A 72,089-nucleotide genomic window follows, 5' to 3' on the forward strand; every position below is an offset into this window, starting at 1 on the left:
GAACACAAATAAATCTTATAATATTATAAAATCCCAGAGCATAGATAAAGACTATTTTAGAATACACTTTTTTTTTTTTGGTCCAGCATAACACTAATGCCAAAATTTGACAGAGCATTAGAGAAAAACTACAGATAAAATTCCTTTAAAATGATCAAACTGAGTTAAGAGCTATATTAAAAGCTTTAATATTTATATAATGTTTATTTTAAGAATTTATAGATAAGCTCATGTTGAGATATCTATTAGATAATTTATCATATCAAAGTTTCAAAGGAGAAAAAATATCACATTTATTTGCTGAAAATCTGTGTAACTAGGTCTGTGATCTACTCCTCATATAAGGAAAAACTTCTTAGTAAATTAGGAATATATGATTATATTTCATTGATCTGATAAATAATATTTGTTTCAAACCTGCAATCAATGCATAGTTAACTATAAGACACAGAAAGTATGTTGATAAAAGTCAGGAATAAACTAATAGACTTTCTTTAGTATTATATATCATTGTTTCTGGAAATTTCAGCCAGTGCAACAAGGCAAGAAAAAGAACAAGGAGTTTAGATATTAGTAACAAGGAGATAGAATTATTATTTGCAAAGTCTGTGAATCTCTCTGTAGAAAAACTTAAAAAATCAACTGAAATAGTATAACAGATAGTAAAGCTTTATTGTGTTTGATTAATCAGAAAACAACCAGGCCAAAAATCGTATCTTTCCTACTTAACAGTAATTACCAATTAGAATGTATGAATTATAAGATACTTTCACTAACAAAAACCAAAAACTTTAAAAACATGAAAAATAAACTTTAAATATAAAATAAATAAGTAATGATGCACCAAGGAATGATTTTTTGTTATTCTGATATAATGCCCTACCAGAGAGGTCCATGTGTGTTTTACCCCTTTCTTCATCTTTAAGACAGTAAAGATAACATGTCTTTGAAGGAAGCGGGTATGTATTTAGGGTTGTCACCCCTAGAAAGGAGTGAGATGCATGGATTTATACTAGATGTCCTTAGACTGTTGGAACTAACTCCATTACAGGAAGAAAGGGTTTTATCAGCTTTATATTTCTATAGGGCTCAAGAAATCATGGAATCCTGGGGAATTATTGGCATAGGCAAAAGGGCAGGGGTTACAGACTTCCCTATTGGAATGTATCTGATTCCTTTCAGACATAGCATCTCCAAAGAACACCTCAGGAGGTGGCTGCGAGTGAGCCCATGAGGCCTGGGTGTGCCTTAGTGAGGAATATCACTGACTTCAACATTAGGAAACAGGATATAGATTCAATCTCAGCCTACATTCCTTTGTAGGACCAGTTGATTTGAACCGTGGCTGAGAACAACCACCACATTACAGCATAGAGAAGCCAGGTAGAGTTGCAGATGATTGCTGATAGTGCATCTATACTATAAAAGGATAAGTAGAGGCCATAGACAGGGCAAGGCTTCTCCCTGACTATTAAATTGAATGTCAGAGCTCCCATTTGCAACTGAAGAAGGCTTCCAGCTCCCAGTAATTTTAAACTACCCAAGTGAAGCAAGAGAATTCTCACAGATTTGTACTGGACCATCTGTCTTAATAATAGGATCTGGAAAAAATCATATGATTTTATAAAATAAAGGAGATAGAAATATGACCCTAACTGCACGGTTTGTGTTATTGACAAATTTCGTATATTACAAATGACAAGTCTATTGCAAATGAAAGTATAGATATAATGCAAACCCAATGGCATGGGGTTATCTTTTTTAGCTTGAAAAACAGATTCGGAAATTAACCTGGAAAATAAATGTATCCAAATAGTGAAGAAATTACTTTTAAAGAAGAATAAAACACTGTGATATTATTGTAAAAATTAATATATATCTTTAGAAAAGAAAGTCGGGAAATAGCCATTTGTCTGTTTTCTAAGAAGGGCAGATACTGATCTTTAGTAGTTAAACGTTTGAACTAATGACAATAATTTAGAAATATCCTCATTTTAAAGATACTTGTCATGAAGCATAACTTGTAATCTTGAGATAAGGCTAGACTTGATTATTAGCTACAAGAAATGACATTTGCCTACAAAAGTTTGATGTATAAAATAACATTTTATTATAGACAGCAATATTTGTTAAAAAAGTTGTAAATAGCTTTGGTTATTCACTTAAAATTGTAGACTACAATTTGAAACAAAAGTTTGGTTTAGCAGGTAATAATTAAACTGATGGTATACTATCATTCATCTCACTCCAATAAACTCAAGAAACAAAAGTGACTGAGAATACATTCTTTAAAATTATAGCTGAACAACTTCTCTAGTAAAAAAAAATGTATTTTACAAGTAAAAGTTATCTGAAAAGATAAAAACACAATGCAGAATATCAATTTGTCATGAGAATTATAGTGCTGTGATTCAGATGAAAAATTTCTAGGAGAGGATGGCTAAGACAGACCTCTTCAGTATCAAATACCAAAAGATCTATTTAAACAAAATATAAAATTAATATAAGATTAACCTCCATTTTAGTTTCAGATGGGAATAGCTGGCCCCTACTGCAAAATTCTAATCTAGGACCCTATCAATTTGTATCTTTGCTGAAGAATCTATTAGCTTCAAATACTAGGTAAGATAAAGTTATAAATGTATTCATGGGGTTAAGAGGCTTAGGCTCTGAAGGTAGTGTCAGTATATAAAATTGACCCTTGAACACCTCAAAAGTTAGGAGCACCCACGCCTGTGCAGACAAAAATCTGTGTACTGCTATCTCTGCTTCAAAAACAAAGGAATTAATAAGTGACTCACTCAAGAGCAAGAAGCAGAAACAGTTTAGATAGAATCAGAACTCAAACACCAGTTCTTTTGATTCCACATAATATGATCTCTAATCAAATGAACTTTTCCCCATACTTAGTTAATTCAAAGATCTGTGAAATTAAAATATAGGTAGTATATTTATTGAAAAATCTGCATATAAACAGACCTTTGCATTTCAAACCAGTGTTGTTCAAGCGTCAACTGTAATTTATATTCTGTACACATTAAAAGTTATTAATGTAAAAATCAGAGTAAGTTTAAAAAAGAGAAAAGGAAAATCGATCTGTGGTTCTTAAAACTTTAAATATTATTTTGATTTTAAAAGTATTTGTCAGATTGCCCTAGGATAATGGTAGATACTTAATAATTTCTCCACACACCCTCCAAAGACTATATAGATCCATCAGGAGATACAATAAAACCACCCATAACTTACATCTAGGGCAAAGCTAGGAGAAAGGGAACACACGAACTTCAATTTACTTGTAATTGAATAAACAATGTGAAGAGTATGCCCCCCAAAAAGAGGAGTGTAGTGGGGTCCTGCAATTGGTGAAATACAGATAATATCAACCCAAGAAAAAGAGGGTTTTACCCAAACTGTAGTCTGAGACCTGGTGGATCAAAGCCACAGCTGTTGGGGAATTGGGAAGGAGAAAAGATATGGAAGTTGCAGAACCAAAGGTGGCAGCCTTGGGAAGGCATTGCTTAGGGTGGCAGTGAGACAACCTAAAAGAAGTAAATATCCCTTGGAGGCTTGATAGTGAATGGAAAGAAGGAAGAAAATGATGGAAAGCAAGAATCTCTTGGAAAGTACAAGAATCACAGCAGTGGAAGACACACCAACATGTAAAGTCTTCATAATTCTGTGCACCAACAGAAAAGAGTATTCCTAAACTAAGAACCGTAGTAAGCCACCCAAACCCCTCATAGTGCTACATAAGGATGCTGGTTGTTGTTGACTTAAGAATATCCAAGACATAAGCTATTCAAAAGGAAAATACTAGATATAGAAAATAAGCAAAGCAAATCATGTGTATGCATAAATAATGTAAGTGGCAAGAAGAAAAACGACTATAAAATATTTAAATTTTGGTCTATTTTGATATATTACTCGGTAAATTATTAGACTCTAAAATTAAAGAACAATCCACTGGGGCTTCAGGCAAAAAGACTAAGTCACAGAGAAAATATCAGCATTAAATTTCAACAGCAACATTCTCCAGTCTGTTGATCCTACCACCTTTTCATGCTCTCTCCCCTTGATGCTTTCCTTCCTCTCTTTATGTAGCTTAAGTTTCATAGATTTCAACATTAATTATGATGTTAACTATAAGTCTTTGTGGGCATCCTTTTTCAGATGAAAGAGGATCTCTTCTATTCCTACTTTGTAGAAATTTTTTTTAATCATGAATTGATATTGAATTTTACCAAATGCCTTTTCTGCATCTATTAAGATGATCGTGTGATTTGTCATTTATTTTAATACAATCAATTATAATGATTGATTTTCTCATGTTGAAATTGTCTTACTTTCTAGTAGTTTGTCCAAGTTTTATACATGTATTCACAAGGAACAAATTGGCCTATAATTTTTCTTCCTTGTAATGCCTTTGCCAGTTAGTTTTAGTCTTGAAAAATGGGAAGTATTTCATTTTTATTACCTTCTAGAAGAGATTTTGGAAATTGGGATTATTTCTTCTTAAATGTCTGGAGTAATTTACCAGTGACTCCATCTGGGCCTGATGTTTTCTTTGTGCTGAAGCTGAATCGTGGCTTCAATTTCTTTAACAGATATGGGAATATTCAGAATGTCTTCCTATTTTTATGTTAGTTTTGGAAACAGGACCAGCTTAATGGTCATGCATTATATGTGGTCACATGCATTTACAGGGGCCCTACTCTTGGTTTAATTTTATTGTCACAATCTTTAAATTCCTAATTAATGTTTGAATAAGGAATCTCTCATTCTCACTTTGTACTGGAAACTTCAAATTATATAGCTATTCATGTTTTGTCATTTTTGTTTTCAAAGGAATTTGCTTATTACATCTAAGTTATGAAATGTATTGGTATGAATTTATTAATAATATCCATTAATTCTATTTTCAACAACTTCATGGTTTGTAATATTGGCTGCTTTTCTATTTGTGATATTAATAATTTATGTTCTTTTTCTTTTCTTTAAAATCTTGCTATTGACAAAATACTTGATTAAGCTTTTTTTAAGAACTTTTATTGAGGCATAATTGACATACAATAAACTGCATATATTTAAAGTGTACAATTTGATATTTTTTTCTTCTTAGAAATGTACATATGGCAATCCCAATCTCCCAATTCATCCCACCCCAACCCCTCCTGCTTTCCCCCCTTGGTGTCCATATGTTTGTTCTCTACATCTGTGTCTCTATTTCTGCCTTGCAAACTGGTTGATCTGTACCATTTTTCTAGATTCCGTATATATGCGTTACTACACAATATTTGTTTTCCTCTTTCTTACTTCACTCTGTATGACAGTCTCTAGGTCCATTCATGTCTCTACAAATGTCCCGATTTCGCTCCTTTTTACGGCTGAGTAATATTCCATTGTATATATGTACCACATCTTCTTTATTGATTCATCTGTTGATGGATGTTTATGTTGCTTCCATGACCTGGCTATTGTAAATAGTGCTGCAGTGAACATTGGGGTGCATGTGTCTTTTTGAGTTATGATTTTCTCTGGGTATTTGATTAACCTCATTAAGGAAAAAAGTTGACTTTATTTTCTTGAAATTTATGTCTGTTTTCTAAACATTTTCATTATGGCTCTTGTCTTTATTAACTTCCATTCTTTTACATTTGAGGGGGTGCTTAAATAATGTGTTTAATATGGTTAATTTTCTAGTTTCTTGAGATGGAAGATTGGAACATTGATTTTCAATCTTCTTTCTAATTACTAATTTAGAAGTATAAATTTCCCTTTGATCACTATTTTAACTGCATCTCAGATTTTTGATATGTCAGGTTTTATTTTTATTCAGCTGAAATATATTACATTGTGATTTCTTCTTTGGCACATATGTTATATAATAGTATGTGTTTAATTTCCAAATGCTCAGAGATTTTCCAGCCATCTTGCTGTTAGAAATTTCTAGTTTAATTTTGTAAGCAGGGAATATACTGTATGTGATTTTGATTCTTTGGAATAGATTGAGACTTACCTATGGATCACCAAGTGGTCCATTTGGTAAATATTCCATATGTACTTAAAAACAGTGTTTATTCTGAGTGTGTTGGGTATAGTGTTTTGTTATTTAAATTTCGTATTTCATTAATTTTTCCTACTTTTTCATTTACGAAAAGAACTGTGGTAAAATATCGAATTGTTTAAATTATAACTATAGATACATCTATTTCTCCTTTTAGTTATCTCAGTTTTTCTTCCATGTGTTAAACTTTTTATTAGACATGTAGACATTTATAATTATTACATCCTCCTATTGATTAAATTGAGTCTTTTATCACTGTGAAAGTCCTTCTTTATTTTGGGTATTTTCCTTGTCTCAAAGTCTTATTTGTCTGAGATTAATAAACTACTTTATTTTGGTTAGTAGTGTTTATATGATATACCTTTTCTACTCCTTTTATTTTCAGATATTTTGTATATTTATAACATGTACATAAAGCATTGTACATTGTAAACCTTATTGAGTTGGATCTTGGATTTTTGTTTGTTAATTCAATATGACTATTTCTTCCTTTAATTGGAGTGTTTAGCCAATTTATGTTTAATAATATTACTTAGACAGTTGGGTTTACGTCAGCTATCTTGCCACTGTTTTCTAATTGTCCCATCTTGTTTCTTCATTTCTTTTTTCTTGCTTTCCTTTGGATTAATCGTTATTCCATTTTTCCTATTAGTCCATTCTTTCCTCTATTTACTTTTTAGTTCTGTTATCTCTTTCACTGATTACTCTTATATTACTGTATGTATTCTAGCTAGTAAGTTGTAATACTTCCCAAAGTATACAAGAAGCTGAAAAGAGTTTAATTCCATGAACCAACACTCTTATCTTTGGTGCTATTAATTCCATGTATCTAAAACCTACATGTTTTAAAAGCATAAGATATAACACTCAATACTTTTAAACAGAATATTCATTTATAGTTTTCCACACTTCTTTTAGTGCTCTGATTCCATTTTGCTGTTATGTGCTTCCATCTGGGATCATTTTCCTTCAGAATTTCCCTTACTGTTTTCTATAGTGTAGATCTGCTGCCAACAAATTCTCTTGGCTTTTGTTTATTGTAAACAGCTTCATTTATCCTTCCATTTTGAAGGCTATTTTTGCTGGATATACAATTATTGGTTTGCAGGTTTTGTTTGTTTGTTTAGCACTTTAAAATGTTAATCGGTAATTTTCTGACTTCCATAGTTTCTGTTGAAATATGCCATCAGTCTTTTTGATGCTCATTTGAAGATATTATCTCTGTTTTTTCTAGGTATATGGGGATTTTCAACTGGTTTTTAGTTTTCAGAAGTTTGAGATGTGGCCAGTTGTATTTTTCTTTGTGTTTATTCTGTTTGGAGTATGTAGAGCTTCTTGTATATATAGTCATATGTTTTTAGTTAGGAGAAATTCTTAGCCAGTAATTTTTCCAATATTGCTTCTTTTTATATTCTCTATAATAATTCTTATAGTACATAACACTTTCTTATCACTTTGTTCAAAATGTTACTGTGTTTTATTGAGGAAATATCTCACCATCTATTGGGCTTTGGCACAGATACCATACTTCCTACTTTCTTGTAAAGATGACACGTAATCAGTTTGAGTTGAGAAAATGCTAAATGAACCCTGCTTAATTACATATCATGAAATACTGTGACATCACGATCCAACTTGCAGAAGAAAAACAAAATAACATCACTGTTTCCACAAATTGGAAGATTTCTGTAAATCATGTAACTAATAAAGGATTCTTCCCCAGAATACATAAAAATATACAAATTAATAATACTGAGTCAAAGGGAAAATGAAAGAAATACAAATGGACAATTTATAGAAGAGGAAATGAGAATGGCCAACAACATATAAATGATTTTCAACAACATTACTAGTCAGGAAAATAAAAATTAAACAACGGTGAGGTACAATTTCTCACTTATGAATGGCAACAGTTAAAGACTTTGACAATGCTCAGTGCTGTCAAAGACTTGAAATAGAAATTCATATACATTGCTGCTTAGTGGTACTAATATTTTGGTGAGCCATTTGGAAAAGTACAGTAAATTGAAGATGAACATTTCTTCCAGGTCCATGTATGTGTACAATGAGATATGTATATAAACATTTGTTATTATTTATAAAAGCAAAAATTTGGGAATATCCATCAGTGGCGAAATGGACGAAAATACTGCACTATATTCATGTACTGGAATAACATTGTGTAGTCAAAATAAAAGAAGCAGATTTACAATGAAGCAATGTGGATTTATACACTATACTTAAAACATAATGGTAGCAATACGTGATCACAATGGATACACAGTGTGACACCATGTAAGTAATTTTTTTGGGAGGGGGCAGGGGGGTAGTTGTTTTTTTCTTAATCTCTTTATTGGAATATAATTGCTTTACACTGTTGTGCCAGTTTTTGCTGTACAACAAAGTGAATCAGCTATATTTATACATATATCCCAATATCCCCTCCTTCCCACGACTTCCTCCCAACCTCCCTATCCCAGCCCTCTAAGTCATCACCCATCATCAAGTTGATCTCCCTGTGTTATGCAGCAGCTTCCCACTAGCTAGCTATTTTACATTCGGTAGTATATATACGTCAATGCTACTCTCTCACTTCATTCCAGCTTCCCCTTCGTCCCTCCCCCCCACCACTGTGTCCTCCAGTCCATTCTCTACATCTGCATCTTTATTCTTGCCCTGTCACTGGGTTCATCAGTACCATTTTTTTTTTTTTGGATTCCATATACATGAGTTAGCATACGGTATTTGTTTTTCTCCTTCTGGCTTACTTTGCTCTGTATGACAGACTCTAGGTCCATCCTCCATCCACCTCACTACAAATAACTCAGTTTCATTCCTTTTTATGGCTGAGTCATATTCCATTGTATATATGTGCCACATCTTCTTTATCCATTCATCTGTTGATGGACATTTAGGTTGTTTCCATGTCCTGGCTATTGTAAATAGTGCTTCAGTGAACATTATGGTACATGTTTCTTTTTGGATTATGGTTTTCTCAGGGTATATGCCCCGTAGTGGTATTGCTGGGTCATATGGTAGTTCTATATTTAGTTTTTTAAGGAATCTCCATACTGTTTTCCATAGGGGCTGTACCAATTTACATTCCCACCAATACTGCAAGAGGGTTCCCTTTTCTCAGTACCCTCTCCAGCATTTATTGTTTCTAGATTTTTTGATGATGGCCATTCTGACTGGTGTGAGATGATACCTCATTGTGGCTTTGATTTGCATTTCTCTAATGATTAGTGATGGTGAGCATCTTTTCATGTGTTTGTTAGCCATCTGTCATATAAGTAATTTTAAAACATGTATAACAATACTTCCTATTGCTGTGGGTGAATATATGTATAATACAAGCATTAAAATATGCGCAGAGAGAATATACTCCAACATTAGGAGAGCAGTTACTTCTCAGGAGAGTGAGGGAATGATAGGGTGACAGAGGAACATTTGAGTCTTAAGCTCCATCAGCGTTTCATTTCCTACAATAGAAAAAGCACCTGAAACAAATCTGGCAAATTCCTATCATGTATTTTAAATTGGATCAGTTATAATGTTTTCTGTAACTTTCTATATGTTTGAAACAATTCATGATTTAAAATTAAATTATAAATATTAGCTCTATTTTTAGGTTAACATTGTAAGCTAAGTTTAAAGGGAAATATAACCTTTAATGAGAGAAAATATATAATTTTTAAGTGCAACATTTAGTAATAATCCTGGAAATACAAATTAAAATAATGATTAGATACCATTTAATTATAAAGAAGTGATTTATTTTTCTATTTATTTTAAACCCAATTGTTGGGCATTTGCATACATTCTTAGATTCTTGGGGATAAACTGATTTAACTTTGTAATGCAATTTGTTAGTATATACTGAGAGCATAAAAATGCTCATATCTCTTGATGAAGTTATTTCTACCTCAAGGAGACAAATGTTGTTAATCACTTAGTGGTAAAATACTGGATTGTTTTTATTTTTATCCTTATATTTTTCTTTTATTTTCCATATAGTATACAGTGAGTAAAATAATATATTTTAAAATAAAGAAAATCCTATTTTTCTTGAAAAACCTGAACACTCTAACAATAAAACTCCTAGGAAAGTAATTAAATACTGCATTAGTGCGACTAGGAGTTATATTGGGTATCGCCAAGCCCACAGGACAAATGGCTAAACCTGCTCGAGGAGGGTCAGGGAATGCTGTGCCAACAAGAAGACTCAACTTGCCAAGTAGTTCTTAAGGAGGGTTGGATGCTACTTTCAAAGGAAAATAACACATTCTAAGGCATAAAACAGTGTTCCTCAACGTGTGATACAAGTACACATTCTAATCATTTGGGTTCAGTGTTTTTAATGTACATCTTTGGGTAACAACTCAAACCATTAAAGCAAAACCCCTGGGCATGGGGCTTAGGAGTCTGCATTGTGCCTGGCTGCCCAGATGGTTCTCATGCAGAAAATTTGATGTGTATTATAGGAAAGTGAAGGAGTATGACATGCTTTGGAAATTGAACACAATTTAGTGCAACTGGTTACAGATGATGGTGGAATGGGGGAGATGAATCTGCAGCAGAATGTTATGGTCCACTTGTAGGAAGTCTTAAATGACACGCTAGGGACTTGGACAATAATGTGAAGATTCAATAGGAAACCACTAAAGAGTTTTAAGCAGAAGAGCACCGTGATAATTTTTTTTTTTTTTTAAGAAGGATTACCCTGGCATCAGTGTGGATATGGAGCAGACTCAGGCAGGGAGGAAACTTGGGAGAATGTTTTACTTTTCCTGGAATAAGATAAGGAAGGTTAGAATAATCTTGGATACACTTGGCGACCAATTGAATACGTGGGTGAAGGGAGAAGAAATAATTTTAGATGATTCTGATTCCCACATTTGCTTGCCTCCATTGCCAAATTTATCAGGATATATAGACAATGAATATTTAAAGCTGCAATTCAGCACTTTTCTACTTTTTCTTATTTGTATCGCAAGATGTATTTTTTTTTTTTTTTTTTTAGAAACACGAAGCTTGTAAAGACAAGCTTCTACAACCACTGTTACAATACAGGGAAGGACACGCCAAAGGACAGTCCCTTACTGAATAATATCATTAGCTAAATGTCTACAAGACTGTTGGCAGAGATAACATGAACACTTGGAGGTACTATGATCCAAGCAATCTGCTCCACTGCAGTTTCTGTGGGTGAACGTGTGACAATGTGCGTGCGTAAAGGGTAGTCCAGAGTAATTTTTTTCAATGAGAGGCTGTGATATTGAAACCTAGCCATTCCTCTTTCGTGTCACAGAATGAGACATTCCTTTTAATCAGGCTGTCTGGTGAAACCACAGCCGTGACTTGTCTTCAAGCTGATTGTGGCAAGAAGGAATTCCCCTTCGACTGCAGAATGTCCTACAACAGCTCTATGTATTTCTTCATTAAGTTACGATGGCAGAGGTTTGGGGTATTAGAACAGTTATATCAGCAAGTCTGCCTCCTACCTTGCTGAACAGAAAGCTGTAGCTGTAAGCTAAGTCAGGTCCATAATCCCCGAAGGGCTTTGGTCCCAGGGTAGGTTAAAGGCAACAAATACCAAATCAAGCTTCCCTGTAATGCCTGGAACCCCCAACCACCACCCCCCCCCCCCCGGCCCCCAGAGGCTCTGTATCACACACCGGACCGTCCCAGAGCACACACAAGGTCCTTCTGCTATAGCCATTCTCAGAAACCACCAGAAACAATCATAAATACAGGCCTTATTCAACCAGAGCCTTTAAATGACATGCTTTTTGTTGTTGTTACACTCATGCTCTATAAAAGCACTGCCTCCTCCTCTTTTTCCTCCTTTTAAAAATTTGTTTGGTTTGTTGGAGAAACTAGTATATTTGTCCTGTAGAGTGTCCAGTATGATGTATTTGGCTGATTGACTTTCCCTGGTTTCTTCCAACTTGTTCCTTTACCCCCTAGGATTGCCTTACAGTCTGGCAATATGATAGATAGTAAGATCTAGAGACTGGCCTAACTTCAGGTTTAATTTTTTCTCTCTTTCTTTCTGCAAGATTACTTCATCAGAAGGGGTGTACACTTCTTATTGCATCATATCCAGAAGTGATTAATACCTATTGGCACACTTTTAGTAATGTTAAAATGATCCATGTGTTCAGAGACATTAGTCTAATTTCTCCATGATACCCCCATCAATCTTTCATGCCGTGGCTTCAGCATCCACGGATCATCATTACCTAGATGCATACTTTCATTAGGGGTATCTTCTAACATTTAATTCATGTATCAGGTGGGATTCTTCTATAAGTAACTTTCTCTCATACACTATTTAATTTTTGAGACTAAATAAAAAAGGAAAAGTACTTTATTATTTCTCCGAATTCATCAGTTTTCAAAGTAATAATAGTGCCCTAGCAACCTCCAAGAGTCACCAAGGAGGTGTATGTGTGTGTTATTAATGTGTTATGTTCATATTTATATACTTATATATATATTGTGGTCATTGTTTTGATACTCATATCGCCTCATTTTAGGTCAGTGGAAGTCCCCTCTGTTACTATTCTGTTTTTGTGACTTGATTTATTAGTCGTTGGTAGTTTCCTTGCTTTACAGCATAGGATGGCCCAGGGTCATGTTACACATTTCCTGTCCCAGACCTAGACTCAGCAAGCTCTGATTTCTTTTAGTGACCATAATCTGGATGGTAGGTGTACTTACTGCTACTGGATTGTCATTGCTTCAAAAAGTTTTCAGTGAAAGGGTGGAGAATACATTTTTACAGAATATTTAATATAGTATTCTATATATGATAGGTTCAAAAGAACACTGTGACTAATCAGACTACAAAATGCATGTTTAGATATCTTCAGAATTTATTTGACTCTTAGAGTATATCCTCCAAAAGATACATTGTCAGAATACTAGTTTCGAAAGTCTCTAAAGATAATTATATACCTTTTGTGTAGTTATGTCACTATTTGATATTCATTTAGGTTCGGTTGTTTTGGCTTGTTTCCAATTTTAGAAGGACTGCTTTTTATTCTTTTTGATTTAATTTTGTTTTTTAATTACACAAAATATTTACATGGTCTAAGATCAAAATTATATAGTAAGGTACATCCACATAAATTTCATTTCCATATCTATCCAATCCTTTGTTTCCTACCTCATCGTACAGGTCACCATTTTTAATATCTTTGTATCTTCTGTGATGTGTGTGTATTTACTCATATTGTTCTAGACCCTGGTGTTTTTTTTTAATGTATTCTTTAGATCAGATGATATCCACATATAGATAATTTGCTCATTTTTCATCCATAATTTCTTCAACCAACCCCCTATTGATGAGTATCTGGTTTGTTTCCAGTTTTCAGTTATTCCAAATAATACATCAACTACGGCAAATAGCATTTTGGTGTTTGGTTTTTTGGGGTTTGTTTGTTTGTTTTGTTTGTTTTTTGTCACAGTTCCTTTGGGATAGATTTTTTAAAGAGGGATTGCTCAAGGAAAGGGCGAATGTACTTTTAATTTTGCCAGATCAGGGGCATACTTTTAAACGTTAATCTTGCCAAGAAAATGTAGGAATTTTTAAAAATCTTCCTGTTACAGAGAAAGAAAAAAAAAACTGTTTAAATGGGATGATCATATTTATCAGGAGTATTTTATTAGTGGAATTTAAATTATTAAATTTATGCATTGTCTCTGGTATAATACAAATAAACACCTTGAACAGTATAAAAATTTTAACATCTTACGCTGAGTGGGGATGCATGAATAGAGGAAAAGAGATAGAGAATTCTGCACCCTCCCAACCCGAGGAGAACATTTCTGATTGTAATTACTTTACTGGCTTTTTTTGGCTTTTTTTCAGCCAAAAAAGTTACTTTATTATCTTTTAAATGACACAGTAGAAATAGAAGTAAGTTAGCAGTGTCTACATAATAGCATTTGTAACATTTTTTGAAGTGTTGGTAAATCTGCAAGTTTGTCTCCTTGGGCCCAAAATATAACCTAACTTTTAAATGCAAAATTAAAAATATTTGCTGGTCCTTTTTTTGATCCTATGTGTTAAAGGAATATGATTATATTGTCCTATGATTTTCAGTTACTATCATCTTCTGAAATCAGGGAGAGCAACCCCAAGAACTGGGTGAGTCATATTTGCTTTTATATCTTATGCACAGCAAGAATTTAACCTCATAAAAAAAAGTTGAACAATAAATTTAAAATAATAGATTCACATTTGAATAGCACCTAGTTATGTATAAAAAAATACACAAATTTTAAAACGTAACATATAGGAACTGGTGAATAAGTCACTAATGATTCATTTACATATATTACCATATTATCCTTCAGATATAACCGTAAAGGCATTCTCAAGATGACATACAGGAAAAAGAATAAAAAGGTTAAAATCGCCTCTTCTTTATTTTCAGTCTTCTACTGGCAAAGAGAAGCTTCGGCATCTTCTTGTTCTTTCCCTTCTTCAAGGCTAAGGTCAACAAAATAAAAGTAAACATCGTATGTCCCCAGTCTTTAGGCTCACTATAAATCACCATTTCCGACATGCTTACAAACTCACCTCATTCTTACTTTTAATGATTATAAAGTCAGTTTTACTCACTCTCCACCTAGTAACACTCTACCTTTAAAACACCAATCAGAAAAAAAAAAAAAACACCAATCAGGCCACAGCTACTGTCTACTGTAGCTAGCCAGTATAAGTGTTTTGACAAAACTGATCACTAAAGTGCTATTTATGTAGAAGTAGTCTAGAAATGGCAATATGCTATTAGTAAAATGGATACATAAAAATATAATTTTGCTTATGAATTATTTATAAAGTTAGTTCAAAAAATCAAATAAGAAAAAACCCCACTACCTTTTACACAAATGCGTTTGCAGTCCTTCATGTTAACAAAGTTATTGTCATTCCCTCCACAGCCAGTATAGGTGAAGGCCTCACAGGCTTTGTGTCTTGGATTAAAATAATAGCGAGTCACATTAGCAGAGCAGAGTCCCTCATCTTTTGGACTATAGCAAAACGATGGACCTTAATGAAAAAGAAAATAAAATTAGAAATGCAATAATAACAGAATTAACAAACTGTGCTGATTACTGAAGTAACTGAAAAAAATCTAATCTCTTAGAAGCTTCATTCTGAATCCAAAATATCATACTACGGCATTTAAAAAGTGTGCCTACATTTTTGATTCCTATGCATCTTGGATTATTCCTATGGGCACTTGGATTATTTCTACCCTTTGGCCATTGTGAAGAATGCTGCAACAAACACTGACTTACAAATATCTGTTTGAGTCCCCCTTTTCTGCTATATTGGTATAAAACTGAGTAGAATTGCTAAATCATATGACAAATCTATGTTTAACTTTTTTTGAATAAATTAACAATACATTTACCCAGCAGCAGCCCCATTTTACATTCCTTCCAGCATTTCATGAGAATTCCAATTTACCAACATCCTCACAATTATAAATATGTAACACAGATATAATCATACCTTCAAAGTACATGCAGAAAAAACTGATGTTACTTTGGGTTGCTATAATAACTAACCAAATTTTTTCATTTAATTTATGCTTATTCTATGAAACATTAAATTGGACCTCTACTTTATACCATATACAGTAATTAATTTCAATTAAATTGGAGTAAACATTTTGTTAAAGAAAATCATTTGACCATGTAAACATTGCTTTTCTTTTTTACTCATGAAAAATAAAAGTTTGCTTGGAAATGAAAAAAATAAAAAAATAAAAAAAATAAAAAAATAAAAAGTGTGCCTAAAATTTCAAAACAGCTTACCTGCCATATTTTGTTAATTCTAAATTTGTATAAAGTGGACAGAATTTCAAGCTATATCCTTGTTATCATTTGAATGTGTAAAGACATTAAACCCAAAAACCAGATATGATCAGGTAAAAGTGGGCTACATTTCAAGGGAAAATATGTGACATGCTTTGGTAAACTCTCTTGTGTGGGTAGTTTTATTTTAAATGTTTTTATCAGCTCTCCTTCCATTATTAATTAAGAATACATGTATCTAATTCCCAGGTAGGCAGTGGAACACTTACATTTACATAAACAATTTAAGAGAACGCCAGCAACAACCATCTCCTCATTAATTCAAGATTTTGCATATTCAACACAGTATAGCTACGGAGCTTTATCAAAGCCTCTGCCAAAGCAAGTTTTCCTTGTTTGTTGAACTTATTTATCTATGTGTACATGTCTCTGCTGTGCCTATGGAAAATGCCTATACAAACATTACATGCTACCCAAGTAACCCATGATTTTAGGGATTGCATGGGGCGGGGAGGGGTGTAGGTAAGAAATGGGGAAGAGAGAAAAGAGGCATAGAGATCAATTTGTGCTACAATTTGTAATTGCTAAAGAACACCCAAATCTAACCAAAAACTAGAAATTTTCAGGTTTCACCATCTTAAGTCTCTCTCTCTGTTGCACTGTCTCATATATCCAACTAATTTCATACAAACCTGAGGTCATGTCATTCATTAATGAAGACTGTAATTTTTACATGTAAATTAAATAGATGAGAAATAGTTCTAAAGAAACAATGCAGAAGAGGAAGCAAAATGTGAATCATAGCTTTGTCACTTTCCAGCCCTGGGAACTTGGCAAGTTGTTAACTTCTAGCTCACACTCTATTATGTAAACTGGGGATAATAATACTCCCTCACAGGGCAATAGTGAGAAGATTGGTATCATAGTCTATGTGAAATCACCAGAACGCAAACCGTGTTAATTCCACATCAAATTATTAACTTTTTCACCCTAAAGTCTTAGTAAAGAAATGAAATAGAAACACCATAAAAAGAGTATTTACCTTTCTTTGGCACACAGAAGGCCATACAAGTAGCTTCATCTGGGAACCGGTTTTCACTGCTGTGACACCCGCCAGATGTGAATTTTTCACATGCCATGGAACTTAGATTGAAGAAAAACTCTCCTCTGAACTCCCCACACTGCTTCTTATTGACTTCCAACCGGCAAATTTTGGGAACTTCTAGGAAAAGGAGAGCGGGAAACAATGTTAGTCAAAAATTAGCCTTCTTAGTATTACTTTCAAAACTTTACTGTATTTTCAGAAACAACTGGTGGTGGCCGGGGGCGGAGTGGGGGGAGGCATCATATGTAGTGCTGGGCCAGTAAACCGCGAAAGACTGCCCACTCGTCCAGTTACAGTGAGACCTTGTCTCCCGGGGTCCAAAATCCATAGATTCAACCAACCCCAGACAGAAAATAGTCAGGAAAAAAAAATTCCAGAAAGTTCAAAAAAAAGCAAAACAAATGTATCCTATGGTGGCAGCTATATGCATAGCATTTATGTTGTATTAGGCATTATAAGTAATCTAGAGATGATTTAAAGTGATAAGGGAGGATGTGCATAGGTTATATGCAAATACTGTGGATTTTGGTATAGGGGGTGGAGGGTGGGTCCTGAAACCAGTTCCCACAGACACTGAGAGACAACTGTATTTAGTTTTTTTTTTTTTTAAACAGTCTCCAGACCTGACTCAGCTATGATAAATTTTTCAACGTAACTGGAAAGACTATTCTCTGAGTATTCTGATTGTTTCTGCACAGGGCATTAATCAAACGTATTCACAGGCATACACATCTTTCCCTGGCTCAATTCCTTGGGTGGCAGAGCCCCCCATGTTCTGTTACAGGCCTTAACAGAGATAATAAACATAATTAAAATCAAAAACAGCATTGTGAATCTCAACTCTATCTCTCTACTAACCCAAGACCAGTTTGGGTTTCAGGGGACAAAAGTAAGGTTATAATTAGCTAAATCACACTTTAATAACAAAGCCCACTAAAAGTATTTCGCAGAGATAGAGAATAGACACGAGAAAATGCTATTCTCAAGAAGGCATAAAAACCATAGGTGTAGAACTAATGATAAATACAGACAGGCACTTATGTTGCATCTAATAACATTATACTCTTGTATTGTTATGCCTCACTCCTGAAATCTTTTCCTGAGTCTGCGCACGCATTGAATTATAATAAATGCCAGTTAGGAGAGAGAGGTCTTAGTCGTTGTAAACTTTGTAATCGCTTTTGGTAAGCCGAAAAGCAGTAAGCCTTACTTAATATTTGAGAAAATTCAGGCTAACACTTCCTGTAGAAAATGGGATCTGGAAAATAAGCTACGTTACTACCGGCCCTTCTGTGCAAGCAGCAGCACAGAGCTCCGAGGGTGCGAGGGAGCACTTACTCTCTATTCTCCAGCAAGCGTCATCGCAGGCCTCCCAAGTTTCGAAATTGTTGGCATTTCCCTCGCAGCCCCCATACATGAACTCGCGGCAGCTCTGCGTGTACCTGTCATAGTAGTAACTGGGGATCCGGGCCCTGCAGGGCCCTTCGTCCATGGGCAGGAGGCAGACCTCCGCGTTATTTCCTACAGGAGGAGCAGAAGGAGAGCCAGAGAGTGAGAGGGAGAGCCTTCCCGGGGAGTTCTGTCCCAGCAGCTTCCCAGCACAGCAGGAGGGCCTCTGCAGAGAAAGAAAGTGCAAACTTGGGCGCAAGTGCCCCGTTGCCTGGTGCACGACAGGGATGGGGAAAGCGGGGCACACAGAGCAGATGCAGGGGTCCGTGGAGCCCTCGCGCCTAGCCCAAGCAATAAGGGCGTCCCCTGGGCAGGGAGATACCTGGCGGCGCCTGAGGAGCATCTCCCAGCGCAGTCCCCACCAGGAGCAGCGGCAGAACCACCAGCCAGAGGGGGCGAACGGAGTCCATGGTGTCCGGATCCAAGCTGCCCGCGGCGTTCCCAGATTGTGCCCGCGGGAGGAGGGTGCACAGCGTCCAGCCTCGAGGCAGTCTGAGCTCCAGCGCGGTGGGTGCCGCTGCTTTATGTAGAGGGAGCGTCCTTCTGACCCGGGACAGGGCGGAGCACGCCTTTGCGGAGCCTGGAGGGGAGGCTGATTCATGCCCCTCGAGCTCTGACCCTGCCGCCTCCCGGGGCCGAAAAGTGTGTGGAGAGGATTGGAATTCCCCACCAAGTTGAACCTGCCTCTCAAACTTTCTCCCGTGGCCGGGCGGGAATGACCACATGGGGCATTGTGTCAGATGGGAAGTCCACGAGCTAGAGGGAAATGACCTGGGTGTGATCGCGCAAGGTTCCAACTGCAGCATCACGCTGAAGCTTGAATGCACACTTTGAAAGCACAAAGTCCACGTCTTGGACCGGCAGAAAGTGTGAAATTTATAGGGCCAAGTGATGCTGGGCTCATTGCATTAGACCCTTTAATTAGATTAGAAATTTAAGTAAATGTGTATTTATTTACATTTATACGTAGATATACACACATTTTCATATTTCAATCGAGGTCTAATTTACATTTCATAAAAGGCTCATAATATTATGTAAGTGTACAGTTGGATCACTTTTGACAACTATACACGCTTGTAATCACCACTCCAGTAAAGAATTAAACATTTGCAGCACCCAGAACATTCTCTCATACCCTTTCCCAGTCAATCCTTCCATCCCCAGGCCAGGGGCAACCACTCTTCTAATCACCATAGATTGGTTTTGCCTGTTCTAATAAATCTCATGCAAATGGAATCATAAAATATGTACTGTTTTGTACTTCTTTCACTCCACTGCTGTTTTTAAGACACACACATGCTACTGTAGATTTTGTTCCTTCTAAATGTTGAGTAGTCTTCCAATGTATGAGTATACAACAAATGTGCTATTACTGGACATTTGTGTTATTTCTAATTTAGGGCTACTATGATAAAAAGCTGCTTTGTGTGTGCAAACAACTTTTATTGCTCTTGAGTAAAATATTTTAAAATATTAGAAACTGCCGAACAGTTTTCCAAAATGATTATACCATTTTACACCCCCATCAGCCATGTGTTAGAGTTGTAACAATGTTTTTGGAGCTGGAACATGAAAATCCAAAGAGAGGTGGCCTTGTGTGTGGGGGGGGGAGGGGGAGGGGGCGGGGAGGGGGGAGAGGTCCTGAAGCTTTGGCCAGACCTGCCCCTTCCCCTACATTTCTTAGTGTCAGTGCATGTATTATAGCTCATTGCTCCTTTTACATATTAGCTTGAGCCTAACGTTTTATTTATACAAAACAAATTATCCACACTGGGATTTTACATGAAATATTAAGGATATTTTTGGAGAACATTTTAATGGGTTCTCTTGGTGGGCGTGTCTTCCCTTCCTCCCCCTCTTCCTCTTGCTCTATTTAATATTCTTAAGAAAATAATTATCCTTGGCTTCTCGTAAAGATACCGGAGGGAGTTTACAGGAGTTCTCTTTCAAGTCTCTTAGAATCTCTATGCTCACAGTGAGTTAATAGTCTGGGATATTTTCACACTATAACCCCTTGGGCCAGTTCTTCAGTTACCCTGATGCCATGACAGAGAACCATATACCTAGGAAGACTAGCCTGGTCTGGAAATACTCTGTGTCATTTATGCTGTCAGATTACTAGACATCTGTGATTAAGAATGACAGAGATATAAGAATACATGTTTAACAACCAGCTCACCAGGAGGGAAAAAAAGCGCGGGGAGGGGGGCGGTGCTTGTTTGTATATTTTACTGATTTCCATGGAGTACATGCTCGCACTATGGCTGATTTCAAGCTGCCAGAGCTGGAAATAGATAGATACAGTCAGTTCACCAGAGCCAGTGAGCTGGCTCCAGCACGCCAAACACAGAGGCAGCCAGCTGGTTTTGGAAAGACACACGCATATGAGAATCAGATCAGACCTCCCCAATACCTCCCAAATATTATTAGGGGAGGGAAATTTCACCAGACATTTAGCCAGGATCATGTTTTGAAGAAAAGCTAATGCAACATCAAACTTAACCTATTTCCATTCATTGGAATATGATTAAATATATATCCCAAATGGACTAAAAGAAATTCAAGGACTGAGACTGAGTCAGACTCACCATTCAGCATTAACTATTGTCACTGCTGTTCTTTGTTCTCAGCTGCTGGCACTTTTTGATCATCTTTTGCTTCATATCGAAAGGGAAATCTTTTGAATTAGGGCAGATTATTTAGGGAAATTGCATGGTGCAATGGGAAAGCAGACTTGGGAGTCAGAGGAAACCTGGAATTTATTCCTTGTTCCTTTGGACGAGTTACATAAACTCTTGGAGCCTCAGTTTTCATATCTGTGAAATGGATATAACTGTCCCTTACGAGTGTGCTATAAGGATTAAAGGGAAAACACCCAGGCACTCGAAGAGATGTGCTTCAGCTCCTCACATACAGGCACAGAATCCACCGGAATCATCCCATGTCCTAGTTCCCACTGAAAGCTTGGTACAACATTTTAAGGTGGAGCATTCACCACAATCAAGAAATAAAGTAACATGAACTGCCCTTGCAGGACTACGACCTGTGGCTTTGTTCCCATCAGCTCTCCTCTTTGGCTGAACTCAGAGGTCACCTCTCCACTGAGGAAAGTGTCACACAATCAGATATTGCTTTGTGATGGTCTCTTCTGAGGAAATGAGCTGCAGTCCACTCAGGCCTGCTGTGTTACAAATGGAGGGGGAGGGGTTCAAAAACCAGGCTTTTCACCCCTCTGTGGTGTGGAGTCTATAGACACAGGTTGAAATCTGTATTCAGAGATTCTCTAGAAATGTTAGTTTCCTACCTTGTTCTATGCCAAATAGGGTGTGTCTCTAACACCTCTGTGACCACTGAGCAGGGACAGGGAAGGAGAATTGGAATAAGTGGGGGAGTTAGAAGTTTGAGAGTGTCAAGCCAGGTGATCAGGAAGGAAATTACTCCTAAATTGCAAAAACACTTGAGTGTTTTTATATCTATGAGAAAGATATTTTCCAACATAAGAGCAATCTAAAATTCCTGGGACTACTTTAAATTACTGGATTTATCCTTAGGACCATGTGAAAGGAGCCATGTGACCCCCATAATCAGCCTCCACATAAGGATGTAATAGTACTTCTATTTCTTTAAACCAGTGTCTAGGCCAAAAGATTACCACAGCTGAGGAAAAGAATTCCTTAATCCAAAGTCAACAGGAAGTGCAAGGCTGGAGGGAAGTGGGAAGAACAGTCACCCAGATTATTTGTCATTTGCAGACCAAGTGACAGCTCTAGTGGCTGCAGCTAAAGACAGAAGCTCAAAATAGTTCAGAGATCTGTAAAATAAGGCATGGAGTTCTTATAATTTGAATGCTGAAAAGAACTGTCAATACCATCTGTTCCAGTATTTTTATTTTACATTTTCAAATTGAGACCTAGAAAGATAAAATGACTAGTCATGTTTAATTACCTTAGTTGTTGGCAGAGCTGAGACTAGAACCCACATTCTTGATACTCAGCCCTGTATTCTTTTTGACATACCCAGACCTACGCTCTTTCCACTGTATCAAGACCTTAGAGTAGAACACTAAATTCCAGAATTAAAGCACACAAAGGCTCCAGTGAGTTCTGGAGCAGCTTTGCATGTGTCAGATCCTTACCTCTGTTCTTTTCCACACCCTCCCCCACCTTGGCCCCATGACAAGTAGACGTGAAGTTGATTTGAAACACAGTAGCTCCTAGAATTCCCAAACCTTCAGGGTGCTGTTCTATCCTCTGAGAGCCCCACAGTCTGAAAGGTGACCATGAATTTAAGGAAAGGATTGAGGCAGATGGTCTTCCTCTGTGTCACATACCTTAGGGAGAGGTGGCATGTCTAACTCATGAGTGAACGAAGAGAATTAATTTAGCCCAGTGATTTGGGAATGAATATAACATAACATAGTCACTTAAGGAGTTCCACTGATAACTCCTTAATAAACAAAGTTCCTGCGGCCCGTTAGTTTAGCCCTGTCAAAATAAAATCTGAAATGAGTCCAGCTGGCACTAACAAGGAGTTTGCACATGTGCCAAGAAAGGCAGTTAATCTCTTCTGAGAGATTAGGGGTCACGAGAGTTTTATTAAAGTTTAGACAGCTCCTTCACCAGCTAGATATTTTTCTAGCAGGTTGGCCTTGTAGGAAATGTTCGCTCTAACGCACCCTCTGTCGGACACAGAATGCGTTTGTCGGTGTTATATAATAAGCTGGAGTCACTTAAAAGGGTGAGATATTCCCTGTGCCTAATTTTATTCTCCTTCTCCCTAGGCAGAACAAGATAATGGAATACATAATGTTTCTTACCATGGTCATTCTTTCATTCATCTATTTTAAAAACAAGCAGATTAATACATACATACATACATACATACATACATACATACATAAATAAGCAGATTAAGCATTTAACATGTGCCCAACTGTGTGCCTTTGTGGGCATTTGAGATACAAAGATGAATAAACACGTTAGGGATCTCACGGCAAAATAGGGCAGACAGAGGAACCCTCTGTGACCCAGCTGCAATATAGTGTTCTTAGTACAATGTTCAAAATATGTACCAGGTTCTATGGGACTATGGAGGAGGAAACAAATAAAATTCAAGCAAGAGTTCAATTCGAAATGAAAACCCATGCACGCAAACATATCGCACAGTACACGTCCTGTGCCTGTGGGACACAGACTCCTTTCTTCGTCCGCTGGTTGCTTTGGTTGGTTCTTTTAGGAGCTCTGGTTATGACAAAGCATTGCCTTCCGCAGAAGGGCAGAACCTCAGAAACCCCCTTCCTCTTCTTCCTACATGTATGTTCCCTCAAATGTCGTGCCTACTCAGGATGCACAGCATCTTTCTTCTCACTCAGGTTGCTACACATTTAACTACGTAGGGCACCCAGAAAGTTGGAACAAATTTTGGACTGTTTTATCCAAAACCTTTCTGGCATAGTGCAGCTTCACCACCTACCCAGAATTCTAGCCAGGGGTGACAATCCACTAGAGAGTGGCACACTAAGAATGGGGGAAGGAAGGGAAAATTTCCCCTGACTCCTGTATACCATGTGGGAACCTCACTAGCAATAACTACAATACCAGAAAAAATGTTTATTGAGGGTTTGCATTGTGCCGTGCATTCATTAGCTCATTGAATCCCCCACAATAACCACTTGAGGGAGGTACTTTATTCTCCCCACTCTGCGAATGGGGAAGCTGAGGCTTTAGATAGATACGTGACTTGGTCAAAACTATACAACTAGCAGTCTGTATTCTGGTCCCCTGGTCTCACTGTGCACACATCCTTTTCTTCCACATTAGTGGGGACCCAAGTCAGGCTCATTATATAGAACATGTACTCATGACCCTAGTTCAGTACCTGGACAGCTCTATCTCAGACTTCCTTTTTCTTCAAGCATAAAGTTTATCATTGAGAACTAACGGATAGCTGCCATTTAAATACATTGCTCTAATACTCTAAGAGAAACATCTGCCAAAGTTGGTAATCACATTAGAGGATTGAGTGAGTTAATCACTAAAGACCTTATTTTCAGGGTTATATTTAGCAGTAAGTAATGGATGTTGACCTTTCAAGTGTAAAGATACCCTTTCATGAAAAAGCTTTGTTATTTTATACTCTAACCCAAGGCTCATGTTGGTTGTATATTACTTACTAAAGTGTCATAAGCCCTCCAAATGTTCATTTGTTCTAGCTCTATGTAGAAAAGCTTTGTGTCTTAAGTCACACAGGAGGGACAGCCTGTCATTTAGGGGCAGGAGGAAACATTAGCTACAGTTTGAAAGGGACATACATCTCCTAGCACTGCCACTATTTTTTCCTGTTAGTAACTATTAGCTGAGGGCAAAACTGAGTTGAACTGAAATGTCTGTATTATAAGAGAGGTGAGTACACTAATCTGCACTAGATATACTGAATCAGCCAGAGAAGGCTGAGTTGTTCCTACTGGTCAGCGGAATGTCCTGTATCCTCTGTCTTCCTTTTTCTTGCAATGGAGGGCATGCCCTGGTCCAATGAGAGGCCAACCCCTTGGACACTTCTCTGGGTCGTTTCTTCTTCTCCTTTCTCAAGGACTTCACTCCTTTGCAACATCAGCTCTGCTCCCTTTCTTATCTTTCAGCACATACACGCAGGTTTTAAGTTTCCATTTGGAGTGCTCTATCTCTGATTTTCTTCATCCCAAACTTAAAATTCATATTTGATTCTATGTCCCTTTCCTACTAGGAGCCCACTTCACAATTCCCTTGCCCAGAATAACTTACCAGAAATGTAATTTTCACTATCTGTCTTCACTTCCTCATCTCCCTTTTTTCCCCACATTCCACTCAATAAACTTTCATACGGGAAGAGGAAGAACAGTAAGTGCTCTTGTCAAGAGCAACTCATCATATTGCCACGTCTTACTGAACCTCTCAGTACATATGACAAAGCAGCTGGCCCTAAGGTCACCCAAGACCACATTTTCCCATCCACATTTTGTCTAACCTTTAAGCAGTATTTAACAATTTTAATCCTTCGTCATTCTTAAAATGCCTTTTTTTAGTCTTTACCATGCCACATTCTTTTAGTTTTTCCCTACTTAGCTGACTGCTTTTCAATCAATCTATCCTTCTCCTTTCCTGCCAATTAAAGGTTGAGCTGACTCAAGATTCTAACTGTACTCTCTTCTTATGTGATTTCAAGTACATATACATATAAACCTTACACGTACATACACATGTACATATATTTGTGAATAGTCTTGATCTCAGCACTGGATTCCAAACACTTTTATCTACTTGACATCTCCGCTTGGAGGTCTAATAGGCAACTCAAACACTATATGTCCTAAACTGGAGTCTTGGTGATAACCCCCAATCTTCCTCCTTTCTGTAAATGACACATACTTAGATCTTCAAGCTAAAAGCTTTGGAATCATTCTTAACACCTTCCATCCATTCATTGCCCAATCTATCAATAGTCCTGGCAATTCTACCTCCTAATCACATTTTTAATTTGCCCATATCTCTATATGTCCACAGTCACCAGATTAGTTCAAGTCTGTCTGTTCTTAAGGGACCATTACGTTAGGGTCTTACCTAAACTCCCAGTTTCCACTTTCCTCCACTCAGCCCCACAAAGCAGAGTATTTTTTTTAACACATCAGACTGTGTCACAATACCTCACTCCTTGAAAATAAAAATAAAGCCCTCCATTTAGCTCCTCATTTTATTTCTTACCATGGGAGTCACTCACTCTGAGTAACCATGGGATCTGACCACTGTCTCCCTTACTGACCTCATCCCATCGCTCTCCCTTGATCTTAGTAGACTCAAGTTACACTTTTTCATTCTCCTCAGACAAATTTGTTTCCACCTCGGGTCCTTTGCACGAGCCGTTTCCTTTGCTTAGCCCTTATCCCTGCAGGCAATACTCATCTCCTGGTCTTCACTACACTGACTCCTTCTTGGCATTTGGGTCTTGGTCCCACCAGCACTGTCTCTAATCAGCATATATGATGTTGCTCCATGTCTCAGTCACTGCTGGTGACTTCATGGTATCACAAACTATCCTTACAGCATTTATCATTCAAAATCACATTTATTATTTTAATTTGACTTGTCTGCTCCTCTCACTATTATATAAGCTCTGTGAGAACAGGAAACTTACCTGTCATGCTCACCATTGTATCCCAATGCTAAGAACAACACCTGGAAAGTAGGACCTCATAAATGTCTGTGGCATAAACAAATTGCTTATTATTACCGCTGTCCCACTTCTTTTCAAGTGTCTTGAAAACCCAACTGGCTCAGTGGAAACAGAGAAATAGAATTGCCCTGGGGAAGAAAGTGAGTTGTCATAGAATATATTTGAATGTCTATGAGTCACGTGTGCCTTAAGTATAAGTGACAGGTTGAGAGAGATTGGTATTCATGTAATAAAAATAGCAACAGATACAAAAGCAACTGGCTTTGAAAAACCAAATACGATAAAATGTGTGATCAACTGGATTAGATGGAAGAAAAAACCCCAAATACAAACTACCTTTTATGTGATAGGAAAAAACCCTCAACTGTAAAGAATGATTTATAGAGTGATATAGTATAAGCACAGTAAGAGATAAGAAAGTTGATTTTGTTTGCTGCTTCAACCCCTGGAAATCAAGAGTGCCTGGTCCCTGGTAGTTACAGAATAAATATTTGCTGAATAAATAAACACTTGTTAGCTGCTATCATTTTACTGGTCCTCACACAAAGACAGAAGGAAGAAGAGTAGATGCACAGATATAAAGGGGTTGAGGTATACATATGTATTTTCAGCACAGTGTCTGGCACATAGTAAACGCTCAGAGGTCGTTAACTAATGCTCATCACAACAAACTCACTTCCCTTTATGAATTTTGTCTCATCTCCCTCACTTTAGAGGGTTCAGTGTTTAATCCTTTGTTCTCTTCTCTTTCCTATTTATTCTGGCTGTTCTCATCCATCGTCGTGGCTCTTTCCTAAACTCTGGCCCTTCCCCTAAACTCCAGACTGCCCATTCAAAGGAATGTGTAATAAGCATCTTAAACATGGGATTCCCCTTCTCAAGTCTTCTCCATCTCAGGAAATAGCAAATTCCTCCTTCAACTGTTCAGACCCAAATTATTGAAGTTATCTTGAGTTTTTTCTTTGTTTCCCTCCATCTGCTCTCTCAGCATATCCTATTATCTCTACTTTGAAAATATATTTAGAGTCTCACCACCTGTCCCCACCTCCACTGCTATTACCCTGGTTTTAGCCACCATCAGGTCTCACCTTAATTACAGAAATTGCCTCTCCTCTGCTTCTACCCTTGCCCTCTATGGTCTAGCCTCAGAATAGTTGCCAGAATAATGCTGCTAAAATATGCGACAGATAATATCACTCTATTACTCAGAACCCTCTACAATGGCCTGAAAGACCCACGTGATCACTGATATCGTATACCATTCTTCCCCCATAGTCACTTGACTCCTTATATTCGTACTGGCCCACTGCTTCCCTTGTACTTACTGCTCCCTGGAATAATCCCCTTCAGGTCTTCATTCAGATAGCATTGTCTCAGAGAATCCTGCCCCAGCAACTCTCTCAATAATTGAGATACTTCTCTTGACATTTCCTATTCCTTCCCTGTTTTATTTTTCTCCTTAACACTTATCACACTAAACTGCTACATTTAATTTTTTTAACCTTGTTCATTGTCTGTCTCCCTCACTAGAATGTAAGTTCCCTGTAGACAAAGTTTCCTTTTTTTATAAATTTATTTATTTATTTATTTATTGGCTGTGTTGGGTCTTTGTTGCTGTGCGTGGGCTTGCTCTAGTTGCGGGGAGCGGGAGCTACTCTTCATTGTGGAGCGCGGACTTCTCAGTGCGGTGGCTTCTCTTGTTGCAGAGCACAGGCTCTAGGCTCGCGAGCTTCAGCGGTTGTGGCTCACGGGCTTTAGAGCTCAGGCTCAGTAGTTGTGGCTCATGGGCTTAGTTGCTTCAAGGCATGTGGGATCTTCCTGGCCCAGGGATCGAACCCGTGTCCCCTGCATTGGCAGGTGGATTCTTAATCACTGCGCCACCAGGGAAGCCCTCCTGTAGGCAAAGTTTTCTAATTTTTTTTTCTCTGCTCTACCCTTGAGCATCTAGGATAGTGTCTGGCACATAATAGTACTTGGTAAATATTTGTTGAATGAATGAGTAAAATGTTAGCTGTTATTCTTTAATAGTCCCAATTACAATGTCAGGATGAAAAAGAATAATACAAGACAAAATTTATACCCATATGATTACAAGTATATTGTACATAATAAAGTGGATTTATTTCTAAAAAAAATGTGTCAAACTGCATGTTTATGAATCAACATAAAGTGCTAACAACATTTCTATTTCAAAGAATCCATGACTGATCTTCTGTATGCAACAAAGGACTTTTAAAAATTAATTTTAATAATTTCCCCTAATATAGCCCTTATAAGTTAAATGTTTTATTAGTCAAGTTTTCTTATTTAAAAATATGTTAATCTACAATGTGTAAAAGCAAACAGAAAACAAATAGCCTTTTAACTTTACAGTAGCCCATTTTAGTTCTAAATAAATTATGAATAAACCTATGGAAACTCTGAAAGATATTCATAAGACACTAAGCTACTCTACATAGTTCTATCCTCAACATCCCTCACCCATACCTACAAAACCAGTGAAGACCGTAAACAACCTGACAGTTTCAAAAGGTCCCCTAGGGGGCACTATTGCTCCCACTGAGAATGAATGCACAGCTATGAGATACTTTCTCCCCCTCCTCTTCTATTCATGGCTTTTTTGGACCTTAGCTCCTCTGATAGTAGTGCAGGATGGAGGAAGAAGGAAAAGGTGATTTATCTTCTACCTAATGGGGGTATGCTTCTCCCCTGTAACTGCTACCTTAGCTTGTTGGTCTATGTCTTCAGTCCTCCCCTTATATCCTGGTGACAGTGGGGGTGGGGATACTTGGTAATAGGTCCAGCAATCAGATCTAGCCCCTCTTAGGTCTTCACATGGAGGGTGGCTCAACCTGAAAGTTTAGAATTACAAGTCGCGTAGGTAGTGGAAGAACTAGGGGCTGGGGGTGGTTCGCGCCCTTGGTTGTCCACTCTGTGCTTTCTTTCTCTATATAATTCTGGAGTAATGGAGTATATATTTTTTTAAAAAGCAAATTTACTCCTTTAAACTAGTTTGAAGAGGGTAACTGAGAGAAGTATGCCAGAGTGGAAAACATCCCAGACCAGAAAACAAAGAGTTGTGTTATAACCCCTATTGTCATATAAGCAATATTGTCACCAACTGTGTGATTTTGGGCATTTCAAGTCCCTGGATCGCATTTACCTCATCTGCAAAATGGGATAAAGAGTAATTAAATGATAATATGGCCAAAAGTCACATGAAGAGATGCTCAACAGCACTAATTATTAAGGAAATGCAAATCAAAACTATGAGGTATCACCTCACACTGGTCAGAATGGCCATTATCAAAAAATCTACAAACAGTAAATGCTGGAGAGAGTGTGAAGAAAAGGGAACCCTCCTGCACTGTTGGTGGGAATGTAAATTGGTACAGCCACTATGGAGAACAGTATGGAAGTTCCTTAAAAAACTAAAAATAAAACTACCATATGGCCCAGCAGTCCCACCCCAGGCACATATCTGGAGAAAACCATAATTCAAAAAGATATGTGCCCCCCAATGTTCATTGCAGCACTATTTACAATAGGCAGGACATGGAAACAACCTAAATGTCCACCAACAGAGGAATAGATAAGATGTGGTACGTATGTGCAATGGAATATTACTCAGCCATAAAAAAGAACAAAATAATGCCATTTGTAGCAACATAGATGGACCTAAAGACTGTCATACTGAGTGAAGTAAGTTAGACACAGAAAGACAAATGTCATATGATATTGCTTATTTATGGAGTCTTAAAAAAAAAAGGGTACAAGGGAACTTATTTACAAAACAGAAAAAGAGTCATGGATGTAGAAAACAAACTTATGGTTACCAGGGGATAAGGGGGAGGAGGTATGAGATTGGGATGGACATATACACACTACTATATATAAAATAGATCACTAATAAGAACCTGCTGTATAGCACAGGGAACTCTCCTGAATACTCTGTAATGGCCTATATGGGAAAAGAATCTAAAAAAGAGTGGATGTATGTATATGTATAACTAATTCACTTTGCTGTACACCTGAAACTAACACAGTAGTGTAAATCAACTATACTCCAATAAAATGTTTTTTAAAAGTAATTCAGTGATATTATATCTGAATCCTTTTAAATCCTTGACTTCAGTACAACTCTGAGCATTTGAACTCTCCCTGCAGACAATATGTGCTGTGCTTCTGTGTGAATTTAGGTGTCCTTGAGGGTGGTGAGAGTTTTGATCCTCACTTTTTGAAATTTTTCATACAAGACCCATGGTATCAAATTTGGCAAGCATTCTCAAATCTTCTAAGATTCATCTCCACCAAATGAAGTGTGTTTTACTTAAATCATTATTAAATATGGTGAATCACAGCATTTTAGAGTTAAGAAATCATCTGTTACTAATGTGAAGTTATATACTGGAGGGGAGCAGAATGTGCTACCCCAAAATATTCCTCTCTGGCATAGGAATATTTTGAGTTAATTGTTTGGAAGAAACAGCAGACACAGGAGAAGCCATGAAAACCAAGAAGAAGTTATCCTTTCATAAGAGACATTTACATTTATAAGGGAAATCTCCATTTGTAATTGTGTCTCTCTCTCTGTACCAGAAAGAGAAGAATGAGTCTAAATCTCTAAAAACTCTTATTAACGGAGAAGGTAGCAACTCAAATCTCATAACCCTTGTTGACTGTGCTTTGCCCGATAACCTTGCATAACTGACTCCTCCTCCCCCTCCCCAACATCTTCTTTTGACTTTAGCTGCAAGCAGTATTTAAGGTGGTGGCTTGGACCATTTGTGGGAGTTACTCAGTTTCCCTGGGTCTCTCCCATGTATACAGGAGATACATATGTTACTAAACTTCTGTTTGTTTTTCTTCTATCAATCTTTTATTATAGGGTGGTCTCAGCCAAGAACTTAGAAGGGTAGAGGGAAAATTATTTTTCCTCCCCTACAACATTGTGCACTTTTCTCTATGTCTAGGTGAATATTTCTGATGTAGATTGCAAGTGACTTTATCAACACTCGATGATTCTCTTCTGTGTACCAAACAATGTACAAAACAATACACAGTAATAAGGACATAAGTTATGAAAGATATGGATGCTCTTGTAAAGGTCCTTACAATCCCTTGTGTCTTAGAGTTCTTAGAAGCAGAGCCGCAGAGACACTTGTCCAAGTGATTTATTGAAGGTGAGCTCTCAGGAGAAATCTCTGAAGGAAGGAAGAAAGCAGAATGAAGGAGGAGAAGGTAGGCGAAGATGCGGTTTCAGAAGTCTAGCTTCATCCTGAACCCATGGGGCACTCAGGAAGGTTCTCACTTATACCAAGTGGCAAGTGGTCTGGGCTATTAGAACCCCCCTTCAGCCAGCTATTTGCTATAGGACACCCACGAGGGCCAGCTGTCATAATTTCCCAGACATCACCAGCTGAAGTGGTTTCCATCAGCTAAGGGCAAACATGTGTAAAGGTTTGGTGGTCAACACCCGCAGCTTCTGGAGGGATAAATACCCCACCTTGGAAAGGGAAAGGGGGGTCTGGGAAGGGCACCAACAGCATCTACTACATATGGTATGAAAGGAGCTAAATCACACCCACATGATATCCTTTAAGAGCACTTTTAAAGCCACCTATCACCAAGTGACATGTAAAACAGCACAGTCTGAAAGTCTAGGGGTACAGAGTAAGTGAGTAACGCCAGCTAACATGTACTGAGGGCTTGCTCCATGCTACACAGTGTTATGCAATCTTTATTCTTCTCAAAAAAAACTACAATGTTGGTACTATTATTGCTCCTATTTCCTAGTAACCTGAGGCACAGAGAGGTTACGTAAATTAATCAGAACCACACAGCTAGCAAATACCAGTGAATGGTCATTTCATTGGCAATAGATGGTAAGGCTTTTCTGGAACAGAGAAAATGAAATGCTAACCCCTACCCCAAATCAAAATCTCTTAAGTTGGGCTCCTATTTTAACAAGTTCCTAAATTGATTCTTCAAAGCCATTGCCAAGTGGAAAACATTTTCCAAGATGGATAAAAGTTGAGCAAAGGACAGTGTCAACAGGTAAAAATGATTAGCAGAAACAGATATGCTGTGAATTTTTTCAGATAGTCTGAAGGAAGTGAGAAGGAAGGTAAGAATAAAATTCAGAATGGGCTCTCAAATACCAAACAATAATTACACAGGAAGAAATAACTTTTTTGTTGTCATATTGATTCTTAAAATAAGAACAAAATAAAATAAAAAGTGTAAAATAAAAATTAAAAGTATAGGAAATGTTGGCTTTGGGTTCCCATTGGGTGATCTCTTCTACCCCTGTACTGGGCGATATAGGCATTTATCCCTAAAAATAGGCTAAGCTATCTCTTTTCCAGAGAAGAACAGAATATTATAAAACTAGGAAGGAAAATAATATCTCTTCAAATGTTTTAGAAATAAAAATATATAAATGCAAGGAAATAAGTTAATTGCTGATATGTGATTAGCAGCATATTTTTATGTTGATGTATGATGTTGTTTTCTGAAATAACATGTAACCTGAATATGTCTACTTTCATAAAAATATGTTGTCATAGAAGTTGGACCAGAGAAACAAAAGAGAAGAAAGGACCAAAAGAGGAGAGATTATAAAGCATGATGCCGCTTGGCTACAATGAAATATTTTCCAGGCAATTTCATACAGGAATCGCCAGCTACTGTGCCATCTTTCCCATTGCCCATTGATCTAATTAAGATGAAGAAATTGCTAAAAGGGCAGAAGAGTCTATTCATTTGTGATGCACATCAGGAGATCAGACTCACCACATCCCCTTTAACCTTCTGCGTTTGCTCACCATTGCTATCCAACTCGTTATGACAGTTATATACAAAAAAATTCCAGGCCTTATCTGGAGAAATACTTCTAAGTAATATGCTAGTGTGTTTCTAATTAATGAAGTTATTTGTTTGCTATATTTTCATTCCATTCGTTCATATTTTCAATCCATTTTTTTATGAGAAACTTATAATGACTCTTTTTGTTTGTTTCTCTGTTAATACCAGATTAAATACTCTAGCAATTTAAGGGATTAATGGGCAGTCCTCAGAATGACCTCAAATTAACTAAAATGGCATAAGTCATATGAAGGAGGACTTTTGAGTTGGAGATGAGGGTTGGGACCTCAAGTTTTTCACTGTGTCAAAAAATAGGGAAAAGAAAGAGCGTTGGATATTTAAGGTTATATACTGACTGAACTGACCTCTCCCCACAAACCTACTAGCAGGTGTTTAGAGTCAAATACTTAGTTTAATCATATTAGTGAAGATTATAAAGAAGCTTTAAAATCTCAAGGCTAGTATGCAGTGCTAGAATTGTTTGGAGAACATCCAAGAGAAATAGATTATCATAGGAAGTTAAAATAAAGAGTTCACTTAGTAAGTTAAGAGCTGAAGGATGGGTTGGCTAACATTAACTTGAAGTGAGTCTAGCAATTCAAGTGTATAAACTTTCTACCTTTTCAGCAGGCAAAAGATGCCAGTGATCAACATTGAGGACCTGACAGAAAAGGACAAATTGAAGATGGAAGTTGACCAGCTCAAGAAAGAAGTGACACTGGAAAGAATGCTGGTAAACTGCTGCTCTCTTTTGAATTTTCTTTTTAAACTAGAGATAACGGTGTCACTACCAGGTTAAAAACCATTGAAGGGGAGCAGAATTTGCCACCCCAAAATATGCCTCTGTGGCATAAGTATTATTTTAGGCTGAGTATTTTTTTTAATTAATTAATTAATTCTCTGTGTTGGGTCTCCGTTGCTACATGCGGGCTTTCTCTAATCGTGGAGAGCGGGGGCTACTCTTCATTGTGGTGTGTGGGTCCGCGGGCTTCTCATTGCGGTGGCTTTTCTTTGCAGAGTACGGGCTCTAGGTGCGCAGGCTTCAGTCGTTGTGGCACATGGGCTCAATAGTTGTGGCCCGAGGGCTCTAGAGTGTAGGCTCAGTAGTTGTGGCACATGGGCTTAGTTGCTCCGCAGCATGTGGGATCTTCCCAGACCAGGGCTCGAACCCCTGTCCCCTGCATTGGGTTAACTACTGAGCCACCAGGGAAGCCCTAGGCTGATTATTTTTAAAAAACAGCAGACACACAGGAAGCTCTTGAAAAGCAACTAGAGGTTACTGTTTCCTAAGAGACACTTACATTTATACGGGAAATCTCCATTAGTAAGAGTATCTCCTCCTCTGTATCAGGAGGAGAAGCATGACCTTAAATCTCTCAAAGCTCTTATCATGGAGAATGCAAGGACTTAGATCTGCTTAACAGCCTGACCCTTGTTTACTGTTGTTAAAAAACAAAATTCAACTGAGTAAATTTGAAGATGTAATTGACTTTCTTAAATAGTTCATGAATTGGGCCGCATCCCATCTCACAAGTAGAAAGACTCACCAAGGAGCTGTAGGAAGTGGAAGGTTTTTATAGGCACGGAGGGGTGGGACAAGGAAGTCATAAACAAAAGGAAGAATTACTTCAGGCAGGAGCAACTTTCTTTGGGGGATGAGCAGGGGTCTATGATGCAGATTCCCTCACTAGTGTTCATCAGGAAGTTCCAGACTGATAGGTTTAAATTCCACTCCTGGGAAAAGGCTGAAACTGCAGTTAATTTAGGTATTAAGTTTTGGTTTGTTAATGTGGGGCTTTGTGCATGTGGGGCCTATTGTTTGCTTGTTATTTGTTTATTTATTATTTATTTATTTATTTAAAACTGTGCTTTTCCTTTTCTTCCTTTTTTTTTTTTTTCAAATAAAAAAAGTATATTTGGGGTCTTAAAAATTACAATTCAGGAGACAGATTTGGGTAAAACCGAAAGAGTGTTCCAGGGAAGTGAAAGAGTCAGGGGCTTACAAAGGCAAAGCCTTTGTAACTGACATAGAGAGGAAATATTTGTCCTTAAGAGATAGGCTGTCATAAATTATTTTAGGGTAAGGTTCTGGTAAGCCCATAACTGGCTCCCCACACCTCTGTCATCCACATCAACCATCTTCTTTTGTCTTTCACTGAAATGATATTTAATGAGGTGGCTTGGACTATTTCAGGGAGCTGCTCGGTTTTCCTGAGTCTCTCCCTTGTATTCAGGAGGTATACATGTTATTAAACTTCTGTTTGTTTTAGCTTGTTAATCTGTCTTTCTTATTACAGTTATCTCAGTCAGGAACCTAGAAGTATAGAGGGAAAATTATTTTTTCTCTCTCACATCATTCACTGAAGAAGCTCATTATAGTTGAAAACAAGTTGTTCAGATAAAATTCACCAGAAATTAAGACAATTAATAATTATATTATCTTTTGATTTAGAGATAAAATCAGCAGTCTAGCAAACTATTTTCCATAAGCCAAGTCTAGCCCTTAGCCTGTTTTTGTATGGCCACTAAGCTGAAAATGGTTTTAAATTTTCATAGAGTTGCTTTAAAAAAAAGGGAAAGAAAAGTAAAGTGAAGAATATGAGACATTATATTTTAGCCAAGCAATAAAGTAAAGCAGTGCATATAGACATTTTGTTTTTACTTTTCTAAATTGATAAGCTTCTCTTTATTTGATGTTGTTCAAATACTTCTAGCCAAGACATCCCCTCCAGCACTGCCATGGCCAGTAATGAATTAGTACATTCTATTCCTTCGTTGCAAATAAAAATGAGTTCAGGCACAAGAACTCACTGGTTTCTCCTAAAAACATTTGTCAGATTTTAGAAATGGTTACCAAAAGTCCTCTGCCATTAGAAGGAGCAGAAATGGCAAAGGAATAAAAATTTCCACCAAACAAACAGTGACTGAAGCTTGGAAAATGTAGATATGTATTTTAGATCTCTTTGTTTTCGGAACATCAGTAGAACAAAAACTCCTCCACAAGTGATAAGAGTATATTTCATATTTCTTAAAAAAAAACCAACTCATCAGGCCAAAGTGAAAAAAGGAGTTGTATTACCTTCATACTTTGCTCAAAACTCTTACTCCCAATAAAAACTGGAATTTTGGCTTATTTTATGCTTATAGTTCTCTCATACTTCCCTGTTGCCCTTCCCATACAGGTGAAACATGTTTTGCTGTAAAGATAAAATTAAAGCTATAAACAGCACAAAAGCTTAGAACACACACCAAAAAAATTAAAATCTTTATTTTTCTAATTTGGGGAAAATAAACTTTTGAGGTAAAGGGGAGTTATTTTTTTCTTCTTTACTTAAAACTTCCACAGGCTGTTTTGTTATTTATATACTCAGGATTGTTTTGTAGGCAGTTTGGTTGTCTTCATGTTTACTGTTCACTTGTGGCAAGTTCACCAGGAATTTTTGTTTTGGATAAACATCACATACATCCCCATTTGTCAGGTTTTGGGGTTCCTTTTCCCTATTACTCAGTGTGTCTTTGCTCTTGGAAGTCAGTTGAATCTAATATCAGACTGTCAAAGCTACACACACACACACACACACACACACACACACACACACACACACCCCTTTCCAGGCCTGAACCCAGAGCTCTGACACAGGATGGCTTGGTGTCATATCAGTACTGTTAGGTGGGTGTCCTCTGGGACCATATCCCTGGTTCAGAGTCTGGCTCCACAACTTTCTCCCTATGTAACACTCACTTAAATTAGCTAACTTATGTGTGCCAGCTTCTTCTTCCATAAAATGGGAAGAATAACAATATGTAATTATTATTACATTAAAAATTATTATTGATATCTCTGAATCAGACTGGCTCATAATATACCCCAAACTATTTTGCTGTCAAGGCATTAGGACTGTCAGAGTAAGAGAGCTCTTTGCATCCAGTTTCTAAAGCTGAAAGATCACTGTAAGTGAATATAATAGGCAAAAACTAAAGGCAATCTTTGTAGTAATAGCTACCATTTGATTGACTACCTATGTACGCCAGGCACTTAATGCAACCTGTGTTGCTTCTCCTGTTTCATAGTTGAAGTTGCTGTACCTTAGATAAACTATTTTAACTAAGGACACACAGCTGGTAAGTGGGCGGAGCCAAAATCAAACCTGGGATGGCCTGAATCCAGTGCCCATGCTCTTTCCCCCATGCCATGTAATCCTGTATTAAACCACATATACTTATAATACACCTCCTTGAAATAATTTTGAAGCACATCCGCTCACATAGGATTTTAGGCAATTTATCGTTCCTCAATATCCTCAGATCCTAGCCAGACACTGCCAAAACTAACCTCTCACTGAGTCCTGTTCCTGACATCTGGTTGGGGCCCAAAGAGCTGGTGTTTGGAAGAGGAGGGTAAAAGTGAATCTACGTCTCAGGTTTGAATTTTGAGGAGGAAAAAAAGTGAATCCAAATTCTAGCATATTTCCAATGTGTGCATAAACTCCAAGTATCATCCTGTGAAGGAGCCACCTGACCAGTGCCCTGCCCCCAGTGAAATGATTTGTTCTAAGATGTGGATAATGAGTTTGCAGACTTGTAAGTAATCCTAAGTCTTCTGTCTAATGTTTTTTAGAGCTTTCATGCAAAAATGGCATGAGTATTTTATTAAAATAAAATAATAAATTCCTTAGATAACTTACAGAATGGTCACTTCATGGATGACCGAAATGAAGCAGTTCTGTGTTAATGACATGAATGATATATTAAGTGAAAATGAAACAAGTTGACAGTTAAAAGAAGTGAATAATTTGGTCCCATACGTGTATATGCATGTGCACACACACACACACACACACTTACATTTACACATGTATAGAATTTTGCCTCTCTCTAAGCAGTGTGTTACATGGTACATTAACAGGCTCTAGCTGAGTCTATTAAAATACTAAAGCCCAGTTTTTCACAAAGTCATTACTATAATGGTGCAGATGACTAAGGAGCATGCTCATAAACAAAACAAACGATTTAGTTCAGCCAATATTTATTTACTGAGCACCAACTAAATGCAGGCTCTGTTCTAGATGCCTGAGATACATGTGGACAAATCAGCCAAAGGTCCCTTTGGAGCTCACCTTCAAGTTCACAATCATGATCAATCATGGTAGACAAGCTTAAAATAAAATTACATGTGTATACTTCTGAGAGTCCAGGAGTGGTGACAAGCCTGGAATTTAGCAATTATTCCTTCCCTTCCACCTTCACAGGTCACGATTTTGGAATGAGGAAAAAATTTAATCAGTGCTCACTCTGGTAACATTCTTGTCTTGTGTTGTCAGCTGTGTTCTGATCCCCGGATCCTGTCTCCTCTAAAGAAGCTGGAGGCAGTGTCTGCTGAGAACCCTTAGCTGGAGTATGGCCAGCTGATGAGCCTTTGCCCATAGATACCCACAAGGACAAGGGAGGGAGCAGCTGTTTCTTCTTCTCTCGTAGAAAGTACAAATGCATTGGCAGAAAGCAGAATCACTTTGAAAAGATAGAACACATGCACAAATAATTATTATAAACACATTCTTGGATTCTGCAGAATTCTCTATTAAACCAAATGAGTCATCTCTTTCTTTTTTCCTTTAAGGTATCCAAATGTTGTGAAGAAGTAAGGGATTATGTTGAAGAAAGATCTGGGGAGGATCCATTAGTAAAGGGTATCCCAGAGGACAAAAATCCCTTCAAGGAGCTCAAAGGAGGCTGTGTGATTTCATAAAAAAAAAAAAAAAAAAAATTAATTCCATGGAATATCTTGAGCTTTAATGACATACTATTTGGTCATATGTAATAAAACTATTAAGCATGTACATGAATTTTTAAATTATAAATATAAGCATTTAATAAAATTTGGACTGTGATAATGCTTAAGTCTATGCTTTTCTTAAAGTACTTAGCACAAGGTTTAACACATAATGACAACAAATATTGACTGACCCATTTCTTTAACAATAATTAATATTGTTTTATAAATTGAGTTTTATAAGTGAGTTTTATAAATGTTTTATAAATGAGTCTATATTATTCTGGATGCCAGCATATAATGTTTTATGTTTCTCCATTACCCTTTCAACACTCTTAATATTCCACCTAGAAATTTCACAGTTGGACATATTTTCCTCAATCTTTCTCTTACTTAGAGGATTAGGAAATCTGCTCTTTTGATTCACAGAAGACCTATCTTGGCAGAATCTGTGCTGTGAAGATTTTTGTTGTTGATGTTTTGTTTTTTGTTTCCCTTTCTCAGTCCCCAGTCAGCAGCAGTGGTTTTAACATAACCTCTTTCTACATTCTTACCAGTTCTACTTGTCACCAATGACATGACTTTTTCCCAGAATGCCAGCTGGATTAAGGGTTCAGTCTGTGGTCATGGAGCACAGTGGATTTAAGCAGCACTCAAGTAAAGGTTATGAGAAGCCAGAGACGTCTGGCTCTGGCACTTTACTGCCTACCTGACTTTGAATAAATTACTTAATCTTTCTAAATTTCAGTTTCTTCTACTGTAGGATAGGGATAGTAATGACCCAATCCCCTTTTTCATGGTGGTTAAATATTACATATTTAACTATAGGTAATAGTAACTATAGCACTTAGCATATTGTCTGGCATGTAGTAAGACCCAATAAATGTTAACTAGTATTATTCCTGGGAACAGAACTAGACAAATATTCAGAATCCTTTAAGACACATGCTATTCTGTCCCCCCCCCCCCCATGAAGACGCACCAGTATAGTCCCTTTTTTTCCGTAGCAGCATAAGGACAAGATGATAGAATAATAGCTATCACCTTCCTAATCATCTTCCTAATCAGTTTCCTCCTGGCATCTTGCTGAGTTTTCATAAGCCTTTGTGATTTCACTACCTTTGTGCTAATGACTAAGAGATAACTTGCCTCTGCCTCTGTAACAAATGACAAGTGTTAACTACCCCAACTCAGACACTGTTTTTGTTGTTAGTGTTTCTTTGTTGCTATCCCACATTTACAGTACTATTTTTGGATACATCAGTAGTCAGAATAACTCAAAAATGCTAATTGATTGTCATCCTTTTAAAAACAAGATAAGGACAATCTATGATTGGGTCTGGGAGGGAATCTAAAGGTTGTCTCAGGTTTGGCTCCTAGCACAGTGCCCTCCTACTCCTGCCAAAGTAAATGCTCAACAACCATCTATTGACTCTTGTCCAACCTCTTCATCTTGGAGTGGAGAAAATCGACAACCAGAGAAATGAATTGGTGAATTTCTCAGGTCCAGATTCTAGATCTCTAGTTGAATCGCTAGCAACACACTCTAACACACATCAGACTGTTACTGAGTCTAAGCTTGTACTGCTTGCCGCACGACAGGCCGATAATCAAAAGGCAAATTTTGGGGGCAAGAAATGACAACTTTATTCGGAAAGCCAGCAAACCAAGAAGATGGCGGGCTCGTGCCCCAAAGAACCATCTTGCCTGAGTTAGAATTCACACTTCTTTCACACTAAAAGGGAAGGGAGGAAAGTCAAACATTTCTCGGTTCCCATCAGCCTCTGGAGGGGATGTGTTAATTTCTTCCTCCCTGCCATGGTCCTGGTCAGGATGTTTCCTATGAGCTAAACAAAGGTATTTTAGCTATATGCATGTTACCTGGGAGGCAGGGTTCCTAGAGATGGGCCATTATGTATAATTTAAACTTATAGGCAACATCCCTTTAGTAATTAACTTGTACTAGCATACAAAAGGTTCTTCCCTATTACAAAATATGCTTTGTTGTATTAAGGGATTCCAAGATAAATTACAGGAGTCTCATCTTTTTTCCTCAGGAGAAGCTTTTACCCCCCTGTGTAAAATTACAAAAACCCTCTCCAACCCTACCCCCAGCACTCCCTATCTCCCTTTCCCACTCTAATTTTCCTCCATAGCACCCATCACCTTCTAGCATTCTATGTATTTTATCTATTTGTTTGTTTGTTTAACTGTGGTCTGTCTCTAGGAGCTTTTTCCATGTGCCATTTAATATTTATTAAGTGTTCCATCTATCTTTTTTTTTTTTCTGACTGAAATATACAAAATCTTGGCTTTGGCATTTAGTAACATGTATAGTCATAACAACAACTGGAAATAGATTTGGGAGACAGATGATGCTAAATTACAATGCTGACTTTATAGTTGAGACCTTCAGGTAACTAATTTCAACACCTGAACTTTATAAAACGGATTGAGGTGAATTCTTATGTGACTTTAAAATCATTTAGATAGGAAAAAAACATAGAAAAAAGTAATACATGTCTTCTATTATTACAAAACCTTTAGACTTCCTGTAATCAACAGACTTAACTATTAAATAATCCCTGATGTGCCACCTCCTTTTCTCACCTTCTGGATTTAACCATACTGATCTCTCCACCCAAAAGGTCCCTCTACCCCATCCATTTCAGCCTTTTGAATCCTACTCCTCTCCTGAGGCTCACTAAAACTATCTGTCTCTCACTCCATCCCCAGAGTATATCTCAAGTCATTTAACATTACTTTGCTTTCTCTTACTATAATTTATGTGGTTGTCTTAGTATCAATCCTATACTGTAAATTGCCCAAGCCAAAAGCTCTGTTCATCTTTGAAACTGCCATATCAACTAATAAATTCTCTATAATTTAATTAGCTTAATAAGTGTTTAATTCAATTAAAAGCAGGCAAGAGTGGTATTTTTTATATTGGATAATTCAGAATTCTTATTGGCTTAATTAATGATTAAATCAACCGTAGGGTAAAATTCCTGTTGCTTAAAAATACAGATTGTCAGCAGAAATTTGAATAAGATAAAAATTATAGGAAAAGTATAGGGAAAGATGGTCCAGGAAGAAGGAAATAAAATCGTGACTGTCCCTCAGCCTACACAGCTACAACTGGCAGTGAGTGACTCTGGGTTTTTTTCAGAAGTTGTTATTCCAGGGCCACGGATTACTAGGTTAGAAGGAATGAAGTAAGACTACAGGGAAGCAAAAAAATGCTTCAGAGCCTTAGCATTTGTCTCTTCAACAAAACTTCCTGTATGATTAGTGGAAATGCATTAAATGATTAATTTGTTATAATAAATTGAACCAATAGCAAATGAACCAAGTGCATCAAATGTGGGTTAAATATTTTCCTTAAGGAAACAATCATTTTAATGGCCTAAACAGTCACCGTTTACTTTATAAATTTTAGAAGAGCAGAATTTGGGAGATAACCTAGCTTTATTTGTACTACAGAACAGAGGCAGAAAGGATCTATGTCTTGCAAAAATCACAAGATAAAATAAAACCAGAACCCTGCTTTTTTGAGCTTATGTTAGTATTAAATCAAATCCAGTAAAACTAACCTCAACATTTGCTTATCGACTTTTCTTTATATGGATTTTTAACAGCATACTTAATACATTAGAAAAATAGTCAAAGAACTTTTTCCTTTCTTTGCATGCCAAGGTAAATATGTCATTGTCTTTGCTCTTTTATACTTTAAAAGTGAAAATAACCACATGGTTAATTTTTTTAATTTAACAGATTCTTTAAAACATTTGTCAAGAGAGTGAGCTAATAAACGTTCATTTCTGATTACATCTGTCATCTTCACTGCAGGATGGTTTCTACACACACTATTTTGTAAAATAACTTCTGTTAGCAGTAATATATACAGTATAAGTAAAAAGTTAACACTACAATTGGATACAACTAATAATGTATTTTAACATTTGTTTATCGGAAATATTTTGCTGATGAAATATGTCTTTGAGAATACAGGAGAAAGTGCTTACCATGGTTGCTCTCTGGGTGATGAATTCTGTGCTTGGGAACAGGAAGCTACATACTCATCATTTTACCATTTAAAACCAAACAACAACAAAACAGTTTTCAGAATGCTGTGTGATCATGAGATTTCAGCATTTCCAAACTCATTTAGTTTAATCCGTTTACTTAATATGATATTATTAGCATGTGAATTATTTGATAAGAATAAAATTTTTTAAGTATGCTAATATGTATTTCATCTCTAATTTGTCTCATAATACTGTGGAAGAAGTTAGAGAACCAGTATGGATTTATAAATATCATGGCATGCAACTAGATGATTTCACAGGGAAGAAATTTCGAGGCCAAAATAACTCTATTTTTATGACTTGGAACAGGCGTACGTTAATTTACTTAACCAACTTATTTAATTTGGGTGCTAAGCTTATTTAATTCAGGCCACATTAACTTACTTTCACTAATTTATTTAAGCTAGTTGTAACCAACCTTTTATATTTAAGCAACGGGGAAATTAAAAAAAAGAAAATGAATCAGTTGTGGAAACAGATGTGAGTTTTTTGTCTTGGCTCACTGCTTGCTAACAGGGAAAACTCCCCGCAGCTGATTTAATTTCTTTGAGCCTGGGAGATCCTGGAATGTATGGCATTTCAAATACAGAAAATGAAGCTCCTAAATATTTTTCCTTGTGAAAGCGATGTGTCAGATGTAGATACATAAATACAATTAGAAATGAAATGCACCTTAGTTTATTCACCCCTCCCCTACCCCTTCACATATCTCACAAATTAGAAAACCAAAATCCAGGAAGAAATAAGTGGTTTTTCCAGTGATGGCCAGTGGCAGAGCAGGGACTGGAACCCATGAGTACTCATCAAGGGGCTCATTGTTCTTTTCATTCTAATATACTTATTGAGGATAAGTGGGTGGAGCCTGGTGAGGGATTATGAACAAACAAAAACCTCTGCTTACAAAACAGGGAATGGCTATGGTATCTAAGGCCAAGTACCCTGAAATATTCCATTAATGCCTCTACTCAACTTGAATTTGACTCTACAGGCAGGAGGTAATCTCTGGGGAGACAGGACTATGTATCTGACTGCTTGGGATACTTTATTCTTTCTTTCTTTCTACATGCTTTATTTTTCTTCTAGTCTTTTGAGCATCATTAACAAGGTTTTAGATAGTCAAAGGGAAACTTTGTATTGCATGCAAATTTTTGTCACATCAGACACTGTTCCTGGCTTCACAAAGCATCATCTAGATGCATATTGCTTTCCAGAAAGTGGAGAAGCCAATACTAAGTGGAACCACTGCAAACATCCAGGAAGATGCTTGAGCCAATAATTCAAAACCCTCGGTGTCAAGTGTCACCCAGACCTTGACAGATGGGGAAGGGAGAAATACTTTATGGTAAGAACTTTAAGATTTCTACTTCTGTCTTCTCTAGGACCATACGCTTATACTTCGAACATTACAAAACATTTCCCTTGAAGAAAGAATAAAAACTCTGCTGTCGAGGATGCCAATTCATTAATGTCAGAAAATGGCCATGCGAGTTATAAACAATGTTCACATCCCGATGCCCTTTTTATCCCCAAATTTGTAAATCCACTTCAGGCATTTAACAGACTGGTTGTCATATACATCAACAGATGTGGTGGGTGTTTCCGAGATTACAGCTCAGTTTCATTTTCCTCTTGGGCCTTTTTTTAAGCGTCCACATTTCCCCACAGTAAACATGTATGTAGCTGGGGGAAAGCTACATGCTGTACATTTTTGAAACCCTTGGAGAGGTGAAGGGCCGTTATTTCCTGCCTGGTAGCGTTCTCCTTTTCTTGCTTCACAAACAAAACCCGGATGTGACTCGGGAAAAGAAAAAAAACAAAAAGGAACAAAAAGTAAAACTTTTGTTGTTTCTCCAGGAAAGTGGGCCAGCTCAGCTCCAACTCTTGGGCCCCAGCCCAGGCGGGTCCCCCGCGGGCGTGGCAGGGTTGGGAGCCCGGGCGGGCCGGGCCAGCATCCCCGCGGGAGACTGCGCAGCGCGCAGCCTCTCTGCGTCCTTGGGCCGCCTCGCAAACTCAACCCTCCCCGGCCTCCCTGAGGCAGGTCTCCTGGCGTGGTGGGGACCTGAGGAAAAGAGCAGGGGTTTTAGGATCTTGGGACGCTAGGCAGGGCTGGCGTGAGGGGGCGTCGTCGGGGCGCTGGGGACCACCGCTGGGGGCGGCGGTCACCTCCTGCGCCGGCCGGGTGCGCAGGCAGCGCAGTGAGTTCGGGACGCGCCCTGGTTGGCGGCACTGCCAGCCGCTCCACTTCCAGAGCTGTCCTTGCGCCCAGTTCTGGGGCGAAGATGCCGGCCCTTCACATCGAAGATTTGCCAGAAAAGGAAAAGCTGAAGTTGGAAGTTGAGCAACTTCGCAAAGAAGTCAAGTTGCAGAGACAACAGGTAAGTTGGATGTCCCAGAATATTTCCTTCTCTGCAATGAACCAAGGTCAGCTTTTCCTAGTTCGTTGCAGCAGAACAAATGAGTTTTTTGGCTCTTGGGAGTTTGGGGGTTTTTTTTGGGGGGGGGGGGGCTCTTTTGTTTGTTTTCTTTTTTCTTCAGCTTCTTTTGAGGAAGGGCTTTGGTGGTGCTTGGGAACTGCCAGTTGATGTGAGGAAATCAGAGGAGGTAAAGGGGAGAGCAAGGCTCTCACAAGTAATTTGAAGCCGAGGGTTCGAGAGTGAGGGAAATAGACAAGAAATTCCGCCTGCCGGTCGAGAGTTTGGCTTTAAAAACTCAAGCAGTAGGGAAAAGGCAGATGGCTACTTAGTTCCTTGATCTTTTTCCTAATGGGAAAGAATGGTATCTAAAAGGTGTGTGTGTGTTTGTTTGTTTTAAATCACAATATGTCTTGAATTACCTAGTTTTGCGTTTCATCCGGGCTCTGGGCTCTGGAGGAAGTGTGTGATGAACAGCCCCCTGAGGCTTGGCAGCTAAACATTGTAATATCTATCTTTTTTATTTGTAAATTCCCTCCCTTTATAATTTCCACTTTATGTTTTATAAGCACGCACATGAACTCATACCTATACAGAAGTATCTGTATTTATTTATAAATAAATAATTATATATATACTACGAACAAAAATTCTTTTTTGTGATCATGATTACAATTAGAAATTTTAGAAACCATTAAAGTGGATTACAAATTCTGTGAGAACGTAAGTCCCAGTCTTCAGAAGTCTCCACTGAAATTTACTGGAGACTTTGTAATTTTTACTTCAAGTTTTTACTGGTGATACAAGGCCTTCATTTCTTCCCTTTTTTCTCAGTTAGGCAACCTGTAGTCCAGGAATGGGTTTTTGGATAGTTTTTTTAAGGGGAAAATAGTCCTTTCTTCGCAGCAAGAAACGTAGTCCTTTCTCCCCAGGAAGAAAAATTTGAACTGATTTTATTTCTCTGTGGTCTAATACTAGAAAAAATTAAGGAAAGCAATGGAAAGGAGGTAGGTGTGATTAATATGTTCACTTACCTTCCTGCTCTAGTCATGGTAAATCTGATCATGACAAGGGTCTTGTTACTGAGAAGGCACATTTTGAGCGATGTTTGGAAGATGCAGGCTTTTTTGGGTTTTACTCTTTATACAGTTCTTTTCTCAAATTTAATCTTTAACTTCCAAATCCCTAGTCTTCCAGGATTTTGAAGTTTAAAGCCCTTTCTGTACATGTTGAAAGTTTTTGTAGCTTTAAAAATACTACTGTGTTTAAGGGAAAAACCAAAGTTACAGGACCCAGTGAAAAGGCAAGTTTCTTGAAACTTTAGGGGATCCATTTTGTGGATGGCAAAGCCCACAATTTGGCACCTGTTGGCCACTTAGATTTTTTTCACATGATGAACTTTAGAGGTTACATATTAAACAGAGTTGCATGTATTGAAGTAAAGCATCGTCTGTGCCAAGTTGGAATATCTTAATATTTGGTATCACTATGCAGAACTTATAGGGGAAAAAAAGAGACAGTTACCTAAAGCTTCAAATTAGAAATTGGGCAGGGGCCTGAATGCAGCTGACCTTGTGGAAGTTAAAGGCATCATTCATTAGCAGTTCCTCCCTGCCAGCTCCCACCTCCACTCTTTAGGACACACCCTGCTGGGTTGGCTTTCCAGCACCAGAAACCCCAAGCCCATGCCAGAAGGAGAGAAAATTTCAGGGATGACCTTAGAAGACAGAGGGAGAGACAGCTACATCCTCATAATAAGATTTCAGCATTTTATTATGCACTTTGAATTACAGAGTATTAGTGCTAGAAAAACATTATGGCTCTTAGAGATTATTCAACCCTCTCACTTTTAAGGATTCAAAAACCTGAATCCCAAGGAGACTAACCATCCCCTCATTTAAGACCCTACAGATAATGACAGGGCAGTTATTAAAACACTAAAACACGTGTCTTCTGACGCCCAGTGCATTATTCTGTAAGTAAATTGTTCATTTCAGAGCTGTGTGCTCTGCTCTGGCCAAGAATACAAGATTCACAGGCTGAATTCTTGGTGTAGCTAACTGTTGTCCAAACACATCCTCTTGATCATGGAAGGAAATGTATCAAAGAAGTCCTTATTCACTTTTGGAGGTTACACATCTTTTTGGAAACCTAAAGAAGAAGCCCGTCTAAGAACAGATACAATTTGGGGAAACATGAGTCTTACCCACAGATTCCTCTGTGGCTACAGAGCCCGGCTTGTGGATACTTACATCATCACCTTTGAGAATTCACTTAAAATGCCCGCTCAATGAGTATCAGCCATGATGGACAGCACATGTTACCTGAGAGAATGGTACTTGTAAAGATTTTGTTTTGCCACATTTTAACTGTATCACCTAGTTTTAAATTTTGTATCAGAGGCCTTGACACTGATGTGCCAAGAATCTTTGAGTTGTGGGAGTAAAAGACTAATTTTTTGATTTTTAAAAAATTTTAATTACAGTGTGATAAACGAAACGTTAATTTTAGGTGTATAACATAGTGATTTGATATGTGTATATATTGTAAAATGATATATTTTTGCTTAGTTTAAAATCTCTTTTGACAATTTCTAGTTTGTATTTTATGATTATACATGATGTAGTAACACAGTAGTAACTGCACGTAGTTATGAGTAAATAATTATATACATTTTGGGATACATATGCAAACGTCTTTTGTGATCAACATTAAAACAATTTGAAGATTATTAATTTAGATTACAAAATCAATGGGAACATTTGCCTAGTTTTAAGAGGACGCCATTGGAATTTCTGAAACTTCTATAATTTTTACTTCTAATTTCTTACTAGTAATGTAGGCCTTCATGAAGACAGTGATCCTTTTCTTTTTCTTTCCTTTTTTATTCCCATCCCTTTGTTTTAAAATCACTCTTACAAACTGTCTCTTAAGGATAGACTTTAAGAAGAAACTATTCAATCCTTTCTCCATTCAGAGAAAGTTTAAACTACTTACAAAAACACAAGCCTGGGATGATCCTAATAAGCCTCAAGTAAGTCTTTTCTTATGATCAATTCTGAGCAGAAACACGGGGTTTGGGGGCAGTGGGGGAAACTTTGGGACAACTTTAGCCTCTCCAGAGTTAGATTTTCTCCAGTGCTTCTATCATTTTGTGACATTGCAAAACCTGGCACATACCCAGTAAGTGGGAATTTTTGCAGGACACACCCCAAAACATTTGGGGAGTATCTACTACTGCATCTGTTCATTAGCATGGAAAATTGAAAGTGGAGCATGTTTCAGTTCCTGAAATACTGTGGATGAGTCACAGTTGTATTTTAGCAGAGGAAGGAAATCATATGAGGCATGGTAGATAGAAATTGCTGGAGATAATTTTCTTAATACAGTAATTTTCAAAATTTTTTGACCCTGACCATAGTAAGAAATGTATTTTACATAGACTGTATCACTTATACATATTATATAGGCTCTATGCTGCACTCTAATATTTTTATTCTATTTCATTTTAAAAACGCTGATTGTACCCAATTATATAAATTTCACTAAAGGGTGGTGACAAAGTTTGAACGATCCTGATCTGATTCATTCTTTCTTTCTCTCTTTTTCTTTTCTCCTTAAGGTGTCTAAATGTTCTGAAGAAATAAAGAACTATATTGAAGAACGTTCTGGAGAAGATCCTCTGGTGAAAGGAATTCCAGAAGATAAGAATCCCTTTAAAGAAAAAGGCAGCTGCGTTATTTCGTAAATAACTCTGGGGAGAAACTTCATCCTCAGTGGAAGAAGTAGTTTGTTGTAGTTTTCCAAAATAAAACCGACGTGCCTTTTAAAGAAGGAATAACAAAATTTAAAGGAAACTTTCTTAAATGCTCATAGAGATATGGTTTTGTCTGAAAGCTATGTGCTTCTCATCTTTGCGCACTACACACCCCTGTTAAGAGGACAGAGAGCATCAAATGGACGATTATGGGAATGAGGACCTCACTTGTGCATGACTCACTTCTTTCAGTATATTGCTTGATGCCTCAAATAAAATTTTATCTCTGGAAAATGAGTGGTGGTGATTTAAGAACGCTTTTTTTTTTTTGCATTACCTTTATACTTCTCCCCACAAACTTTTGGGTGTTTGGAACCTGTATATAAAGATTAGGTAGTTTGATAGACCATGTCTCAGATCCAGCTCTCTCCGCTTCAAATCTCAGGAGGTTTATAGCACCGAGTTCTGACTACTGGAATGTTTTCATCTAACATTAACTATTAGGGAACTGAGTGAGTAGAATTCCTGATGTTGGATGGAGTCAGATTATCTGAGTCAGGAACCAGGCCAAGCCAGATCTACACTAGCACCTCCCGATTTATCCTCCTACTGATTTTGTGTGGAGTGTTGCTGTGATAGTGGCCTGGAGAAAGGGAGGGGGCTGGGGATCGGAAGGAGCCCCCTTGCGGCTAGCCCTGGTCTGTCCTCCTACCAGGGAGCTGCATCTCCCACGTGGTTGCCGGGTCTCCTTGTGGCCACCTTCCAGTTCTGTGGCATTGGGCATTGGCCCAGATGCTTGGCTCTGTGCCTGTGCCTACCAGCAGGCCCAGGCCACGCTTGCCTCTTTTCTTTCTCCAAAGGGACAAATGAATCTTTTGCCAGTTTCTAAAATTAGCTTGCCTTGTTTCTCATTGCTTTGTTGGAATTCTTCATATAGTCTGCCCATTCATCCTTTGTTGGTGATAGGTGTTGTGAATACTTTCTCCCAATTCACAGCTTAACTTTTCACCATGCAATCCTAGCTACAGAGGTTTTAGCCTGAGGATGCAGCACACCAAAGTACATGGCCTGGCCCCAGGGATATCTCGGAAAAGCTACAGACCAAGATTGTAAGGGTTCTGCAGGGTACGCGGGGGTGGAGTGTATGGTCAGGCCACTCAAGATGGCTGTTCTCTTGCTCTCTGTACATCTGCTGCCCGACCAGGGCCGGCTTCCCCTATACCCTATGCACGGGACTGACCTTCCGACTTACGTGGCCCAGGCCCCAGCTAGCGATTGTTCTTAGCAAAGGAGTGGTGAGGGGCGTGCCCCTTTACTGGTTTCCCTGGTAACTAGTAAGCCCGCCTGACGTCAATTCTCCTATAACTGGTAACCTCTCCCCCGCCTGGAGCTAAGACTGCCGCCATGTCCTTCCTGTCTGCCTGCCTGCTGTCTGCAGCACACAGTGGGGTGTAGTTCTAAGACCTTGCTTCAGAAATGTAAGCTCCACCACTCTTTAAACCATTGATGTCTCTGTTGCTGGAAAAAAAAAACAAACAAAAAAACCAATGACAAAGTATATGGCCTGCTCAGGTCTTTCATGAAGGCACCAGTGGCACAGCCTCAAAAACAGGGACTTTTCTTCCTTTCTTTGAGCATTTTTCCCCTCTCCCTCTCTTGTTCGGGTGCAAATTGCTCCAGGTTAAAGCAAAAAGAAAGACAAGCAAAACCCTGACAGGTTAGCTCCAGCTCAAATGGGTTTAGTTACTATCTTGCCCTGCAATTTTATAAATTTATTTATTGGCTGCGTTGGGTCTTTGTTGCTGCACACAGGCTTTCTCTAGTTGCTGCAAGCAGGGGCTACTCTTCATTGTGGTGCGTGGGCTCCTTGCAGTGGCTTCTCTTGTTGCAGAGCATGGACTCTAGGCTCATGGGCTTCAATAGTTGTGGCTCATGGGCTCTAGAGCACGGCTCAATAGTTGTGGCACATGGCCTTAATTGCTCCGTGGCACATGGGACCTTCTCAGAGCAGGGCTCGAACCCATGTCCCCTGCATTGGCAGGCAGACTCTTAACCACTGTGCCATCTAGGAAGCCCTCACGCTGCAATTTTAAATGTAGCATAGAAGTGCAGGTTTCTCCTCGAGGAGGTCTTTTCTCCTTTTTAGATTCATAGGTGTACCTTATTAAATCAGAGAGGTGCCAGTGACCTCTAGTAGCTTCCTAAAGTGTATCAGCATTCTTACTCCGAAATTACCTTCCTTCCCCTCTCAGAAGCAGGATATCCCATGCTTTTAAAAGAGCAGGTTACAGCAAACCAAGAGCAGGAACTATTTCCTTCAGTTTCCTGCCTTTTTCCAAGTGTTGACATCGGTTGGGATTACTGGGAGCCCAGAGATAATTTTAGCCTAAAGCATGATCTACTCCATGGTGAAGTTTAAATAAGTAAATATATATTTTTTTCCAACAACCATAGAACAATTAGTATTTGGGATGTGTTTTTACTATTAGTTATTTAACATTTAAGGTGGTATGGGATTAGTAACTTGGTGCTTGAAAACTTGTTTTTCATTGGGAGTTTTTTGCCTTTTTTTTTTTTAATTTTTACATAATGTGTTTGTTTAACTCTTTATTGGAGTGCAGTTGCTTTACAATGTGTTATTTTCTGCTTACAGTGAAGTGAATCAGTTATAAGTATACATATATTCCCCTCTTTTTTTAGATTTCCTTCCCATTTAGGTCACCACAGAGCACTGAGTAGAGTTCCCTGTGCTATAGAGTAGGTTCTCATCAGTTATCTATTTTATACATAGTAGTGTATATATGTCAATCCCAAGAAAAGTTTTACTTTAATGAGCTGTTTAATTTCTTTCAAGTCATAAGGTTTTCTTCTGTTGTATAGGGAAACAGACATCTATTCTGGTTATTGGGAAGGTAGATCAAATCATTTGCTTCCTTCATGGAGGGCCAAGTCAGCACCTGTATTCCCTAACTTCTTGAGCTGTGGATTACAAGGCTGATCCTGAATTTCTATGAGTCATGTTCACCTATTCAGTTACGTACGCCTCCAAGTCCTAGCATTTACTTTTCATGTATTTTCAACCGTATGACAAATTAGTCAGCCCACTTCTGTTTTTTTTCCTTAATAAATATCCAACCTCATAGATGTTTCTACTAAATCGAAGTATTTTTTTTTCTCACTGTTTCATCATAGTAACTCAGCAAACCTATAGAATTGTAATAAAATCCTCTTGATTTGAGAGTGTTCAGCTGCCAAAAACGTATTAGCTTGCATTAGGAAGAAAATGAAAAAATATGGTAACTGTGCATTTGGTTATATTATAAAAGTAACCTTCAGTAAGTGGGAATTTGTTAAGTAGAATTGAAATCATGTTCGATTTCTTCCAAGTACAGTTTCTAGCTCTGTAATCAATTGGTATCTGATTAAATAGTTACTGTGCTTTGTGTTTTGAGACTTAGATTCTATGAACTCATATTAGCAAAATTGGCTTTTCTATTTCTAGGCAGAATTAACATTACAAAGTTCATCCATACTTGGTATTTAAAGACGATTTATTTTGTATATTGGATGCAAATTGGTATCTCATTATTGTCTAAATTTGCACTTCCTTGATTTCCTGTGATTTTTTACAGCCAGATTTTCATGTCCCTGTTGACCACCTTCACCTATTTCACCTCCTTCAACCCCCACCCCATCGCTGGCAACCACCACTCAATTTTACTGTATCCACGAATTTGGTTTTCTTTTCTTTTTTTAGATTCCACATATAAGTGAGATCATACAGTATTTGTCTTTGTCTATCTAACTTATATCACTCCCTTAACATAATGCCCTCAAGGTCCATCCAGGTTGTTACATGGTAAGATTTCCTTCTTTTGTTATGGCTGAATAATAATTTCATTGCGTACCTATAACACAATTTCTTTATCCATTCATCCATCAATGGACACTTAGACTGTTTCCATGTCTTGCCTATATTGTAAATAATGATGCAGTGAACACAGGAATGCATATATCTTTATAAGCTTGTGTTTTCATTTTCTTTGGATGAATACCCGGAAGTAGAATTGCTGGATCATATGGCAATTCTATTTTTAATTTTTGATGAAGCTCCATACTGTTTGCACCAATTTACGTTCCCACCAACAGTGCACAAGAGTTCCTTTTGCTCCACATCCTCACCAACACTGCTGTTGCTAGTCTTTTTGACAATAGCCATTCTAAATGAAATGATATCTCATTGTGGTTTTGACTTGCATATTCCTGATGATTAGTTATGTTGAGCCCATTTTACTATATCTATTTGTGTCTGCTTTTATTTCTTTAAATAAACTTTGGAAGGCTATACAGGGAACTAATAAAAATTGCTACCTATTAGGGCCAATGTTGGGTATAGTCAGGTGGGAAAGAATGAGACTGAGATTTATTATTGTATGATTTTCTATAAAGTTTTGATTTTAGGACCTTGCAAATATATTATCTAGTTTAAAAAGAGAAAGTAATTTAAAAATAGAGCAAAATTCATATTTCTATGTGTAGGCTTTTGAAAGTAAGTATATTGGGGTATTAATGTTGTATGAATCAGGAATAAGTTTGTATAGCTTACATGATATAACTAATCATCATACATTGCGATCTATTAAGCTTATGCCACCAAGTAACACAAAGATATTGATTCAGTAATAGTTATTCTTTACTCTTATCCCTTCTAGTTGAGTCTTAGAAGAATGATAATCAATGAGAAGTAAGCCCCTATTTCTACTAGAACCGTCTAGGAGAGCAGGGACCAGTGAGAGGATTTTTTTGATTTAATAGAAGGAGTGGAATGGTCACGGAAGGAAAGTGCTGGGGTCCCTCTCCTGTTAGGGTGAAACCTTGTACCCTACTGTGTGCATCGAGCTGTCCTAACCAGGGAAGACCAGGACATCATCAGCACCTTTTCTACTCAAGCTACACTCAGTCTGAAGAGATGAATCCACAGACCATTAAAAACTCCTCATTGACACAAAGAGAATGTAGAGACTCACTGATGCCATTGCTTCCTTTTCCTTTTGGTTCATACACACATTAAATGATGAACTCTTTTTCATTAAAAAAAAATACCTAATATTAAAGAGTGCATAATTTCATTGAACATGAAAATGGATAGGGAGGAATTAAAATAAATGGATTGTGTATAAATTTCCGAAATTGGCTCCAGAGTTATTGTGCAAAAGTTACACTTAAAATGAAGGAATGCGATCCCTGTAAAACTCAACAGTCATGAAAAATAATCCATATTGACATATATGTAAATGTATGTATGCATTTATTCAACAGCAAAAATATTTGGAGCTTCCTCTATGTACTGGGCACTGGTTTAGGACTAAAGGGTACAGTAGTGAATTAGATAAAGCCCTTAAGATCATAGAATTTACAAAAACTATACTTACTCAGATATAGGTGGAGACTACAGAGTATATTATGATCTATAAATTAGGATAAACTGGAAAGTATGTTTTGTAGTTTTCAATGGTGATGCTGATGATCACGTGATGATGGCTGTGATGATGGTGATAAAGGATGATGATGGTGATAGCTTATACATATGAAGTGCTTAATATTTGTCTGGCACTGGGGTAAGCTTTTTACATAGATTATGCCTTTTAATTCTCATAAGTACCTTATGTATTGGGTAAATAATTCACACAGCATCATATAGCTAGTGTAACTAGCAAAACAAAGACTGTGCCTTAAACATTATGCATTAGTACCTGTCTTTTAGACGCCAACACATATTCAGAGTGAAAAGAACTATTAGCTCAAGAATTTTCTGAGGTGGCTTTTGGCACAAGTGTAGCCAGCTACTATAGCCTCAGAAATTTTAGCCCTGGTGTATGATATAAAGTTTTATAGTCACTTATTTTAATTGTTTTTATTTGTTGATTGCTTGGCTGGTTGGTTGATTTTTTTGTAATCACAGCCTAACATAACAATTTTAATTTATCAAATGGGTGAATTTTGCTTTCTTAAAATCATATCACAACTCTAAATTATTATAACAATGATGAATTCTAATTTTATAATCAAATAGCTTTTGCTTATTTGCTGAATAATATAATGTCTCAGTTTTGTACCAGAATTCATCTGATAGAAGCTACATGAGTTATGGTAGAGTTCCAAGAAGAGATAAATCAGACTCTGTAAAGACTTTCTCGCAATACCAAAATTATTAGTGTTAGTCAGTCAGCCCTAGACAACCAAAGAATCTTTTCAAAGAAGTCATCAAATTCAGTCTCTGTGAACTCAGTTTTCTTTAGGAAAGGTAGCCATAGGTTTTAGCTTGTGTCATCTCAGCCTTTTCTTATAGCCAGCCTGAAACAAATGATATACTTGAACTACTTCACAGAGTTGGTTTGGGAATTAATGGGCCCGATTGTCTAGGTTGTAAGTAGAGCTCCTTAAATTCATAAAAAGTCCTCATGTATTAGCAATGATCAGTATTTATGGATAAACACCTTCAACTCCCATTTGGAAGTTATTAAATTAAATACAAATATATAAAGACTATATCTATTCTACAAACGTGGTATAGTCACTCCAACTTTCACTCTGTTGGTACAGTACAGAGAAGGAAGGGAACGGAGGTGGTCTTGCCTTATTGGGTGTTTTGAAATAGGATTAAAGCCTGTATGTGTCTCAATCTAAGGGAGAAAACAGAAGTATTTAAATACTTTGAAAACATAATCTGAAAACTGATAGATACTGATATAGTTCACTAATTACTTAAGAACAGCTCAAAGACCATTGTTGCTAAATTTTTCCTCTTTATAACTAAAGTCATGTGTTAATGAGGCACATACAACAAGGATGTACTTGCACTTTACTTGCCAAAGTCCAGACTTGCCTTTTATTGTTTTAATTAATTGTTAAAAGATTGCATGCTATTGGGTTTTCGACTTATTTACATATATTATTTTAATATAAAGCAGGTATAAGGTGGAATGAATTAATACCCATTAACATTTGGATTTTTCAGTTTGGAGCAGAAAGTAATTCAAACATTTAAAAACCATTCATATTAATTTGATTCGACAAGTGGATTAAGGGCCTGTAGACATGATACTCTATGGACAAGTTCAACCAATATTTTTCCTGCAGTCTAGAAATTGGCAGTCAGGACAAATGGTGGTGACATTTCTCAAGTTCAAATAATTAAACCAATTTTATGTACAAAGTGTAAGTGAATTAAGTGTCTGAGAAAAGAAAGGATAATAAGTGAATGATGAGGGTATAGCTAGGACATTTTCTACCTTTTCTTCTGGGAACATTTCATGAAAAGAGACATGGTAGCATAAGTGAAGGAAAAGAATTTATGGTATTAATTTAAGAGAGAGAAATCATACTTACTGAGCTCAGCTTGGCAGACCAAGAAGGCATTTATCAAATTTATATCATAAAAACAGAAGGAACATGTACTTAATTGTGTACAGTGTCTTTTGATAAAGTTGTTCAAATGCTTTTTCAGTTATTGTGGGCAACAAACTATCCTAAATCCAGTGACTTAAAACAATGCATCTATTATTGTTTCGAGTTCACCAGTCAGTCCATCTGGGCCTGGCTCTGTTGACCTTGGTGGGTGCCACTGACTCATCTGTGGTCAGCTGATGGATCAGATCCAGGCTGACTGGTCCCTGGGTGTCAGCTAGGAGTTAGCTGGGACAAAATTGGTGACTGGGTTAGAAGTCTTTCATCTTTTAACAGACTTGCCTGGGCTTGTTGTCAGAGTAAGGCAGGGTTCTCAAAGAGTGAAAGTGAAAATGGTGTCTTAAGGCCTAGGGGAAGAGGAGCACGCCATCACTTCCACTGCGTTCAGTTGCAAAGCAAGACACAAGACCAACTCAGTTTCAAAGGGAGGGGCAATAGATGGCCCCTCTTGAGTGCAGGAGCTGCAAAGTCACATGGCAAAGCGCATGGATACAAAGAAGGGTGCAAAGTTGGGGATAGTTTACAATCTACCTGCATCACTGGATGAGGATCTTGGTCTTAACCTTGGGCAGAGGAAGCCAATAGGAACACCCTAGGGATATGGGGGGAAAAGAAACTCCAATACGATAAACCAGAAGGTTCTGGTGCTAAAGGCAAAACACGGGGATGATTAGGGCACAGACTCTGGTAGTTAAAATTTGAAAAGGTGGGATGGGCAGGATTAGACATCTGTATCAAAATGAATTTGAGCGTTTCAGTAACTTGACAAACCCTCACAGCTAGTGTGGCAAAGCTGAACTGCACCAAGGAGAAAATGAGTAGCCTGTTGAAAATTAATTTTACTAAATCCATTTACAGAAACATCAATTTCTGGAAAGCAGAAGATTATAGGTTCTGATTATGCCCTTTTCGCGTCTTATGTTAGAGCGTAGAAAGGACCCCTGCAACTTGATCACCTCTTCAAGCAGAGGGGCTCATTTTCAATAGAGTCAAACCCCGTGAAGTCACAAGCTTTTATAATACTTCTGTTCCCAATACCAGTCAGTCAGTCTGGTGAGGGTCAAAGCCAAGCTCACTAATACTTCAGAAACTGATAATGTTGTGCCACTCCTAGCTCACCCCCTAGGGAAGCCTGCATTTCTTTCTAGTCTTTTCCTAATACTCAGTCCTAGAGGGCTGAGAGGAGAGCCATGTCCTGAAAATTGGGGTTGGCTCTTTAATTTACTCCTTCTCTCCCCAATTTGCTCTTGTTTTAATTCTCCTGAACATTCCATCTGAATGTAGACTTTAGAGGGACACTTACTGATATAACTTTGGGTGTATGTCTGTGTTGGAATTTGTTTTCTGGGTACATTTCTCTTATAAAGGCTGAACTTCTCCTTAATGCTGATCGGTATTTCTCAGTCTTCTGATGTCTTTCACTGTGTCAAGTGTTTCTCACATAATTTCTCATACTTTGCTGTAGTTGAAAGGGTGCAGGTTATCTGGAAGGGAAGGAGTTTGCAAATACTTTTTGATTAACAAGTAGAACAATCACACGTTTGAGGACACGCAAATCATGAGCTTAAAGTATCTCCTGGAATCTAAAATTTGTGTTACTATCATGCATTTGTATCAGCTAAAAAGTGGGTAAGGTTATGAATTTGTGATATATTGGAAAGGATATAAGGCAATATTATAAATGTATTTTCCTGAGGTCATAAGTCATAATACTACACTAGATCAGGGGTCATCAAACTTTTTCTGTAAAGAGCCAGATGGTAAATATTTCAGCCTGTGCATGCAGTACTATCTCTGTGGCAACTCCTCCAATATGAAAGCAGCTACAGACAATAAAATATAGTAACGAATGGGTGTGGCTATGTTCCAATCAAACCATTTTTATAAAAATAAGCAACAGGCTGAACTTGGCCCACAGGGCCCTGCTCTGGATCAATGTCTTTCAAACCGCATGTTAGGACCCATTAGTGGCCAATTCAGTGGAATGTTACCAATATTGTTAATAAAGTAAATTCAAATAAACTAAAATATCAGCATACATTCCACATGGTAAAAGGGTATTTGTCTTATGAAACAAGTATATGTTGAAATCAACACGTAAAATTCCTCTTTACAGGTTCAAGTCAAAATTTTGAAGGTTGCTGGTCTAATGTTAGAACTGGAAGTCCAGCTTTTGATAGTGTAAAGAATTTAACCTCATCCAAAGAGAGGTCTGGCCTTTCCCCACCTACCCCTGGGAGGTGATCTCTAAGCCATCTGGGTGTCCTGGCCAATAAGAGTGTCTGTTTACCTGGAGACTTTGGGGCAAGCCAGACAGTCTAACAATGTGACTTACGGTGAGTCTTCGAGTCATGTGGTATCAGCTTGATCTCTGGAGAGACTAGAGAGAGGCCAGCCATGGGGGCGGGTGACCATGGAGCTCCAGTAAAGATTCTGGATACCAAGGCTTTGGTGAGTTTCCCTGCTTGGCAGTACCCCATGCGTGTCACACATTGTTTCTGAGAGAGCAGTGTTGGCTGTGATTCCACTGGGAGAAGATAACTGGAAACTTGGAATGTTCCTAGACTCTTCCCCATGCATCACTTCCCTTGGTTGATTTTAATCTGCCTCTTTTAGCTGTAATCACCTGTAACGGTGAGTATAACAGCTTTCAGTGAGTTCTGTGAGTCCTTCTAGCAAATTACTGCCTGTCAGGGTGGTCCTGGGGACTCCTCAACTTGTCATTAGCATCAGAAGTGAGGGACGTTTTGTGGACTGTGTCCTTCTAGTTTCTCAGATGAGGAAACCACGGGCCAGTGACATACACGAAGGCTGTGTAGTTAAGTAGTGGCAAGGCCACAGCGAGAGTAGCAGCTAAGTCTCTTTATTCAGAGCCTTCTTCCTTCTCCTGTGTCATGCCTGCTAACAAATAGTAACATTTGTTGAGTTTCTGCCGAGGGCTTGGTACACGGTAACTCATTTTATCCTCACAAGGACCCTGTAGCATGTGTACTAGGATTAGTCCCATTTTACAGTGACAAAACTAAAGCTTGGAGAGCTTAGGTAAATTTCCCAGGGTCATACAGGTTTTAAATGGTGAAACCAGCCCTCAAAGCCAGACTCTGATTCCACCTGAATCTCATTTTCTCATTGCTTAGTATTGTTTCCTTGGATGTTGTACATTCCATTCTCTAGAGATGCTGATTTTAATTTATTTCACAAAAAATTACCTGGTTACCTGGTATATACGTACCTTACAAAGAACTGAAACGTACATATCTTCAATGTTCTCTGCAATACATGGCGCAGTTAATCCTTAATAAAATAGAGGTTGATAATGAATGAGGATAAAAGATATAGGGTTTTGGGTTAGAATCCCACATATCTGCTTGATTTCTCACATTGTTTTTGGTATATTGGATTTCTTCCTCTCTGTCGTTTCCTCATCTCCCTTCTCCTGTTGCCACTCTCTCTCTCTTTCTCGTAACTTGTGATATACATAAGTATGTATGAATGAGTTTTAGGAGTCAGTCAACCTTCTGAAATTTAATTTAAAATGTTGTTGTATGTGCTTTCCCCACCTCTTCCCCTGTTTGGTAAGACAATCTACTATTTTCATCTCAAAAGTGTCAATAAGGCAAAAATGGTTAGGATTCTTTACTTTGAGAGGAAGGTTGCTCATATAATCCGTATGAAAGGGATTGCCTTCAGTTCAGACCTTGTTACTATTTCTCTGTATTGAAGGCTTGGAGCCGAGTCCCATGTGCCCTCTGCTGAGCCCTGCTCGCCTTCCATTCCACGGTAATCAAACCCACACATCTTCTCAATTGTTTCCTTCTTCTGGCTTTTCCCATTGTCACAGTTCCATCAGAGAGACTGCTCCTCCTTCCACCAACTTTCCTTCCTGGGCTGAGGGCTCCCCACTGCCATTTCCTGGCTACCACCTGATTGCCTTCGCTTCCTCCTGTTCGAAGTCCATGCTGCTCTCTTTTGCCATCTTCTCTCCTTTGATGTAGTCACCTGCTAGCCTTGCTTCTTCCTTGATGACATCAGAGAACTTGCATCCACCCTTCCCCCAGTCTCCTGCTAACCTAAGATGATGAGGTGACTTTTTGACACCCCCATCTTAGAATTTCTCTGTCTCCTTAACCCCAGTGATTACAATACTAGTTTTGCCCATCATACCCTCCCATTATACTGGTCTACTTTGTGCCACGCTATTTAAAGTATTAAAATACTATGTTTGCTGGTATATTACCAATTTGGGATATTAATAATTTCTATCTTGAGCTATGCCCAGAGATTATTAAAAATACAAACAAAATGCATGTGTACTTTTTAATGCACAATCAATGTATGGTGTTCAGAGTCAAGATTGTGGTTGCTGTTAGGGGCATGGCATGAAAGGGGGACAGGAAGGAGGTTTCTGAAATGCTGGGTTTAGGTTGAGGTCCCTAACTGCACAATTGGGTTCACTCTGTGAAAATTTTTTGTGCTGTACACTCTTATGATAGGTACTGGTTTTGCTATCACATAGCAAATATTCTGACATCATTTCCCCCCTTTAAAGCTATCTAGAAGATATTGGTTTTGTCTTCATTCTAGTTTCTCAGGTTACTGGTGAGTTGTGAATCTGATGCTGTAGTCATTTGTGGTTCCCCAAAGACAGTTCGTTCCACGCCTCCTGAGGTCCATGAGAAGATCTTTAAAACATGGCAGGGAGAGACGTTAAGGAGGAAAATTGTGGCAGGGGGATTGTAGGGGCTGAAGAGAGCAATGAAGGGTGGGAGGTCATTGCCTTGTCTAACTCCCAGCCTGTCTCTCAGGCTGATTACCGATGCACTTCACTCTCCAGCTCTTCTCACTCCAAGCCTGACGCGTTGTCAGGGGCCTGACCCCTGGTGCTCTTAGATGATTTATTTAAACCAGGACTTTATTCCTCAATCACCGAAGCCACAAGGTCAAAGACACTTCAGGCCTGAACCCTGACCCTCTTTCAGGGGGAGCAGCGCCTCGGGCAGAATGTACAATATAATGACAACCACATCGTGCTTCATAAATTACCAACTTAAATATCAAAATTCCAGTATTGTTCTTTGGCTTCAGTTATGCAGTCATTACTTTGTTTCCTTCATCGTTTCTTTCACTTTACCTCTGCCAGCACTGGCTTATCTTAAAAATTCTTTCACCTTCAATCCCAAACTTGTGAATTTTCTAGGCCTTCATCTTTCTTTCTTTCCCTTATGTAAATCCTGGTGTTCATCTACCTTTATACTCCCTCTACTTTTCCCAGTTTTTCCCCACAGTTTGAGCTTCTTTGACTCTATCCAGCCTGACCCAGGTAGTCACCCGTTTTAGCATCACACTTGTATTACTCTGGTGTCAGATAATTTCACACTGTGCTTTAAGAGTTTGACAGAAATCACTTGGCTCTCCTCTCATATCCCCCGTGGGAAGTGGAGACCCATGTATGTGTGTTCCCAAGGCTTACTTCCTCAAGGTCACCTCTGGTTCTGGATTCTATCCAATTATCCCTGCAGCCCACACATGCCCCTTCCTGCCACTATTCTCTTCTCTGAGTCTTCTCTCCATTTCCCCCAGACTGTTCTCCCAAGGCATTTCTGTACATAGCAAGTATTATCCATGAGTTGAGTGAAAAGGAGTTTATAAGGTAAAAGGGGAAACAACCTCAAGTGGAGTATCAGGTATCTCTGGTCCTGTCTTTCTGCCATCCTTCTCTCCAAGCCTTGCTATCCAGTCCTCCTTTAACATTTTTGCTCCCCATCCTCTAGTTTCTTCTCTATTTCATCTCCAAATTCCAGTGAATTTCACATAAAAATCAATCTTTCCGCCATCTTAGTCTCGAATTATAGCTGCTTCCAGGATTTTGACAAGGCGTGGAGAAACCCTGACTAATTTGGCGAAGCCTTTTGCTGCATTGGGGTTCTTTTACTTCTCACCTTTACCTATGTTTTGCCTCTCTCTTGGATTCTCTACTACATCAGTTACAAACCTTCTCTTTTCTTCAAGAGTCCAGCCTTGCTCTAACCTGCCATCTTGCTGCCAGATGTCCTCCCCTCTTATTCAGTGAGAACAGCAGCAGTGTACTCCCATACTTTCTCTCCTTTCTACATGAGAGTGTGTCAAGTCCATCTTTCCTGGCCTCTCTTTTTTGATGGAGAAGCAAACGTTTTCCGTTTTTTTGCTAAGCCTGTCTTCTTGAGCTCTTATATCCCTAGCTCTCCTAGGACCTAAGTCTATGAATTATGCCCTATCTTAGATTTTTCTCTCTCTCTTTCCCCTGATTGGTTTCTTCTTTTCTGTCTAAAAGTGTGACTTGGATTCTCTACCCAAATTTATAGTAACAACAACAATCATACAGTAAAACAAAAGGAGAAACATTCCCTTGTTCCTGCTCCCTGTCAGAGAAATAGTCTCCATGCTTTTTTTTTTTTTTTTTGGCCAGTCCCTGCAGCTTGCGGGATCTCAGTTCCCCAATTAGGGATAGAACCCGTGCCCCTTGCAGTGGAAGCATGGAGTCCTAACCACTGGACCGCCAGGGACGTCCCTCCATGCTTCTATTCAGTTTCCCACTTTTTAGAACATTACCTATACTGTTTGCCTGACTCCATTCCTTACTAATTACTCATTCTTCAAAATCTTGTAAGTTCACTTCCACTCTCACTACCCACTTTCTCTGCATGACTTTCCAACTATCAAATCCAGGGCATTTAAATTCTCATGCATTTGTGAACTCCTCTGTCGTTGGAAGCTGTTTTCCCCTCAAAGCCCTTTCCTCCTTTGATCTTGAAGTCTCACCCACAATGCTTCTCCACCTGCCTCTGCCTCTGCCTCTTGGAGCTTTTCCAGCGTCTTTATTAGCAACTCTTTCCAGGCTCTTATACACCGACATGCCATGACTCCCACCTCTCACACTTCTCTCTCTACCCCTCTCCATGAGGAATCTCACTAGTGATCCAATAACACACTTCCTTTTTCAGAAGGCCTCAATGGACTTATTTTGCCTGCTGATAGAAGTAGAAACTACTCAGCTTGGCTTCAAGATTCCACACCACACGTTTCGAATCCACCATGTTAGATTTTTCTGCCGTTGTTCTTCTGTTTATACCTATCCAGGGGACCCCTGGCTCACAGCTAAGTAAGCCTTAAGCTTTTCTGCTTCCCAGTCATTACATATGCCATTTACACTGTCTGAAACCCTGTCTTCCCTACCCATCTCAGCCCCTGTCTGGTGGCCCCAAGGCTAGAATGCAGGCTGAGCAGGGGTTCAGCCTGGGTTATTCAAATAAGAATCTTGTTTAGCAACTAGCCTTTCTTAATATATTATTCTTAAAGAACAAGTTAGCTTTTTCTCTCTCTAATCTCTTAAACAACTCTCCACTTTCAGAAGAGAAAAATGTAAATTTTGTTTTATTTTCAGAAGATATTAGAAAGCAAGTATATTCCTTTTATGGATTAAGAATCTGAATAGGAAAAAATACACTTTTTTAGTAAGAACAGTAAAATATTAGAATGATGTTCCTCACATTTTGTTTTGTTTTCTAGCTGTTTAAATTGCACGTCTTTCTCTGTGCTTCAGCATTGGCCTCTGTATTATCACAGGGGAGGCTATGGGTGGTATAAAGTTCATGACTATGTCAGTGAAAGCACGATCACTCTGTTGACTGGTTTGGCTTAGACAGTAGGAAACATCTGGTAGTTCCCTGATATTTATCAAGACAGAACTGTGTTTCCTTTAAAAACAGCTTCACATGAACAATGCACTACATAATAGCCCAAGAATTTTATAGCACAAGTATAGAAAACAAGAATGCAGCTATTAAATATAGAACTTAGTTTCAACAATGCTAACCAAAACGTTGACTATCCTCAAGAAATACATCAATATTTATATTCTTAGTACCATATCTTTACTAAAATGATGGGCCTTCTGACTTTCTTTCCTATAGCTAATTTCTACCTCCAGTTAAATTGAGGCATTGAAGCAAATGAAGAGGACTGTGCTACCCCGATCACGCTCTGCCTTCTCCCAGGGCCCCTAAACAATATTTGCATGACAGGGGCTGGCACTAGAGAAAGTGCTTTGCCGTGGCGATCCCACCAAGCCTGTCTCATCTGCACAGACCTCTCCCCACACAGAGATCCTGCTGCTCTCCTCCCTCTCTGCCATCCTCTCTTGCTTCATGCCACTAACAAGAGTAAAAGAAAGCTTTTTGATCCAGAATAGTGTTCCTTCTACTGAAAAAAAAAATCCTATAACCAATCTTGGATAGTGGTGCAAATTTTGGTTGTATATATATATATTTTTTTTTTAATGTAAAGTTCAAATGTGTTACAAGCCAATCCCAGAGGAACTTGAGAGGAAGAAGCAGACTTTAAATCTGAAAAAGTTTAGAAAAATGAGTGAGGTCTATTATTTCTGCTTGAATTCTGCAGGTTTCAAAACCTGAGTTCCAAAGTCCAAATCTTCCAGCTAAGTCATTTTAAAGTGGGATGACTTTGCCTGACATTTCCACTTTCATATAAACCTGTGATGAATTTCTAAATGTTGTCTTGCTTCTGATCTGTATATCAGAAAATTGGACTAAAGAACTAATAGTTATGGTTCCAGAGTTAGCAAATATATCAACCCTCTATGCTTGGCCCAAAGTAGACATTGCTAATCAATCACAGGGTACTCTCCTGCTGAGCTAGAACAGACATCATAACCCTTTCCAATAGCACTGCAGGTTTACTAATCAATTGGAATTGACGTGACAGATTAAACCCATTTGCCTTCCCAGGTTCAGACTTTTCTAAATATAACAGATACAACAATCATTTGGGCAAAACTCATTAATCACTTTTCAAAAGAAATGTTAAACTATCTTAGCAGCCCCTCTTTTCTGTTTTGTAGATGGCCGTTTTAGGAGATGAATAACTGCAGGTGATCTGATTCCTCCCTTATCTTTCTTTTCCAACAGTGCCCTAAAACTTTATCTCACCCATTTTGAATAGACTTCTGAGACCATCACTCTCAGGTTCTCACAACTGAGCTATTTCAGCAATGGTTGGAAGGACAAGGTGTCCTTCCTTTTTCTGTCCTTATCGTTCCCTCCTCTTAAATTCCTTGAGTTTCTTCTACCCTCCAAAATGTGTATCACTTAATCATTTCTTTACCATATTGCATCTCCTCTCTCCAATATTTGCCCCTCCACACTGTATAAATACGCTGTCAGGTTTTACTTAGCCTAAAGTAAGCAAGCAAAAATAGAAACTTTTCACAAATTCAACTCTCTGTTTCAACTAGTATCTTACAACCTTTTTGTTCCTTTAACCACAGCATTTCTTCAAAGACTGAGCTGCCTTCCTCAGTCTCTTTCTAATGCCTTGCAAGGGTTTAAAAACTCTCAGAATCTGCCTTGTGCTTTTCTCTCCCCTTGGCTCCTCAGAAGCATTCTTGATGTCCTTCCTTTCCTTGGCTGCTCTGGCCCTGCACAAATTACATTTCATCTTTGCTTGTCTTCTTTTGCTTGTTTCCTTCCTTAACGTTTTATATACCTCCCAAGATCTGAGCCTTGACTTTCTTCTCTTCCATTTCTCTACTTATGCTTCTCTTTGGAAAACTCAACCTTGAAATTTTCAGCTCCTGTCTCTTAGAGAATGACTTTTAAATGAATATGAACACCCCAGGCCTCTTTCCAAGATGCTAGATCCATGTTTTCAAATCCCTTTCTGAACATTAAATAGTGACTCCTTTTTTGCGATTACTCTCAATCTTTAAGAGAGTTTTTACCCTGAGTTTTCATCTGCTGCATGTCCTGCATATAAAGTTTAATTGCTGTCTTTCATATGTTTTCTGGGCCCCTTCTTCTAGGTGTCATTGTCATCTTGACTGAGGCCTTAATCACCTCCAAACAGGAAACCTCAAATAGTTATATCCCAGCTTCATGTTCCAGCTTCTATAGTCTCTTTCTATAAAGCCACCCTGTGTAAGGCCCTAAGGTTTGTCATCTTAACCACTGTTTTGATAGCATATGGCCCTCACTGAAAACCATCATGGGATTGCTCTTATTTTTGAGTGGGGAATGGGCTCCTTATCTGACAGCCCATGCCTCCATGACCCAGGGTCAACCTATTTTTAAGCTTGTGCTCATGTCAAGCGGGTTACTTGCTGATTCCAAAATTCACCTTGATCTTTTTTTTCTTATGAATTTATGCCTTTTTGTTTTGCCATTTTCAATATCTGGAGTAATTTCCTCTACTTCTGTATTCCACCTTGTAAAATTCTCCTCAACCTTTAACACCCAAATCAAACAACTTCCATATTCACCTTGAAATAGAGGTGTAGTCGGTCTAGGTGGGATGCTGGCCAAGAAAAAACAAGGAGGCAGTTGGGGGGACATCTTAGGAGGTATATGAGATTTATGTTCAATCTAGACATACGGATGGTAACTAAACCATGGAATTGCTTAGGGAGAGATATGAAAGCAGAAAAGAGTCTAGGTCTGGTCTGGGGGAAAGCCGAGAATTACTTCCAGGATAGAAGAGGAAGAGCATGTAGAGGACACCAAGAAGCTATGGCCAAATATAGGGGAAAAGCTAGGAGAGTGTGCCCTAATACATCAAAAGAAGAAAGTGTCTTAAAAAGAAGATATATTCAACATCACCAAATGCTACTGAGAAATCAAAGAAGGTGAAAACCTAAAAAAATAATGGCATTTAGTAACATGGAGGTCTCTAGGGACCTTGATGAAAGCTGTCTTGGTGGAAGTGGTGGGCGTGCAAGCAGGTTAGGGTGCTGACTTGTGAGGATGACGTGAGAGTTGGAAACAGCAAAATACGCGCAATGTTGTTGACAAGTGTGTTGTAGCTGAAGGGGAACGAGGGATCAGGTAAGGGTTTTGGTTTTTTCCTCTGGGAGAGGCTTGAGAGAGCTTAAAAGCAATTGAAAATATTCAGGCTTAGGGACGTCCCTGGCGGTGCAGTAGTTAAGACTCCATGCTTCCACCACGGGAGGCGTGGGTTCCATCCCTGGTCAGGTAACTAAGATCCTGCATGCTGCACAGTGCAGCCAAAATGTTAAACAATAATAAGAAGAAGATAAAAATAAAAGTATTCAGGCTTAAGGGAAAATTAGAAAATATTGCAGAGAAAAAAAATATTTGATTGTGCAAAGTTCCTGAGAAGGTGGGAGAGGATAGATTCCCAATCACAGCTGGGAGATTTTGAATTTTACAGGGAGAAGGACCATCTTGCTAAAAGACAGGGTGGAGATGAGGGAAGAGAGAGGGATGTTTGGGGATTTAGAGATGCAGGAAATGGCAGCTGACGGCACCTACTTTCCCTTTCAGAGACTAGGTAATATCAACTGCTGACACCAAAGAAGAAGTGGAAAGTAGCAGGGATGGAAGTTTCAGGAAAATGGAAAAGGTTTAAAATAGTCACTGCTGAGTAATGTGACTGCAGAATTATACGAAAAAAAAGTTATTGGAATGCCAACAATGAATATAAGCAAGTAGAGAATCAATAAGTGGGTTTATCCAAGACTGGTATTTTGTAAGACAAATGAGATCAAAATATAAGGACATAAATATATTATTGAAATGTTGGATAATGGAATATCTTCATTCTTGTTAAGAGGAAAGTGAAGAGAGGCAGAAGGCTAGTGTATTTTTTTTTAAAAGGAGTTGTAAATGGGTTGGTGATCTGAGGAGAGAGACAAGAAGGGTCTGAGATGCCTGATCTGATTACCCAGCTAAGAAGTTCTCTTCAAGCAGCTGCACTTATCACAGTTGTTGATAGGTTGAACATATGGAAAGAATAACGTCATCCACTGCATACCACCATATTTCAGTATGGTGTCCTAGCTTCATGATGTGTTCTGAGGGCACAGCAGACGTAGCCACACACTTGGCCTTGCTCATGATAGGTGCTCAAGAAATACTTGTTGAATGAGCGAATGAAAGAAGCAGGGAAGGAAAGATGAGAAAGTAAAGACAATGTACTTTAGTTTGGCCTTGAGTCACTGGTGGTTTTGTCAACACATATCTTAGTGATGCCACTTCCTTTTCTTGCTACTTTGAGTTAATGGAAAGTATTTTAGTCTTTTATCGATCAAAAGATTGAAGCATTAGATTGAGTCACTCAACGTAGCAAAACAAATGTTGTATTTGTTCATTAAACATACATTTGTGCTTTCTTAGTATTCACAACATGAGGCAGAAAATTGTGAAATTTTCCAGTAATTATGATTCTATCTAGAGGGCAAGACTGGGGATGAGTCATCAGCCTGTCTGGACAGCATCAGACCATTATTTACGTGCATAGACCCTGCGGCTATGCCTGCAGCTGACTCTGAATGGTAACTGCTCTTCCAATTTCTTTTTAGTTTCCTTCTTTAAGAAGAAAACAATTGGATGTAACAGGAAAGAACTACACTGAACATCACCATTAAGAGAATGTCTTTCTGACCTTGTTGCTGGTGACATGAGTACTCTTCTTGTTAGACTAATAATGAGCCGTCTGCTAAAATATGAATTTTTTCATTTTTAGCTCTGAATCTGTAAAGAATACAAGTAAATCTAATTTATTTCCTTTGTATATTTTATTATGATTGTACTGATATTTTTCAGTCCAGCCTGTCTATCTTAAATTTATTTTACCCTTTTTAAGAATATTTCATAAAGTGTCAAAGATACCATTAGTGGTTAGTGAAAAGTTTAAAATTTTTTAAAAATAACTGTAAACTAGATTGTGTAGTGCTGTTTTAATGACAGTACAGAGTCAATATCTGATGTTTCATTACTGAATTACATGAATTTTTCACTTTCCCAGATAATGTCTGACCATTACAATAGCAGATCTATTTTATGGAACATATCAAAGTTTGTGTACCTGATGCCTAACAGACTGGTTGAGGTTAAAATATTATATCCTAGGGGTAGAACTCTCCTCCCCCCATCTCATACTAAGACTGATTCTTCATCATAGGAATCATCATCATCATCAGGTAGCTCAAGGCTACTGCCTTCACCAGCAGGTGATGCTGAGCGCCTTCTTTAATAAAGGCTTTATGACAAAAGTGATGTAGTATAAAACCCCTCAGAAGGACAAATTCTCCCCAGTGCTTTTTTGCTGTCTACTAATTCTCTGGAGGTTTACAGAGTTGTAAAGAAGAGTTAGTGTGGTGTGCTACAAAGGGAATGAGGAAAAGATTTGGAGTCAGAGTGGTTTGGTTCAAATCTTGGCTGTACTGTCTATTTGCTTGATTTTGAGTAGATTATTTTGGCTTCTTTAATCTCAGCCTCCTTATCTGTAAATCAAAGATAAGAACAGCTACATGATATGGTTCATTCATTCACCTATATCTTGGATATCTACTCTGTGCCTTGGGAGCCAGGTAAATAGTTAGTGGCTTTGTGAAACCTACAATTTAGTGCAGACTTTAAGCAAATGATTTCAATTTGAGTGGCAGTACATGAGTTGTTTGAGCCAGAAGTCTGGAGTCAGTCTACCTGGGTTTAAAACTTTGCCACTTACTAGCTACGACAGTTTAAATTGCCTAATCTCACATTGACTCAGTCTGCTTATCTATAAAATGGGGGTAATATTAGTGGCATATCACAGGGCTGTAGTGAGGATAGGAATTATTATGGATAAAGGTGTGTTTCTTTTTCCTTCTAATGAGAGAACCCAAGTTCAGAGAGTTTGAAATAAGGAGTTAGGAGCAATTCATAACTCTTCAGATAGCTTTTTAAGAAAGAAAATCTCTTACCCTTCAGACACCTAAAGAGAAGCAGAGAAATATTGCGCTTCTTGGTTTTTGATTTTTAAGGTCTATATTGGGAAACGTTACTGGGACGGTAAGGTCCAGGTGGAACTACTGAGCCACCCCTAAATGCCTGTGCTTCAGTGATATCTGATGCTGCAGGTAAAGTCCCAGCTGTATTCAGGTGCACACAAAAAGTAGGAAAAGATGAAAAGGGACCCTGATGTGCAGAACAGATAAAATACATACCAGGCTCACTCTCTCTCAGAAACACACAGTCACACCGTCAGAAACTTGTATTTTTGCTGTAAAACTTTTCAGTCAATGAAAATAGGAAGGCATTATCCATTCTTGAGAAAGGAATAAAACAGTAAAAATGTTTAAAAATAATTTATGACAAAAAAAATCTCTCTTTTCCTATACTAAAGGGTTTAGAACATGATTAAATTTCAAAACCAAATATAATGAGAATTTTAAAAAAAGGTAGGGATCCAAGAACAACAACAACAAAAAGAATATCTATTGAACATCTAATTTTTGCCAGGATAAAAGTTAATACTATATCATAAATTTTTGCAACATGTAGTTACTTGTAGCATTTCTAAGACAAAATAAAAACCTGTGTCATTATTTGTTTTTGTAAACTGTTTTGTAGTACTTACTTTGTACCAAGCACTGTTCTAGAAGCTTTATGACTAACGTTCCACAATTGAGTAGGAAGTCAGCACTGGTTTTTTGTAGACTCCTTTGATTAAATTTATGATTTCTATTCCTACTTTGATGGAAAATCCTTAACATTAATAGGTACAAATTTTTGTCAGCTGCTTTGTCTACCTCTATTAAATGAATCATACAACATTTCTCTTTCATTTTGTTAATATCATGAATTGCATGGTTGATTTTCTATTGTCAATCCAACTTAGCATTTCTAAGATAAATCTCATTGGTCATGATGTATTATCTTTTCTATATATTGTCAGATTAAATTATCTAATATTAACATTTTTAATATATGAGTTCATGAGGGATATTGGTCTACAGTTTTCTTCTCCTATAATGCCTCTATCAGGTTGGTATCAGGCTTATGCTGGTCTCCTGAAATGAGTTCAAAATTGTTCCACTTTCCTTTATTTTCTGAAAATGTCCATGGTGCATTGCTATTATTTCATTCTAAATGTTTAATGGAATTGACGGGTGGAGCTGTTTGGACCTTGTGTTTTCTTTACTTATGGTAGTGAATTCAATTTTTTGGTATAGTAGTTCTTAAGTTTTAGCACGCACCACAATCACCTGGCAGGCTTGTTAAACCCCAA

At 38.0% G+C, this 72,089-nt stretch overlaps 3 protein-coding genes across 3 annotated transcripts; 2 read left to right on the top strand and 1 right to left on the bottom strand.

Moving 5' to 3' along the window:
- Window positions 1-13,936: 13,936 nt before the first annotated feature.
- TFPI2 (tissue factor pathway inhibitor 2) lies at window positions 13,937-19,059 on the bottom strand. The gene is given in 6 exon segments (XM_057732515.1): window positions 13,937-14,570; window positions 14,961-15,131; window positions 16,947-17,126; window positions 18,348-18,530; window positions 18,781-18,891; window positions 18,894-19,059. Coding segments are annotated over 6 exon segments (894 nt in total). The 3' UTR covers window positions 13,937-14,487.
- Window positions 19,060-34,012: 14,953 nt separating this feature from the next.
- GNGT1 (G protein subunit gamma transducin 1) lies at window positions 34,013-39,420 on the top strand. The gene is made up of 3 exons (XM_057733260.1): window positions 34,013-34,073; window positions 34,164-34,266; window positions 39,151-39,420. The coding sequence occupies exons 2-3, from the start codon at window positions 34,171-34,173 to the stop codon at window positions 39,277-39,279; spliced, it is 225 nt and encodes a 74-aa protein (XP_057589243.1). The 5' UTR covers window positions 34,013-34,073; window positions 34,164-34,170; the 3' UTR covers window positions 39,280-39,420.
- Window positions 39,421-45,230: 5,810 nt separating this feature from the next.
- Window positions 45,231-49,853, top strand: GNG11 (G protein subunit gamma 11). The gene is made up of 2 exons (XM_057731974.1): window positions 45,231-45,766; window positions 49,425-49,853. The coding sequence occupies exons 1-2, from the start codon at window positions 45,671-45,673 to the stop codon at window positions 49,548-49,550; spliced, it is 222 nt and encodes a 73-aa protein (XP_057587957.1). The 5' UTR covers window positions 45,231-45,670; the 3' UTR covers window positions 49,551-49,853.
- Window positions 49,854-72,089: the final 22,236 nt, after the last annotated feature.

Source organism: Hippopotamus amphibius, chromosome 4, assembly GCF_030028045.1.
Source record: "Hippopotamus amphibius kiboko isolate mHipAmp2 chromosome 4, mHipAmp2.hap2, whole genome shotgun sequence".
Taxonomy (NCBI): Eukaryota; Metazoa; Chordata; class Mammalia; order Artiodactyla; family Hippopotamidae; genus Hippopotamus; species Hippopotamus amphibius.

Coding starts and splice junctions, on each gene's coding strand:
- GNG11 (XM_057731974.1), top strand. CDS start 45,671: ATGCCGGCCCTTCACATCGAAGATTTGCCAGAAAAGGAAAAGCTGAAG. Junction 45,767..49,424: donor TCAAGTTGCAGAGACAACAG/GTAAGTTGGATG, acceptor TTTCTCCTTAAG/GTGTCTAAATGTTCTGAAGA.
- GNGT1 (XM_057733260.1), top strand. CDS start 34,171: ATGCCAGTGATCAACATTGAGGACCTGACAGAAAAGGACAAATTGAAG. Junction 34,267..39,150: donor TGACACTGGAAAGAATGCTG/GTAAACTGCTGC, acceptor TTTTCCTTTAAG/GTATCCAAATGTTGTGAAGA.